The sequence below is a fragment of the Anoplopoma fimbria genome, chromosome 10 (genome assembly GCF_027596085.1).
Source record: "Anoplopoma fimbria isolate UVic2021 breed Golden Eagle Sablefish chromosome 10, Afim_UVic_2022, whole genome shotgun sequence".
NCBI lineage: Eukaryota > Metazoa > Chordata > Actinopteri > Perciformes > Anoplopomatidae > Anoplopoma > Anoplopoma fimbria.
Window position 1 is genome coordinate 18519177 of NC_072458.1, and position 72089 is coordinate 18591265.

Below are 72089 nucleotides of genomic sequence, written 5' to 3' on the forward strand. Positions count from 1 at the left end.
TGGATCGGGTTTGATAAGACCCAGAGAGGTTCTCATCCATCCCTGATGATCGATGAGGAAGTCAGAGGGTGGTGCTCCTCGCCCACCTCGCGACGGAGGAGGGCGAGGGTTGGGCGGGCACCACAGCTTATCAGACCTGGAGGATGAGGGAGGGTTCGGGGGGGGGGTTTGAAGGGTGAGGTACTCTGAGGGAGGGATCCATCCGAGGGACCCGCAGCACTCCCGCTCAACAGGCCTTGTCGTTGTCTTGTGTTTTCACAACATATGGTCTCTCTCAAGGGTCAAAACGGCAATGAAAAACAATCAAGTCTCCATGACAACATCGCAGGAGTCGGGCAACGGCTCGGTCCACAATTTTCAAGCTTGAACTGTCCAAACGGTTCCCATTCAAACATCCAAAACAGCGGTAAGGCGGAGAAAAGGCTCCTGCCGAGTTGTTCACATCCCCCAAAAACTTGACTTAACTTTTCTCTCTCTAGCTCCTCAACCTCATTGCGGTGGTGGATTGGGGGGAGGGGGGGGGGGATCTCAGGGTGAGAGGTGTGCAAAAAAAGGGGTTGGAGGTGTGGAGTGTCACAAGGCCACGGCGGTGCAGGGGTGTTTGAGCTTGCAGGGCAGCACTCCTCTGTTGAGCTGGTAAAACTCCACCAGGTGGATCAAATCTGTGAACTTTGTGGCGCTGTCGTCGAGGCTGAAGAACACCTGACCGTCCTCCTCACACTTTAGACCGGAGCCGGAGGGAGGAGAGAGGATAGTTAGCCCTCACACGGCAATAAGAGATGTGTACTTGTCTATTAGCTACTGAATAAAAAACACATGGAGCAAATACATGGAAAAAGTCTGGCGTTTTCTTCTTCTTGGTCCATCACTTTGGTACAGACTGAAATATCTTAACAACTATCCCCTGACTTTTCATCTAGCTTCATCATCAGGTCAAAACTTTCTGCAGCATACCTTACCTCCTTTTTAATTTTGGTGAACTGGCCCTTTAAGCCATTTCTAAGTAGATTTATATACTGTAACAAAATTAATTCAAACAGATGGCAGCCTGGAAGGACGGAAAATCTTCTTTTAAAATCTTAAAAAGGAATGATATGCTTTGGAAAATGGTTGGTGCTGACTTTAAGTCAGTGTAGCACACCATATGTTTCTTTATGCTATTAGATTAAGCTGTATCTCAGAGCATTTAGGTGTACCTGCTTGAAAATTGCAGGGACAGATATGTTTCTCTGTTGGTGATGCCATGATCTACTATGACAGTTTAGTAATTCAGCTTCAACATGAAATGTAAAAATCGGTAATTTTACTGTAGTAAAAAAATAAAGCAGTGATCTTCCACTCTGTGCCTTATTTCAGAGGGTTTTACAAGTGAGCATGACATATTTCCTGCAGTGATTGTGTTGTGTGATGTGACTGACCGGTAGGATCTGGAAGTGCTTGATCTTCTGGTGGTGGCACAAGGTGAGCACGAATGCCTTGGGATTACTCTGACTGTCCCGCAACAGGAATAATCTGACACACAGAACATTAGAGAGACATGATCAAACTGCTGCATGACATATATATATATAAAGACTTTGATGGGTTTTATAATATTACATTTCAAATGTTTGATGATATGCTACTGCATGAACTGAGGGAGCTGTGACTCTTGGAGAACTTTATCTTAATCCACTGGGTAAAAGCTAAAATGTGACTGTCATGCCAAAAAGCTGTTTTTAGACACCAACCTCTAAGATCTAAGCTTTTCTTGGCAGCGGTGAGGTCTTTATTTTTTCCAATAGCTTTCTACTGCATTTTACATGAGCAACATTTATCTAACCAAACCACAGTTCTTACCCGTCTACTTGGCCTTGTTGAATGATCATTTTGTGGGCTTCCTCTCTCATGATGCGACCATGAAACCATATCTGTGTCCTGTGGATCACTAAAAAAAAAAAGACATCATTCACTCAGTGTTTGAGAATTTTGTTAAGTTCATAATCACTGTATATCTATCAGCCCTGGGTAAGCAAACTAAAACCCAGAATAAACATTTTCCCACTGGATAAAGTACTAACATCCACTAACATCTGGCTTTTGTCTTCAGTGGGAAAGGTTACAATCTGCATTTATTTCCGTGACAAATGACTCTAGAATAGTCTAGGATATTTATCAGCTCCAGCTTGGATCAGCAGTGATGCAAACATGAGTACAAGTTGTTGCTAGCGCCAAATGTGAAGGAATTCACTCAAAGCGTTCCCAGGATTTTCAGAGAATGGGAACCTTTGATCTCCAAAATCCAATCAGATTATTCGTTTATGATAAATTTGTAGAACTTCCCTCAAGGCAATCCTGAGATATCACGTTCACGATAATGGAGCAGAAGGACTGATTCACTGTGACAAAAGGACTCTATAGCCTATTTTTAGCAGTTTTCCCATGTTGAAAAAAATCAGCATATACGCATTCATTTTGGTGGAAAATGGTATGAAACTTTCCTGTTAATTAATGCTGTATTTGATAGTGTTTTGAAGTCAGATTACCTGTGCTCAGAGAGGACGGGTGCAGGGGGCTGGGACTGCCCAGGACATTCATACGCTGGCTCCGTTTCTATGTGGAGGAAAGGGCACATGTGCACCATTTACAATAAGATAACAACATATAAAACAAAATTCCTTAAAATCAACCACCCAGCTTCAAGCCTCGACTTTCCCTCATGAAATACTAGAATATGCTGGAACAGTCATTTGAACCAAAACACAGATCATTTGAATTTATGCGGAGCTCTGTTGAGGTTTGATTCTTTCTGCTACACTAAAAAAAACATTGTTAAGATTTGCTCTTGTCCACAACGATGAAAAAAGGAGTGAGCAGCTGCTCTGGCCTCGTCAGAGCTGTGATCTCAGCAACAGATAAGTGGAGCTGCGGCACAATTTACCAGGAAAAGTGATGCAGGGGAAGATAAATTAGTTCAGAATGGAAAAAGGCTTCTGCACAACAATAAAGGTCAAAGAAACAAAGTAAGAAAAAGGCAGTGCTGACTTGCGATACAAACTAAACCAAGGGAGGGGGAATGATAAAATGACATTTTTAAACACTTTAAGAAACTATTCTTTGTATTTATCACATCAAACAACTGAAGCTCAAATCTGTTCATCCCCTTCTTACCCTCCAGGTCTGTCCCTCCTCCAGGGCGGCGCTCTGGGCCTCAACGGGGTTGTCGATGACGCGGCCGGTCCGCCCGGAGAAGTCCATGGCGACCAGGGAATTCTCAGATACACTCCGCTGTTAGGAGACGTGGCAGGGTGAGGAGTGGGGGGAGGGTGTACACAAGGAGCATGGTGGAGGGGGTGGTGATGGGGGGGTGCACAAGGGTCAGAGGTCAAACAAGCCAGACACACTCACTGGGGCATGACAAATCCTGTCTGCACACAGACCCACTTCAGTCAATCCACAAATGCCACTCTGAGAAAAAGCACAAGACCCTCCAGGTTCTCTGGTTTTCCTGTTCAAAATTATTTAGATTTTCCTCTAAAAAAAACTACTAAAGTTGTTCTCTGGTCTGAAAATAGTCATTTAAACAACTGTGCTTAATTCAAAGGAATAAGTGTCATAATTTGCATGGTTTATAAAAATATAATAATGTTTAACAAGTTGCAGTATAAACTTATTTTACTCCACACTTTAAAACCTTTGTGATATTGGATTTCAGACTTAAAGAAAACCCGTTTTTTCCAACGTAAAACAGCTCCTGAGGTGATTATTCTTAGTGTAACAACATATAAGTATGCAGGTTTGCTGTGTGGGCAAAACCAAACATGTCTCTGGATTACATAAACGTTCACTCTTTAAAATAACTTAATAAAAGGGGGTTATGTGTCGGAGGGACTTTAATGATAAACTGCTGTTTGTTTGAATGAGCTGAATCTGGACTAGTAGTATTTCCCTACAGAGCACTACATTATTTTAAACTGACTAACAAAAGGTCAACAGCAGCAACGATCGTTAGGTACAAAATTCCTTTCAGCAACAAATCATTAAATGGAAAACTTATCTAACCCATGGTGTTTCCTCTTTAAAGGAGCGAGGCACAAATCTATTCCAATTCCCCATCAGCTAATCATTGGATCAATATGGATCAGTCCTGGATGGATGGGCAGATACTCACCACGGGTGCAGTGAAAGGCGAGAGGTTGGACTTCCTCTGCTGGGGAACGTTGTAGCTCTGATACAGTAGAATCCCAAACTGTGAGGACACAAGAGAAGAGACGGCATCAACTCGTGTTTCCAAATTCATGTTAGGAAGGGGAATGCACTTATTAAAGTTACTGTGAGGAACTTTTAACTGGTTGTTTAACAGTCTCAAATAATACTGAAGCCTCTATATGATCTACATAAGTAAACGAGACCATCAGTGAGAAGACTGTCTATTTCCATAGTTATTCTTAATGCTTGTCATCGGTGCCACCAGGTCAGATTCCACGCAAAGTCCAATGAAATCATGCAGATTCCACAGAAACTGCTTCAGCTAAGGATCCAGCTTGGCCTCCGGCAGCAGCCAGCCCTCCTGCCAGGAGCAGAGCTTTTCACTGCTCCGCCGGTCCCCCTGGGAGCCAACACGAGAGAACCCGAACCAGGACTGAGCGGAGCAGACTGTCAGATCCTGCTGCAGTAAAATGAGAGGTTTTCTGAAGGGACTCTGGTGCTCGGAAACACTGCCACTTTTGTCCACAGGGACCACTCAAATCAATACAATAAGATTCCTCGTAACTTAAGTAACTACTAGGTTCGGGTTCTAGTTTGCAGTCCGACAACCCTCTGTGAACTGTACAGTTATACAAGACCCACAGCCTTGGATTTAACCACAATAACAACATATGAAAGTAAAGGAAGTACTTTGAGCAGTCGGAAGGCCGTCATCCAGCAGGTCCTGCTCTGTTCGTCCTCAGCACACAGCATCTTTAGCTCCTTACAGTCACTCCTCACTTTGCTGGGCTGTGAACCAAAGAGTGGAAAAAGTGGGATATGAATCAATGAGATACTTATCAGGAACATGAACAAGAAAGGACACTTTTGTGGTTTCTGGCATTTCAGTTTTTGGTAGTTAGAGACCCTGAAACTTGTGATCTGGCAGGGCAAGACTGTAACTAAGGTTTGTATTTTAGTGATTGCAAAGATTAGTAAAGCAATTCTTATTGATCAGGGTTACATTATATGCAATCAAATGCATCTCATATATAATACAGCAGGTGACAATAAGAACAATAATATTGCATTTTATGATCACTGTTAATGCAAGATTTATGTGATGTTATCCAACAATAGTCACTGTTGCCATAAGCAACAATTATGAAATATTACAAGACAAAACAGTAGCGCTGTAGTAGAGTATAACAGTAACACAACAAGGGACCAGTCCTCAAGTTAAAATCTCTATCTAACATAATCTAACATTTAAAAGTATTTTTGTAATGGAGACAAGTGCGAGTAATGGTGATGAAAAATCAGCTTTTAATTATTTCTAAAATCGCACTGAAGAATAAAAATGTCTTGATGAGACAACATTCTCATATTACCTGTTTTTTTAATCTAAATTCTAAAACTATAAATTGTCATTTTTTTCAGGTGCTAGATGAAACCTCTAACACTCCATATTGTTCACATGCTGTGCACTTGAGCATTTCATCATACTTAAAACAATATATACATAATCTAAGTCCTTGTACTAAGGACCATACCATAATCAGAGCACAGACTCTCTCCTTTCCCCTCCATCAGTAACAAGGACGTTAGACACACTGCTCCTTAGACGAAACCCCGACCGATGAATTCATTCATGTCACCATAGCAACAATGCATCCACCCCCGGCAGCCGAGTAAAATCCCTTACCCAATCCTGCACCGTCACCCCCGCTGACAGCATCTGACATGCCAGTTGTCTGGTGTGTGTGTGTGTGTGTGTGTGTGTGTGTGTGTGTGTGTGTGTGTGTGTATGTATAAGAGAGAGGTGCGGGGGTTAGGCGGGCCAGATTCCCTGTACCATCCTGGCTTATCCCAGATCAGTAGGTGACCCACCACCGATTACTGCTGGAGTGGGACGTGTGTGTTCGAACCCCCCACTGAGCGCTTTTAACCCTCATGTCCTCTGACACACACACACACACACACACACACACACACACACACACACACACACACACACACACACACACACACACACACACACACACACACACACACACACACACACACACACACACACACACACACACACACACACACACACACACACACACACACACACACACACACCTCTGATAGGAGGACAATATCAGTGTTGAAATCATTTTTCAGCCAAGTACCCCCTGAGCAACGCAACAGAATAGTGAACGTGGGTTTGTTTTGGCAGTTTATTTTAGTCAACGTTTGCACTATAAATTGCATTTTTTTTATTTATGAACTTATTGTTGTATCATTATTTTAGGAAATATGCATCCTGATATTTCTTAAATTAAATCTCAAGAACCCACTGCAGTACGGCCATTTGAGAATCACACTACATGGTACATGGTTTCTCTTCTTTTATTGGGTTTGAGAGAATCTCGATTCACTAAAATAAACAATCTATTTAAAATTGCTTGGTAATGTTTTACTGGAAAAAGTATAAATATAACATCCAGCAATGGGTTAAATGAGTTGCTCAGGTTTCTTGTGTGTTACCTTGATGCAGAACTGATAATCTGTCGGAGCGTTGTGGAGTTTTCTGCCTGCGATGATGGTGAGGATGTTACTGTCCTCCAGATCCGACAGCAGCTGCAGGTGTCGGGGCTCCTGTTTAGTTGTGGGGAGGCAAACGGAAAGTGATGTCAGCAATAACATAAAAAAATAATTATAGACTGCTTTAAACTGTTTTTGTTAATTGTGCTTAAACAAATTAAAATAAAGATGAGGTTTTGTTTAATAAAAAAAACAAGAAGTTGAGGTTTTCTCTTTTAACACATAAAACTCAACTAGTTGACACCAAAAGTTTGTCAATCCTGAAAAGTAAACTCCTCATAAGCTGGTGGCAGTAATTCATCACCTTGGATGTTCCCTTAGTAGAGTAGTAGAGCCCGGAGCGTCGCAGGAACATGTAGAGTTTCTTCCAGGACCTGCGTCCGGGCTCCTTCACATGCAGATAGCCCTGGATCTCTGGACAGCTGCTGGAGTTCAGAAAGTTCTGCAAAGAAAAAAAACACACAAACAGCGTCCATTGGGAACAGTGCTGCAGGAGAACTGAATGTACATAACATAAATGTTTGTGTTTCATTCTGGAAACTGGATGTTCTGACATGATTAGTGTTTAGAGATCGCAGTGGAATATTGAGGCAGGTTTTTGTCTTTATTCCCTAAAAATCTGGCAGTAGCGACATTGGGGGAATGCAATTAGCAGATTTCAGGAACTGTGTGTGTGTGTGTGTGTGTGTGTGTGTGTGTGTGTGTGTGTGTGTGTGTGTGTGTGTGTGTGTGTGTGTGTGTGTGTGTGTGTGTGTGTGTGTGTGTGTGTGTGTGCATATTTCTGAATACCAGATGTCCAAGAATTCACTTTAGTGAGACAGTTTTCCTGCTTTCACTCTTGCTACTTTAGAGTAAGGATTTAGCTTTAGGATTATAATTAGATTGAGGATTAATTTTGAGTTTAAGTTAAGCGTTATGTAATGAATCAAGTCCTTACATGGGTGCTATTCAAGACTCATGTGTCCCTCCACTGAGTCATCTCCTTACCTGTAAGAGCTGTGACTGAGGGATTGAGCCATCGGACTCTTGACACCAAGCCACCATCTGCTCTGGAAAAAAGTTCTGGATGGAAAAACACACAGAGGCTGACATTGAGTGAGAGAGAAAGAAAAGAGAGAGAGAGAGAGAGAGAGAGAGGCACTAGAAACCACTTAGTGCATATGCAAGCTCAGAGTGGGGTAGTGTTTCTCTATGCAGAATACGTCTTTCTTTCTCTGTGTGTGTGTGAGTGTGTCTGATGAGCACAGGGACTCAAAGACAAAGTGGTGGGGGCGAGAGAGGTAGATAAAGGGAGAGAGAGAGAGGGCACTCCAGCCTGGGAGTAGATGCAGTATGATCTCACCCGCTGATGTAATCCCCTTTAGCCAGCAGCGCTACTCTTAGCGTGATTGACAGGCCGCGGACAGCACTCTGGTGTTTTACTGTGCTCATTACCACAGAGCTGAGGTCACCTGCTGGCTCTGACACTCACCTAAATCACCACGGCAATAATGTCACTGTACACCCGCCGAGCACGCAACAGCAGAGCCCCATGCTGAGACGACATCTGCAAAGGATGCCACGCAAAAATGAAACGGCCAGTGCTGACTCGCCGGCTGTCAGAAGCAACTCTGTGTCCTTTAGAGTGATGGACAGCTTTTACATTTTCATATGTTAGCTCGGCGCTGTTATCCAAACAGACTTTGAACGAGTGCAGAAGTAGATTGAGCTTCAGCTTCGACATCACCAAACATGAATGCACGCGGAGACGACACAAAGAAAGCATTGTGGATAAAGTTAGACTGATTTGGGATAAGGGATGCATTGTATTGATTTAATTGTAAAATTGGGCAGTGTACGACACAAATAAAGGACGGAGCTTTACTGAACAAAAGAGTTGATGAGTTGATTTCAGCCATACTGATGTGGTTCTTAGATGCCGGTAACTAGTGCCATGAAATTTAGTACAAAAATTCATGTTTCTCTCTGAGACTTTTTGTTTTTCAAATACCTTCATTACTGTTTTGTGCTAATTGCCAAATGTTAGCATGCTAACACACCATACACAGATGGTGGTACACGGTAAACATCATGCTCCCACTAAACATCAGCATGTTAGGATTGAGATTGTGAGCGTCCTATTTCAGCCTCTGTTTGGGTAAAGACCCACTGAAGGCATGAGACGATCAGCATTCTTCTTCCTGGGATCCCTCTTTTCTGTGTTCTTGACCTCCAGGATTATATATACAAAATAAAACAAAGTGCTGCAATGGCGAAATCCAAGTGTGTTGCTGAGACAGAGAAAGGTCTCGAACAAAGTAATTTTCTGCTGATTTGTGCGTTTGAAAAAAGCCATTTTAGTTTCAGGATGTTTAGAAGATATGTAGCTTGAGGAAATTGGGTTCAAAGTTACTTCAGGGACTGTGGGGGCAAAAAAAATGATCTTAATCTGGTTTTACTAAACAGAGCCTCAAAGAGATGCTAGCAACGATGTAGACTCATCTTTTGAGGGTAATGAAGGAAGGTATACCAGCCCACGTTGAAAGAAAACACTGGGTCATTTTTGTCATTTCTGGCTAAAAGCAACAAAATGTAAAGGTTTTGTATGTCAGCAGCTATCTTCAGCTCCAATCCAAAAATATCCAGGCGTAAAAATAGTCTGAACCCAATCTGTGTGTGTGTGTGCGTGTGGATGCGTGCAAACATGAAGCCCCGTCTTGGTGGATTAGCCAACTAATTGGTCGTTTTGGTCTACTGAGATCATTTATTTTATGAATCTTTCTTCATGCGTTTTTCACGCTTAACTAATTTCCACAAAACTACTGAGCAAATCTCTGGTAAAACAACATATTAAAAGTGGTGCTTTTCTTCTGCATGATTCTTTGTGGACAAATTCAGTTTTACAGTTTAAAGTTTTTTGGTCGACAAAATCATATCATGGTTAGTTGACTAAGATGTTTTTTATCCAAGGACAGAACTGGAAATGAATGATTTAGGGATGCAAGAGACTCACCAGGGGGTTCCTGAAGAATTCATATTTGGCATAGTTCTTCCTGAAGAGGAATTTACTGTCGCTGCTCATGGAGGCTTGAACCTGAACCACCAGCTCGTGGTCCTCCAGACATCTCTCTGTACGAGGACACAGACGGACAGTGTTAGTCACCTCAACTGGGATGTGTTGTCCTCTGGAATGTAACTGGAGGCAGATTTTAAATCAGTGTACATTCATTCAATATCCAAAACTCTGCTGCCAGACTGCGAACTAAAACAGAAAAGAGAGAACACATCACTCCAGCACTGGCTGCCTTTAGTGAATCCAGAATTGATTTTAAAGTCCTTTTACTCGTCTACAAACCTCTCAATGGTTTAGGACTAGACTACATCATAGACTCCATGTTGGTCTATGTTCCTGCACGAACCCTAAGATCCTCCAATGCTGGGTTTCTAGCTCCTAAAACCCCTCAAAAAAGAGAATTGGAGATGCAGCTTTTTTTTTTTGTTTTGCTCCCAAACTGTGGAACAACCTACCCCAAAACATTAGAGAGCCATCCTCAGTTGACATTTTTAAGCATCATTTGAAAACAAATCTATTTCGCCAAGCCTTTCTTTTTGCTGTCTATAAATTTTATGTCCGCACATTTTTTTCATTTATTTAAATATTTGTCATTTTCAAATGTTTTCCAGTCTTTATTCATCTATATTCTACTAAAAATGTGAATTTTCTGTTTTTATTTATATTATTTAATTTTTTTCAAATGTGCAGCACTTTGAGCTACACAGTCTGTATGCAGTGTGCTATATAAATAAAGATTATTATATTATTTAAAAAAAGAGGATGTAATTTACATAGTTTCACTGTTCATAGTTCTTCCCTTCTTTTAGGGTTGATCTGCAGCATAACAAGCAGCTCTTTTGCATTCATTTCCTGTCTCTCTCTTCATGTTTCTCATCTCTTTTTAACATTGAAAGCATATTCTGAGATGTCCTTGTCACCAGAGGACCTTGTTTACTGTAAACAGTTTTGAACAGTGTCCTCTAGCAGCAGGAAACACAACAACCTTTTGATGTGCGAGAACAATTGAAAATCAGTTTCTTTCACTTTATCTAGTACTTTTGTTTTAAATAGAAGATGGTCTAAACTGGAAAGAATGAGTCTTTTCTACATAGAGGAAATACAGTTTACCACCTTTTCTTAGTCCCATAAATCTCTCTGATGTGAACTCATTTTAAAGACATAGTTAACAGTGCTCGCTATAAACTTCATGTCTTATGATAATTGAAAATAGGCACAAACACATCACGGGTTATATTGTTATTGCATACAATGACACAGCAAGAAAAAAAAAAACTCGCCTGTTACTAGGAGACGAGCGAGGGAGTAAGAGGTTAAATGAGGAGGGGCAATGAAAAGAAGAAGCAGTGTGAGGCGGGGAGGGAGGAGGTGAAGGTGGAGAGGAGTGAGATGGAGAGGAAGGGAGGAGGAGGAGGAGGAGGAGGAGGTGGTGAGGGCATTGCAGGAAGATGATGTCATGTATTTAGGCTGATTGCTGAGAGCAGCGAAGCCATAAGCAAAGTACAAGCCACTGACAAACACACAACCACACATTAAGAGCTCACACAGGCCTAACCTGCTCACTGTGCACCACAGAGGCACAATTACTTTCTCTATGTGTGTGTGTGTGTGTGTGTGTGTGTGTGTGTGTGTGTGTGTGTGTGTGTGTGTGTGTGTGTGTGTTCTCCTCTTTCTTGAAGTTGAGGGCATATGATCTCACAGTGAGGCCGCTGAGAAATAGATAGTGACAGGATGTTCTAGATCTGCACGGACCCACACACACACACACACACACACACACACACAGACACACACACACACACACACACACACACACACACACACACACACACACACACACACACACACAGGAACACACAGACACACTCATTCATATATTTTGGTCAAACTTTAGACACTTATCTTGTTAATAATGTATTCTGGCTGCAGTTTAGGGATGGAAATGTCTGAGATCTTTTGGAGAGACTAGTATATGTGTGTGTATGTGTGTGTGTGTGTGTGTGTGTGTGTGTGTGTGTGTGTGTGTGTGTGTGTGTGTGTGTGTTTGTGTGTGTGTGTGTGTGCGCTGGCTGCAAGCAGCGGAATTTCCTGTGGAGGTTTAAGGAGAGATTGATTGGCTAGAAAGGCTAGGGGCTCGTCCAACGGAGAGGCGTGATTGGTTCTTTGCATCTCTGGTATGACGCTTCCAGTCCAGCCCCCCCCCCCCCCCCCCGCACACACACACTCAGCCTCTCCCTCTCTCTCTGTCTCTTATTCTCTCTCCCTTCATCGCTCTCTCTTTTTCTCTCTCGCTCTCTCTCTCTCTCTCTCTCCTCACCTCACATTCCATCTCTCCAGTGCACTTTTTTCCAGAAACGCAGATCAAGCAGCAAAGCACAAAGCGATCCTTTGACTCTAAAAATACGACTCGAGAGTAGGAAAGCCTCACCGAAGACACAAAGACAGACCCAGAGAATAAAGAAATAAATAAAGCTTCAAACATAGACACAGCAAAAGTGGGGAAGCAAAGCATGAGTCTTGTGTTTTCTGCTTCCTCTCCCCCCCCCTCCCCGAGCATATTATTGGGAGGGAACAGGCATGCGAGCAGAACATGGAAAATGTTTAATCCTACGACCACCACACCTCCCTCCCCGAGCCGTATAGAAGGCATACAAGCACTCGTGCCATGCTCAAGTGAACATACACACTGAGGGTACACACAAGAGAGTAACCCCTAAAACCATGCAGTGACACACAAAAGGGGTTTAGACACATACACACACACACACTCGTATATACAAAACTGAAAAAACACAGGCAGAAAAGACATATTCTCTTAAAAACCCACTGCAGACAAACAAACAGGAATGTAGTGGAAAGTCAAGCCTCCATAATTACTTTTATCGGTCTTTTCACTTTCAGATTGGCTTTTATGCACTTCTCTCATGTCTGATTTACATTTTCAAAGTTTGCTACTTAGAAAGACACTGCCTTTAGCAGAAAAAGAGAAAAAGTGAACGCTCCTTTTGGAAAATATCACCGATAATGTAACCAATGTTGGCTCAAATTAGTGTTGGTTTGCTTTACTGAAATCAAACTGTTGTTCAATCACCTTTTCATACACAGCTACATCATTGCATATCACCAATGCAGATATAGAGATGCACAAAGTAGAATCAATGTCCATTCCTGCCAAAAGAAGCATGCATACAGATACTAGTGTGCCAAATCTACACCTGGGTCCACACACACTCACCATGCATACTGTATATATACACACACATCCTTACCGAGGCCAAGGATGGGGTGGTGCTCCACCAGTGTCCAGGAGTTGTCGTCCACACAGTGGCTCTTGTAGACCAGGAGCTGACACACATCTCTGGCCGTCATGTCTGCTGGGATCTCCAACACTTTACCGGCCCCATCCTCGCTCCACACTTTCACTATCTGAAAACACATCGGGATAACGATGAGAATATGTAATTAAGAGCAGCAAAGGTCAGGCTGGAGAAAGTCTAATAACGCTCAGAAAGGTGGGGCGCGTCCAGAGCCATTTTCGGGGATTTAGATCCGCAGAGAAAAAAGAAGAAATTAACAGATCAGAGGCTAAATTTACCTCCATGACAAGGTGCTTTGTCAAGTCCACTCTGAAAAAAAGTCCTGTTCACATTATTCTATCACTCCAACATGAGAACCGCATAAAAAAAAAAAAAAAAAGAAGAAGGATGACGTCCAGGAAAGGTCGGCCGGCCCCTGTGCTCTCAGTTCAACCCTTTTGTCCACAGCTCAACCAAACTTACTCATAGGCATGTTCACAAATACGCACGCAATCTGCTGGCGCAAAAAAACACTATGAAACGTTTTTCTGTCACATGAAAATAAATCCATAATAGTAGAAAAAACACATAGTTTGCACTTGGACAGATAAACAAAACTTGGTATTTATACTTGTGTTGTATTTTGTCCTTTAAAATGTCACCGCTGGGAGCAGCAGACGGGTACAGCTAAAAGCCATTGTTGCGCCATTTTGAACTATTTCAACCAAGTGCCCAAAGCGACATTTAAACCAGTGTAATTTTGTCTTATCTGAGTGTGATGCTGCACAGATAACCACAGACCAGCTGCTTCACACCACTGAACGAGCAGATTCACACACACGCCACGGAGAGCTCGCTCCAACATGCAGAACAACACACAAACACACACAGTAACATGAGCAAACGAACATGGGAAAGTGGCTGCAAACCACAACGACGACTCCGATCATCTTCCAGATATCAGAGAGAAATCGCTTGTGTGTGTGTGTGTGTGTGTGTGTGTGTGTGTATGTTTGTGCATGTATCCTCACACACCCACATACTTAACATCTTCTGTTCACAGCAGGGATTCTGCTGCCCTGCACGTCACACAAAACCAAACAACTGTTGAAAAATGACATGAAACAAGACACAAAGCTGGTGATAGGAGAGGGCCCGAGGGCTTGGGGAGGGGGTTTGGTACGGAAAATTAACTCGAACAATGGCACTGCAAAGTGGAAACCTACAAAACACAGAAAAACGGCAGCAACGGTGGCCTAGAAATGACTGAAAGCACCAGCAAGGCGCCGCAAAGAGAGACTCCGAATGCAATGAGAGACTCCGAATGCAATGAGAAACAACGTCACAGCGCTCTCTGCCTCTGCAAAGCCACAAGACTCCCTCCTCTCTTCCCACACGCCCCCATAAGAAAAAAAAGTGATTTCATGACGCAGGAGTTTTGTTTGACAAAAGTTTCACCCAAAAAAACTGAGAGGAAAAAAAAAAGGTCCTCATCCCTGCAAACTGACCACACGTGCACACGCACGCACACACACACACACAGCTGCCGACGGACATCCAGAAACGACAGGAACGTGCACACGAGTCTCTTACCTCCACAGCCTGAAAGAGGCAACAGTCTGGAGAGCAGGATGGCATTTTCACACTGAGACGCTCTCCAGTGACACAGAGAGACAGAGGGAGGGAGGGAGGGAGGAGGAGGAGGAGGAGGAGGGAAGGAAGTCAGGAAGAGAGGGACGGAGGGAGGGACAGATTTGCAAGGAGAATGCAGGAGAGGTAAGAGGGAAGAAGGGGGAGGAGGGAGGAAGTGACAGAAGAAGGACGAGAGAGAGAGAGAGAGAGAGAGAGAGAGAGAGAGAGAGAGACAGAGAGAGAGACAGCCTGCCCCTTCTTCTCGTGCTGGGCAGCATAAAGGCTGAGCTGCGAGGAGTGGTATGAGCCACCGCTCCTCTCCTCCCTCCCTCCCTCCCTCCTCCCCCTTTTCCTCACACTGGATTAACCCAGTGTGGGATTTTTTAAAACGGTGAGCTGCTACCTGTCACGTACTCTACACTCTTATCTTCAGGGCTGCGTTCAAATCCCCTCATCCCTTCCCAAAACAAAAAGATCGCGTCAGCTCCTTTTACCAATGGCGCCGCACCAAAAGTAACAGTCTCTCTCTGCCACAACCCCCCCCCCCCCGCACACACATGCACATGGATAGAGGGAAACAAGCTCAAACTACTAAGCCAATCACTGAACACTCACACGAACACATCCCTTATTCTTATGCATCCACTGACATTTCATCTGAGGCACCCGACGGATTTAATTTCTACCCCCTCCCTCTTATCCTCCTCCTCCTCCTCCTCCTCCTCCTCCTCCTCCTCCTCCTCCTCCTCCTCCTCCTCCTCGGCTGTATGTGAAATACTATGCGCGAGTGTTAGGACCAGAGCAACATGTGTAACGCACACTGACGGCTTCGAAGGTCTGCAAAAGGAGGCAGTCGGAAAGAAAACGGTGGGGTGATCCTATCTGAAGCGGTAGGGGATCACGTGTCGGGCGTTTGGGCTTTACTGAGGGGGTCAAGGGAGGGGTATGCAGGGAGGAGGGCAATTGGGGGGTTGGTTGCTCAGCAAATCTGCACAACCGAGAGAGAGAGAGAGAGAGAGAGAGAGAGAGAGAGAGAGAGAGAGAGAGAGAGAGAGAGAGAGAGAGAGATAAAGAAAATGAGGGGCAGGTTGGAGAGAGAGAGGAATAGAGAAAGAGCTATGGAGGAATGTCAGTAATGCAATACTGAGTCATAATAAGGCTCATGTGTGGAGCGCAGGCCAACCCAGCTGGCCCCTAATACAGTGTGCATGAGAACTATGAGACCAACGCACACACAGACACACACACACACACAGACACACACTGGACACACACAGACACACACACACACACACACACACACACACACACACATTCTCAAAAGAGGAAGACGAAATGTAAACTATGACAACCAGCTCCGGCAGGTTTTTTTTTTTTTTTTTTTACTTTACTGGTCTACTTTTTTCCTCCCGTCTCAAGCTAAAGTTTTTGCAGCCTTCTGGATAGCAGTATAACCCTGGCTTCTCACTGAGTACATGTACATGTGTGTGTGTGTGTGAGGATAATGCATGTTCATGCATGTGATGAGCACATGAGAAAGAAAAGGTGGGCATATAGGAGCGATAACAAGCTCACTTTCCTTCTGTTTAATCTCCCTTTTCTTTCTAATTTCTTCTGTTTCGATTAGGTGTTACGTGTACTTGTTCTTTAACTTTCAAACAACTGTTCTATCTGCAAGGTCCTTAAAATCCTCATCCTTTGTCTTTTTTTCATCAGGTTTTATCTGAACATGATGTAATTTAACTCACCATAACTTGGTCCTCCCCCTTTCTGTTTTACCCTCCCCCACATCCCTCTTTTTTCTCTCCACCAGGGGCATGTTAGGGGGGGACATGAACAGGGTTATTGGTCTCCTATGCTACTTAAAACACACGCACACGCACACGCACACGCACACGAGTGTAAAGCGGGCTTGGAGCCACGGCATATTGGATTGAAGGGTCACGGACAGACACCTGCATGTCTATAAACAAAGACATACACACACAGGCACAGTATATACGGGGTCAGAGGTCAAACACAATAATCTGCACCAGGGTCAGGCCCACTTGACCAAGAGGTTTATGGGCCCCTAAACCTATCAGGCTGTACGCAAACACACAACAAATGCACACACCCATACAAGCTAACACAGGCCCACACACACACACACACACACACACACACACACACAAGTGATCTGGTTATTTTAAGCCAGAGCAGATCTGTTCCACAGTATTACGACCCGCTCATTGTAAAAGCAATCTTGATTTCGTCAGAGCTAAGGGGGGCAGGGGTGGTAACGCCCACTTTGTTTTTGTTTTAATGTATAAATTATAGGTTTTAAACCAGTAAAACTGATACATTCTGGGATGCTTTAGTATTGTTTGCACCATTGTGACAGAAGAAATTGAAAATATTGTAACCTGGAAGAAAAACAGAAAAAAACATGGATGTTAAGAAAAGGAAAATGTGGCTCTAATAATGCATTTACAAGCAGACGGTAAATGAGAATTCATCTAAGTGGACGAGAACAGGATGGTAAAATTAGATGAACGGTGGAGAATAACGGATACAATAGCAGTAAAAGCCACTGCCGTCCAAAGTTAAAATAACTTGTAACTCTCATTACCAATATCGTCTGGTTTCAACTATGTTGGGCTGAAAAAAAATGTGCATGCAGGCTGAAATTCAACCGAGTTGCTCTGTCAGGAGATGCAGTGTTTTAACAAAGTAAGAGTAGAAGAGCTACGAGCAAGGAGAACTAAATAACTACCAAACTAAAGTCTGCTAGGTTAATTCATGCAGTGGAACATGCCATAGGCCTTCACATCCCTGGTTTGGAGCTGCTATGAGAAAAAACATTTTTTCATTGTCGATTACACACTTGTAATGCACTGCAGAAGGATGCATGTTTTCGATTTTGTAATGTTTATGTACTGAGGTGGGGAAAAGATGCAGCTTTTTTAAAATACAGACTGCTGTAATCATATTTTTGAGAGCACTTAAAAAAAAAGGTTTAGATTTATCTGATGCTTGCATTCATTCAAGAAAAAAATGACATTTTCAGGAATATAGAGAACTAAGAAAGCGCTATATTTAGGTGCAAAGAGAATTGGTGTGCATTCCAATTGTGAATCATATTCGAATCCAGAGGCCAGTGAATATTCACACCTCTAATGTGAAAGCAGCATTATCGTTCCGCTCTTCAAAGGTGATATGCTAGCTATGCTGGCTGCTTAATAGGAAATACATTTTTAAAATGTATTTAATGGCCTCCTACCGGTGCAATAATGCATTAACCAATCTAAAGATGTTCAGTTTGTGGCATTAGTTTAACTTAAAGTTTCAAATTGTATTGTTCCACAGCAAAATGAAAATCTAGTGAAGTGACCAGCAGCTACAAACCTCCGTATGATAGCTGTCTGTCTGGTGGAGGCTTCTACTAATGTCAGGATCTGAATGCTAGTTGGTTGTGACTTCCCTCTCTGGTCTGTTACACTGTCAGCTGTCTTTCATGTCTGTGAGTGGTCGGGTTTCAGGCCAGACATAGCTGATTAGCTCTGCAGACAGGCCAAACTCAATTTCACCTCACTGGAGCGCCACCACAAAGCCTGACTGAGTGGCTCACCTCCCCACCTCCCCACGACCCAACACTGACACGACACTGTCACACACACACACACACACACACTCACTCACACACACAAACATACAAAGTCAGACAGAAAGCTTCTACTGACTGATAGACGTCTACTACGTGAGTGTTGGTGAAATTGATCCAATAAAACAAAATAAAAACCCCATTTTGACCTGGCAGATATCAAAATAAAATTTAAAAAAACTGGTGAAACAATAGATGATTATTGTACAGGACATCATTGATCTTATTTGTTAAAATTCCAAGAAACATGTGAGGTTTGTAAACTCCCTCTCCAGGAATAAAAATCAAATCTTTTCCAAAAAATAAAGTCAGAAAATGGTTTCATCAGTGCTGAAATCAAATGCAATCCCTGGCGCCTTAACTGGTAGAAATGACCTCAAACAAGAGTTCATCTGGATATTGTAACAACTGTGGTCCCTTAAACAATCATCTCTCATCATTATCTGGTTGCGTATGTTTGTGTGTTTGTGTGCTTGTGTGCGTGTGTGTGTCAAAGAAGCGTATGATTGCTGCAAAATTGCAAAGTTGCGTCATCACATTGCCATAACGTGTAAAACATTACTCTATGGCACAAACTCAGAAGTCCTGTAAGTCTTCATAACACAAACACACACACACTAACACACACACACACACACCAACACACACACACGTGTACATGCACCTGATCTGATTGCAGTGGGTCAGCAGACCATTGCGTGCAGAAGTTCATCAGCTGACCACAGACCACAGGGGGAGGTATGAGTCCTAAACAGAGTGTTTGACTCGAATTACTTTTCATGACACGGCTTCAGCATATATAACTGTATCCATAAATTAATTATACAGTATTTAATAGTATAATAGGACCAGTATATTATAGACACAAAAAAAGTTGTGTCTCATAATGGCTCAACAACAACAAAGCTTAATTATTATAAAAACATTGAGTCATTTCAATCAAGGAGGACAGAAAAAAGACATTTTGACGATTCCATCACAACATTAACTCCAGATATGGGTTAGATTTGAAATATTCTGAGAGTCTACAGCCATGCTAGCAGCTCTGTAATGCTATACTTACTGTAAGACACAGAGGTGCTTTGAGGTAAATGCACACCAGTAACACCAGTATGCCAACATGCTCACAAGCACAATGTTATGTAATGTTCATGTGTAGCAGTTGTAATCTTTGCCATGTTCTCCATCATTTACAGCTGAAGCTGATAGAAATGTAATTAGTTATGCAAATGTTTTGGTCAAGATCAGAGTACAAATTTTGACCTGATGATGGTGCTAGATGAAAAGGCTCCAAAATGTGGTATCCATTAACATCTGCACAGAATTTAATGGCAACCCGTCCAATAGTTGTTGAGACATTTCGCTAAATGATTTGGTGGCGCTGGAGGGAAAGTATGTGAATGTATTTGCAAAATGTCATGGATCAAAGCGGTGCATCCCTAGACACTGCTGGCAAGGCTTAAAAAAGTATAAAAACGCCCAATCCATGACACTGCCAATTCTTTTTAATTTCGCAAGCACTAAATATTTCAATAATCAGACCACACAATGAATAACAAACCATGAGAAACCGACTCTTTCACATCCATTTTTTCCCCATTAAAACCGTCTTTTCTCTTGCCCTTTTTTTTTCCACAGGGAGGTCAGAGGTCAGGGTGATTTTCTGAGCACTGAACCCTGGAAGCTGGGAGACGTTCAGTGTCTTGCTCGAAAGCTACTTCAGCAGGATGGATACATGCCAGCACAGGGGGCTTGAACCCGAGTTCTTTGCTTGAATGATGAACTCTTGAACCGCTCGGCCTCCCCGCCGTCCCTGATGTTCCTAATGCCGCGTCTCTGGCCACAAATAAAAGCAGGAGTTGCGTTACAGCCGCCGCCATGATGCCAAAGCAAACCCATGCACCCTGTGATGACAGACAGGATCTGACTAAAGCCTTGTGAAAGCCTGGGGTAACATGACTGAACCGTGTGGTGTAATACTGCCACAACTTGCGTGGGAAACGGCGTTCAGCATTGTCTACAATCAGACTACTGAATAAGCTTTGTTAGCAGCTACTAGACACCACGTAAAGAGTTTAAGAGTTTTCCTCTAAGTGTGTTTCCAACATCCGATGGATATCCGGCGTCATGTTACCCGTTACCTGTAGCGTGTTCGTGACAAACCCTTTTTGACTGTCAAACACAATGCAGGCCATAAAGCTGTCATGTCACGCACACACAGGGTTTTATAAGATGTGTGTCCCTTTGAGAGAAGACTGAAGCTTAGTGAAGAATGCTCAGATTCCAACTCTGCAGCTGGAGGGAGAGAGATCCTACGATAAAAACCAAGCCAATGCAAATACAATGCAGCTATGTCCGTAGACCAACGCAGGGCACGCCCGACAGTCTCGTCTGCATTGTTGTGTAAGCCATCCTCAGTGGCCTTCAACACAACTAAACTGACCCGCACCCATCCACGCCTACAGGTACGATAACACCCTCACAACCTCTCAGTATCCTAGATCCTTTCTTTCAGCTTGCATATGACATAACATACCATCACACGCCAACAGATGCACGCAAGTCTGGCCAGCGTGACGCTCGTCTTGCTGAACTTTAGTGATTTGATCAGCGAAGGTTTCATTCAATCAGCCGAAGACTAGCCGTTGCATTAGAGAGGATTAAAATACATGAAGGTTTCACACGCATCCACCAAAGGAGACCATTTAAAGGAAGATTTTACACAATCATAACATTGCTAAACAAGACCAAAAGTCTTACATGCTGTATACATGCATGTTTTTTTACATGCTGAATAACTTATTTAAAAGAAAATTATGTGCACATCTCTGGTAGAGAACGGATTTAAATTGGTGCTTTTGTGTGATTCTTTGTGGAGAAACTCAGTTTTATTCGATTAGTTGATTTAATCGACAGATCTGATCAAGAACTTCTTTAGTGGAGGACAGCACTTATCCGCACTTTAGTTATAGTTATCTTGCTAGTTATCATGCGCTACTATACTTATTAGCAGAAAACACAATGTAGAGATGAGGTTGATGTTATTAGTTTGGCAGGTTGGACACTGATGATGGAATGAAAAGTCAGGAGATCACCAAGGACATTAAGATACATCGTCTGGGAACCGTTAGTGTCTGTAAATTCAAAAGGCAAACCGTTCAAAAGTTGCGGATATTTATAACTGGACTGACGTTGCTACTAAAGTTTTTCCATGTAGCATTTTAAGCATTAAATGTTGCTTTCTGTATTCCAACACAAAAAAACTGACAAGCTGGTGGTCATATTTCCACCAATGTCATGAGGCAACATGTCACCTCGCCAAATTTCAGAACGAGACTTCTCCTTGAGCAACACTCTTTCGATAATGTTGTCAAGACCCTTCTAATTACAATCAGAGCCTGTCAGTGACAATAACAAGCACTTTTACTGGGCGTAAATTACAGCACCAAATAGCCCCGATTAACGGCTGCCGTCTGCAGGATTTTCACTCAATACTGGATCTATTTCAAAAAATGTTGTTCCTATTAGCCAGTTAGACACAAAAACATGGGAAAATAGGGTGAAGTTTGAAAAATACAGAAGTTACCCATCAATGTTTCACGGTCAGATCAATTATTGATCGTAAACTGATCAAATTCAAGTGATTTTCTTTTCATTGGTGGTTTTTGTTTCCCATGATCCCCATCACCTCCAGCCACACATTTATCAGTCTCCCAGCCACCTCCTCTGCTTGTTCAGCCAAAAGGATCTTCTCTTTTGCTGACGATGATAAACATGATGGAATGTTGGAAGGGATTTTTCAATGTGCTTTTTACTCCTTCCAGCACAAGCTTTATCGCTGTTCATCCTGGAAGAATACAATAATCTTCCTGTTTTTGTGCCATGAAGCGGTCTTGAAGAATTTTCTTGCATACTCCACCCTGATGACATGCCATAAAAATTGCAGTAAAGAAGAAGCAAAATGCTGGAATAAGTCATCGAATGTCAGATACAAGCACATTCAAAGCAGCTTAACGACTACACCAAACTGCATCTAAAATGATCTAAGCTATCACAAAAATGTATATACTATATTTCTTCTCCGTAACAATCACTGGACGATAATGTACCTCTTTAGATACACAAGACAATAGTTAAATGAGCCAAACTGAACAAAATGAAGATGTTATGTGAAAGAGACATGATGCAACATCAAGTCAGCTCAAACACACACAAAAGATCCTTTGTGCAAGCTGCAAACTTGCTCTCTGACTCCAGACCTTGTGAGATGATGTCAACGAATTGCATAAATAATGCTTGGCCTCAACACACATGCATGTGTGTGTGTGTGTGTGTGTGTGTGTGTTTGCACCGAGTGTATCATTGTGTGCGTGTGTGTGTGTGTGTGTGTGTGTGTGTGTGAGCGATGAGAGCACAAGAAAGGGTAAGCATCTAAAATAACTTTTATTGTTCAGGGTGGGCATCCTGAAAACGTCTTTGAGAGAGATGGAACATTCCTGGGACAGGAGGCTTTACCGGGGGAAGGAAGGGCAAGGCTATGACACACACACACACACACACACACACGCACACACGCACAGTGACGTTAAGAGCCAAGGTTGAAGCGTGTGAACCGGAAATGGGCGCCTGTCTTGCCGCGGACGGATTCAGAAGGTTCAGAAAGATTCGACCTGCAGACGTTCCCAGCCGCCTTTCCAGCTCCGCTACGGAAGTCTGCACTCTGTCTGCAGCATCCTGGAGACATCGCTCACCTCCGTCCATGGCAAATCATGTCTGTCACTCTGTATGTGTGTGTGTGTGCATGTGATTGATAATGATTCTTCCACAATAACACACACACACTGTCAGATAACCCAGGGTGAGCTGTTGTGCAATGGAAGGAAAGACTGTCCACAGCCAAAGTCAACACATGCTGCTCTGCCCTGAACACAACAGGCCAGTCAGCTGGACACGGACACACACATACGCACACGCACACGCACACACACACACACACACACTATTGTGATAGTGGTCAAGTAAAGGACATCACACACGTTGAGGATTCCAAAATACATCGCAACTATAGTGGTAACCAGTAACAACTACAAAAAATGTAAAAAAAAAAAGATGGTGAAGTTTGTTCTTCCCAGAACCCACCTGCCTCCTCTAGTTAGTTGTTAAATGTTAGTTTGGGTGTATAAGTGCGGGAAAGGTGGTGCGGGTGTGCTTACGTGGTTGTTGGAGGTCTGAATGGGGCTGAGAACGGGGGAGCCTGCCGGGCTGCAGAGCTCAGGGAAAGGGTTGGGGATGGCAGGCAGGGAGGCCGGACGCAGCAGATGCTCTTCCTGCAGACACCTGCAGAGGGAGACAAACACACTGAAGTCACGGCTGGGTGACCAATGAAAGACTGTCAATACTGTATGCACACAATTACTCGCATCATTTGGGTATAGAAAAGGTATGGCACACATATATTAGACAAAAAAGTTAATTTTATCTCTGACTTTATCTCAAGACATTTTGAGAGAGTCTGTTTAATAAAGCAAAGTATTCATGAACAAACTCTGTCTTCTAAAGCTTGTAGTGACTTTATAATTTATAGTAAAATTGTTTAAAATATGACTTCATTTTTCATGCTCTTACTATTAAAAAATGTTTTAAGTGTTCCCGGATTAAGAGAAGCGAGTAACTAACTGACCTGTGATATCGCAAGCCCGAAATAATAAAAAACAAAACATTTACATCTTTAGAAAGGAATTAATCCCACATTTTCAATGAATGTCATTTTCAAAGTGTGTCTTCTTCTCTTCATTTACATTTTGCAGCTAGATTTAGCAAAAAGATCTGTATTTTAATCAATTAAATGTGCGAAATCTTTGTCCCCTTCTTATATGTTGGTGAGTTGAGCGACAGCTGGAAGCAGCTTGGGTGCAATAAAAAAAAGTTACATTAAAGCTACTGATGCAAACAAACCAGCAAAAGCACACAGAGAAAATCACAGTTCTTCTTAAGGCAATGCTGTCATGTTTTTTAAGCAGAGAACAGTGCTTCCGGCTGTCTTAATCTTAATATAAAACAGAGAAATCCATGCGGGGGCCAGGTAATGAGTGTCTACCTGACGGCCTGGATGTGCATGGGCTGGGAGTGTCGCAGCCTCTCCCTGGAGGGGGAGGAAGGGGGCTGGGGCGGGGTGTGACGACGGTGGGTTGGGTGCATGTGGTGGTGGTGGTGAGGAGCGGGCACATGGCCGTTATTCAGGAGCAGCGCCGTGTCTGCCTGCGTAGAGTAAACACTCTCCATGGAGGAGTTCATGTCATTCACCAGCTGCTCCAGATCCACATCGTCGTCTGCGGGAGGCGGGGGGTCGGCGGGATGGGGGAGGTGGAGAAGGGAGGAAAAAATAAAAAGTGAGCGACAGTGAAAGCTGCAGGACAGCAGATATCCACTGGCCTCTGTGGGTCACAGTGTTTGAGAAGTTATTTTTAAAGCATCCTCAACCAGCTGGTAATCATTAGAAATCAAATTAATCTCTATGGTTCAGCTGCAGCTGTAAGGGGAATAAAACAGAGCTAAAGGAGAACCAGAATGTTTGCAGTTGTTCATGTATTCAGTCAGTAGTTGATATGAACGACCTAATGAAAAAGGTAAATCAAGAAGTTATGGTTATGCTTTTTTTTACATTCCTAGTGATGTGTCTTGTATTGCATTTCTGTATTTAAAGACAGAGAGGAGACAACACTATGGAACCCAATTTGTCAGATATTATCATCAAAGGGATCCTGTTGGGGTGAAAAATTAACTTTATGGTCTATAAAGGGTTACCTGTTTGAACAGACAGCTCAGCATTTTGACCTTTTTGTGCCACTCCTACATAATGAGGCAATGTTCCAGCATTCTGGCAAGCTCCTTTAATTAGTTGTAATTTAACACGGTCAACAGTCAAAATATTGCCAAAAGAACATCGTGGTCCTGAACCATCGATCACGAGACCGGAGAGCAAAGAAAGAACACACAGCTCGTTTTGGATTTCACTTTGGTTTGGATTTCTTCCAATGGCCATGTAGTACAACAACTCACTAGCTTTCCTTTGGTCCGATTACGTGGAACCTGTCATCCACAAGGACGAGTTGTTTATCAAGAACTGGAATTCGGAAACAACAGTCACCCGCAGACTGAACCCACACCAATCCAAACCAGAGAGAAAAGATCCAGTCAACAAGTCAGTTTTCCAGTCAGGGTTGGTCTATTTAACCTGACCTGTTACTAATTAACTAAAGTCAGTCCAGGATTAATACTTTATCAATTACCCTTCAGGGACAAATGGAGTAGAACTTCCAGACTGCACTTGTTGCTTACCATTTATCAAGCTTTCAAGCTAATGTGCACAGCTAACTAGTGTGAAAAAAGTGTACTAGCGGGATAGAAATCTCTCTAATAAAGCCAGTTTTAGGTTAAAGGAATACTTTGCCACCAAAATGACCAAAAACTCCAAAACCTTTTTTCTCACATGCCTAAAAGGTAAACGAAGAACCTGTAAACTGAAAAAAGAATCTTGTTAAATTGAATTATTGGGTGACGCGTTTAACAACAGTGAAACAATATAAAAAGAATCTGTTTAAAACTCTCTCACAACTTGTGCAGTTTAATCAAAGTCTCATTTATCCAGTTGTATGCTCACTACTTCTAAAACACATGCATCTTCGCTAATACCTTTGCTTTTAAAAGACTTCTGTATAACTGTGTGATGTTTAAGCAAAGTTAAGCATATGACTGGATAAAAATGATACTGCACGAGTTGCGTGAGAGTTTGTAAACGGATATTTTGATACAGTTTTGTTGTTGAACATGGCAACCAATTACTTTAATTCATCAAGACTTTTCTGTTTTTGTATTCTTGCATGCAGGAAAAATATATATCCTTTTGGGGGGGGGAAGTGCTCCTTTTAAGTGCAAGACCTAGCATGTCTCCATGTGTTTCTGTATGTGTGCGTGTGTGTGTGTGTGTGTGTCCAAAGCCCTTTGGTCCTGTGTGTGTCCCACCCCGACACCACACTCAGAATTCCTGACATTCCTGTAGGAAGAAATTACAATGTTCTACGGCCTGTGTGATGGCATATGGTGACCAAATGATCAGGACAAAGTACGGCACCAAAACACATGCACACACACACACACATACACACACACACACACACACACACACACACAGAAGAGCACAGGACATGATGTACGCTATGCGATGTTGATGATGCATGTAATTATACAGGAGAATTAAAGAAAAGGCACACAGTAAACATACGCGCTGAATGGAAAAGAAGCAGCCGGACAGCAGGAGTCGGCCTGTCTGATCCAGATGCATGACACACACATATGCATAAAGAGAGGACAGTCTGGGACACAAGGTCATGTGATGCTGGAGTTCATGTGTGGGACATGTGTTGGGAGAGGAGACACACACACAGTTGGAAAAGAACAAGAGAGCACATGAGGACAGTCAGAGGTGATTATTATGTAAAGCTGCAATATGCAGGCCCTTTTTCAGAAAATACATTTTGACTAGTCATAGCAGGAAAAGCACAGGTGTGAGTCAGCTTGCATAATACCAGGAACAGAGACTGGTATATACATTAAGCATACATTTATTTTATTATTTACACCTGTGCTTTGTGTCAGAATGTCAGAATGTCTTCAGTGAAAAAAGGTCTAGTACACAGTGAAGGCTGCAGGTGCCATAAACTTTACTTTTCAGGACTTCAATATCCAGAAATCTTCTGTGACATTTGTGAAAAACAAAAATCCATGAGAGTGTTGACACATGCTTTATAGCCATGCTAGCCATCCAAAACTGAAATATCTCGACAGCTACTGGAAGGATCTCTTAGACATTTAATGCAGATTTGAGGTTCCCAGAGGTTGAATCCTGATGACTCACGTCAAATCAAATGCTAGCATGCTAACGCACTAAACTAAGATTTTTTTGTGATTGGAAATGGCTATTCAGTTTAAATCTTTCGTGATTAATCTACGAGTCAACTACTTTTTGGGAGTTTTTGATGGCTACTAAAGTGCAGCAGTTGTGAATGAGGAGGTAATGAATCATTAGTTCAGTTTACATTGGCAAGTCTAGCTTTCTAAACAGACCACACGTTTCCAATTTGTCTTTCTATGTGCAAACAAGTGTTTACAGAATTCCATCAGGGCAAAATATCCACATGCGTCATCTTAATATCGGGTATGGAAGGTTTTCTCATTAGCAGTTCTCCTCTGTTGGAGCACCACTTTGTGTTTAAACCTGATAAGCCAGCTGCAGTTTAACATCAAATTGTTGGCCATTGCAGCTTTTAAAGGATAATGATGGTATCATTGGCGTTCCTCTCCCTCTTCCCATTGCTGGCCTTGGCCCACGCTGCACTGCTGGCTTCAGTGGTGGAAGCTAGAGGACATATAGCTTGAAAATATCTCCACCCTCTCTTTTACTGACTGCAACTTTGAATATACATTAACTGCTGCAGCATTTGATAAGGAAGTGTAGTCAGAGAGGAGAGCTGGACATTCAAGGGCAAAGTGCAATTGAGTTCCTATATATGCAGTAAAAATACTCCAGTTATATTTAACATAAAACTGCACTGTGGTACTGTTTGCACAAGTGGTCAACAAATAATTGTTATTCTGTATTCAGATCAAATTGTATTTATGTGTGGTCTGTGTAATCACATTTTGCATTGTAGGGAGTAGATGTTTTCACTGTGGACAATCACGTCTCGCTCAATCACCACACATGATGTGTAAATGGGTGGGTAAAGTGAGCTAGAAATGCTTTTCTCTCTTAACAATCTTTACTGAAATGCAAGCAGTTTTTTGTTGTCACCATTTCGGCTTTTTGACAGTACAGACGCTCAGTAAGACATTTTAGGCGACTAAAATGTTACAATTAACTTTCATGAAGTGAAAACACATAGTAAAAGGGTTAAAGGTGTAAGAAGAAAACACACGACTGGACGATGCTGTGGTAGCAAACTGTCAATCACAAGGTAGCCGAGACCCGAAGCATAACCTGCTTTATGAACTATTTTACTCTAAATGGGACCATAAGTTACTAAATGAACATCATGCTGTATTGAAGAAGACTTGAAACTAGCAATTGAGACCATGAACTCATGTTAACAAGGTTAACTGAGGTACCAAGTGAGAAGTAGAGTCATTTTGTCATGAGTTTCCATACAATCAGACTTCTTTTTGCAACCAGAGGAGTCGCCCCCTGCTGGCCATTAGAAAGCAATTTAAGGCACTTCTGCATTGGCTTCACTTTTTAGATCCAGAGGTAGCCACCTTGTATTTAAACTGAGCAGCACAAAGAAATAACGCTATTGAAGTGAAGCAGGGCAACTCTGAAGGAAAGAACTAATAACAAATAAGATGCTTTATAATCATAATTATGACGAAAACATTAAATCTGTTAAAGTAAATTGGCTAGATACACAGGGTTTGTATAAAGACGCATGTCATCAGCTCATCATAAAGACAGTCCCAGCATAAACTAAGGGCATGTAACCTGAGCCTGGCATTATCTAAATATACAGCACGTCCGTCAGAGAGCTGATGTAATGTTTCTCTGGAGTGCAGAGTCAGAATGAAACAGTAGCTGGGTGTCTTTGAGTCTGGCTTTTTTGTTTTTACTGAAGTCATCAATCAGTTTTTTTTTCTCTACAAAACATATTATCAGGGAAACTCGATGACTGATGGCTACACTTGAACGAGTCACACTGGAAACAATGACGACATTACTGCTTATGTGACTAGATTATCTTTTTTTTAGATGGGAAATTCAGATCAGTCAAACTGACACATCTCATTCATTTAGACAGATAGTTACTTATTGGTTAACTGCTGTTTTACTATTCAGTAGAATTAATGCTTTTTTTCCTAAAACAACTCTTATAATCATTCTCCTGCATGCAAATTAATTACGGACTTACGTTGCACGATGGCAGAAATAACTTGTAGTTTACTTGAACTTTTCCCCTCAGCCTGACTCATCAACTAATACTGCAGTTATGCTTTTTTATTTCCCATGATTCCACAAAGTGGAAATGAAATCGCTGCAGTCTATATTGCTATGTGTAGGTGAAAAGAGCAGCAGGAATATTAGTCTGCGGTGCCTGTAGTTGAGTATGAACCTGCATACCTTCTTCTATCTCCAGCCCTGCCCCACAGACCTATGGCCTACTTACCATAACCCCCCCTCTGCCTGTCACTGGGTGACCTACAGGCCTATATAAGCACCACACTACATTCAGGTGACGCCATATTTAATACTTGCACACAAGTGATGACCACCACACATCAGCAGAGCGGACAATCCACTAAACCACCGAGCCAAGTGGTAATAAAAAAGGAAAGGTGGGGGAGAAAGAAATGTACCCCCCTCTCCTCTCCAAGTTGGCCGCTTTCCAAAAAGTACTTCCAAGATTTTTCCACGACGGCTGAAGGTATTTCTTGGAATATATTTAGAGAAGGCTAACACATTCTGTGTGTGTGTGTGTGTGTGTGTGTGTGTGTGTGTGTGTGTGTGTGTGTGTGTGTGTGTGTGTGTGTGTGTGTGTGTGTGTGTGTGTGGTGGGGGGTTGTAGAGAAAAGTGCTGAGCTGTGCAAAAAGAAAGAAAATAGGGGGTGGGGGGGGGCATTTTAACACTTGTCTATAACCTCTCCATCTGGACAGCAGAACCTACAGGGATGAAGGGAGACAATGTCCTAGAATCTAGGACATTGTCTCCCTTCATCCCTCTATCTCCATCTCCATCTAGGACCTAGATGGAGATGGAGATAGAGAAGGAGAGGGGGGATTTCAAGGAATAAAGGAAGAACATTCAGTGGGCAAGCAAATGTGTTTGGGCTGTAGAGAACCCATACAGATAGTTATGAAGAAAGAATGTGAGGGTGAGTAAAATATGGAAAGAGCTGTGTCATCTGTTACAACATTAAGAGAAGAAAAAGACATGCAAGACAACAACCATATTTCAATGTTTTGTATTTCATATTTTCATCCCCTGAACAGATCCAACATAAGTTTGCATGAGGAGAGGAGAGTTACCATGGTGATGTGGCAAGCTTTGATTGGCCGAGCTCTGAAAGCCTGGAACAATCAGCTCCTCAGGTCGGCGAGAGGAAGTGCGGTCCATGCTTTCCTGTAAAAATAAGTCAAGAAAAATAAAGATTTTTTCATTAAAAAAGCCAAAAACCATGTTGTAAAAAGCGGGCAGTGGTTTTAACGTTTAACAGATCAGTGAAGAGTAAGACAATGTGTTATTTTCACAGAGTTCAGAAGGTCAGACAAAGGGTGGGTTCATGCTTCTGCTCTCGAGGAACATCAAGCCTCAAGTTCAGAGGCCAGTGAACCTTTGACCCTGTGACTTTCTGAACCTCTCTCTCTCTCTCTCTCTCTCTCTCTCTCTCTCTCTCTCTCTCTCTCTCTCTCTCTCTCTCTCTCTCTCTCTCTCTCTCTCTCTCTCTCTCTCTCTCTCTCTCTCTCTCTCTCTCTCTCTCTCTCTCTCTCTCTCTCTCTCTCTCTCTCTCTCTCTCTCTCTCTCTCTCTCTCTCTCTCTCTCTCTACTCCCCCAGATACTGATTTAAAAAGTATAACAACAGATCAATCACTTTTCAGAGCAAAAACTTACCGACTCAGGCACACATCTCACCCGTCACACGGAGATGCACACACACTTTGCCAAGTTCCTCACATATTGTCTAATTTGAAGCAGCCGCGAGGCAAGAAAGCTACAGTGGAGAATGGGTGGGGGATCAAACTTTCGATCTTCCCTTTTCCAGGAAAAAGAAAGACGAGGAAGCTATGCTTCCAGGAACTACTCATGGCCTTGGGTCATGCTGTGCATGTATGCACACACACACTCACAGCTCCACTCGGTACTTCGAAAACATCCATAAATGCCCAGAGTAAGATTTATAGCTCTGAGAAGCAGCAGCCAAAAGCTTTCCAAGGAAGGCAACTTGGCTGCAAGGCCCGTGAGCTGAAAAAGAAAGTCTGCAGGCTTCAACTAAAGCGGTTAGCTACAACAACTTGCTCACTAAACTCCCTCTGATATATTTACTCATCATGTCAGTCACATAAAAGCCAACATGCAAACAAACAATGAGCATTAAATACACAGATGAGAAAATCTCCAATTTACCTCTCAAACTCTTAGCCTTGTCCACTACAAACCTAGTAAATGTTATTTTAAATTCTAGTGGAGATCTTCTTCTTTAAAGAAACCTTTTGTGAAATGCATTTATTACTTATTACTTGTTACACCATGAGCAGACTGTAAACAGGGGAAACAGCTTGCCTGAACCAACAGAACCAGGCCGGCTGTTTCCTCAGTTTCCTGTCTCTGGGCTAAGCTAAGCTAATGGGCTGCTGGTTGTAGCCTAATTTGACAATGCAAGCAAAGATAAAATAATTCAGGACATCTCTGTTTTTGGTAAACATTACACTGGAGTGTCTGTCATTCTTCTTTCAGCACACTCAGCACTGGTTTGGGATTACCTGCTCATGGACATAAGAGTGTAATTGTGTACACGGTGTGGATTTGGAGGCAGGACAGTGTCATAGATCTAGTTACAGATATCAGTACCAGCAGTGTTAATATATAGCTACAAGTAAGTCCAGGGCAAATCCCCTCACCTCTGTAGCACTCGTGCAGTAAAAGAGTCAGCTTTAACAGCTACATTCCCCATAAAAACTTCATTGTGAACTCAAAGTAATGCACTTTCACTGACCAGTCTCAAACGATGGTGCACTGATGCTACCTTAATGGTCAACTAGGTCCCGAAGTGTTGTAAAGCTCGCAAACTCCAATCAAATGGCAAACTATGCAGCGCTGATCAAATATGATGTCTCAAATGTTGAAAGATGCATATTTAAGTGTACTGTTTAGCCAAAAAATGAAATAGTTTGTTCTGGCCGTTTTGGCTTGACTGTTAATATGAATGTTGGATCATAAACTTTTATCATGACAGCTTAACAGTTCACTAAATTATGTTTCTGACAACATTTGAGGAGAGAAATAAAAGTTGTTTTTTCACAGATTCTCTGTGTCATGTACTACTGTCAGGATAAAGTGACAGTTTGAGCAAAAGCCTATTATTATATATATGATATATGGTTAAATCTTCTGTAATCTTCTTGCATTTGAATGAGGTATTTCTCATCTTAACAGGTTCTTGCAGTCAGCAAAACTTCCAGGGAAAGTTTTTGGCCTGGAGCTTCAATCAGCTGGTCACATTTGTGTTGCTCTATAGAGTCTTGATTGCTCTTGTCATCTATTTGATCGTGAGCAACCGTCTCCCCTTTCAATCTATAGCCCACAGCATAAACGTCTAGGCATTTCAACATAACTTCTCTCAGAGAGTCAAAGACTACCGTTCCTCGAAAGCATGTCTATGTTCTCAGACAGAACTGACACTTTTGGGGACTGTTGGCACAAATACTGACTCTCGAGGGGAAAGTATCTGTTGAACGTTTCATTCTTTCTGCTCTTCTGACGGGTTAAAGTAAAAACTCAGCTGAGCTACGGGTCTGTGGACTGCGGTTTCTTAGTGCTCTGCAGTTAATGTGTATGCACATGAACAAATACACACAAGTATGTAAGGCGATCGGAGGGAAAAAGATCTGCTGGCTGCTTCCTCTGAGACATTTTTGGCACAGCCCCAAAGTTCTCACTAAGATAGACAGACGCTCACACTCACACACACACACACACACACACACACACACACACACACACACACACACACACACACACACACACACACACACACACACACACACACACACACACTTTGTAGACAGGCCTGGAACGCTGCCTAGATTCCCAAACATGCCCAGCGTTATGTATGCCGTTATGTAAGTATGAAGAAACGAGGGCTCATTTGCTGCTTATCTACACACACTGAACCTACAGTGACTGCCTACAGAGAGACTCCATGGGGTAAATGTGTGTGTGTGTGTGTGTGTGTGTGCGTGTGCCATGCTGTGTCACGTCAACTGGCAAGCTTTACGTACACACACACACACACACACACACACACACACACACACACACACACACACACACACACACACACACACACACACACACACACACACACACACACACACACACACACACACACACACACACACACACACACACACACACACACACACACACACAGCAATGTTGTAACCCACTTCTCTCCCTCTGACTATCAAACTCTTGTTTTTTTTCTCCGCTAGATGCGGGTGGAGGAATGTTGTTTTCTATGGGGATTCGATTCACTATTCACTGCAGTCTTACTGGTGCAAAACCTTTTCCTGGAAGCTAACGTGAACCAATCCAACTTCATGTCAGCTCAGCGGGGGCTCAGCGGTCCCACGGTTTGGGCTAGCGGGGAGCTGCATTTTTGTACCTCCACTAAGAGGAGTAAGGCAGCTGAGGACTACGTCACCTCCATCGTCCCCATCGGCCACCAGTAAGACGTCATGCCATCAATCCCGAGCTCCCGGGGGCCTGTCACAGAACAAAGCTCACAGCTTGTTATTGTTGTTTGTTTAGCACTCTATTTATAGACCTCCGCGATGCTCTTTAGCCGAATTCTTTAGGTTACTGCCGGGTTGGACTGGAGAAAATCCGAGCGGTGAAACAAAGGGCTCATTTTGCAGGAGTTCAACAGAGGATGTGGTTCTGTTGTGCTGCACGGACGCCATGTTTTACCCAACTAGGCCAGGAGTCATTCACTGTGAAGCAAGAAGACTCACAGAGCCACTATACATAAGATAATAATAATAAAACAACAGGATAAGCCAAGATTAAACAACTATCAGTTTAAAGCACTTCCAGTGCAAGCAATGGTGAAACATTGTGTCAGAAGATTTCATTTTAAAGTGTCAGAAGATGTAAAGCATGGATGTATAAAGAGAACTGGATAAAGCGTTGGAGGCGGGGCTCCGTTTATTTACTATGAAAGTTGTTCATGAAGCAAAATATATGTGGAATATGTGATTCAGGACTTGAACTTGGGTCAGACTCGAATCACATATTTCAATGACTTTAGATTCAACTTGACAAATTAAAAAATGTCTTGTCCACAGACTTCTGTCAGAGATTCATGCAATCAAGTTATTGATAGAACTTTAATTATTTGATCTTACAGAGATATGTACAGAAAATACCAACAAATTAACAACTTGACTTTACTGCAGTGGCGAGTCCCTACAAGATGTGCATGTTTGAATGCAAAATGAAGTGTACACTTTTCTACTTTTACCTTAACTTTCGATGTAAAGTTACTTTTGACAATGATGTCTAGGAGTTTCCTGAACCTGTGCAGTTCTCAGCTTCTCCAATAGTAGCAAACTTCAACTTGCTAGTTTAGCTAGCTTATGTTAGTGGGCTAAAGAAACTGTCTATAAATTGTTCAGACTACAAGCACAAATTCATTTTTTGGCACATCCAGATTGATTTATAGAAAGTCTGGCGATGAAAAAGGCGAATTGGTTCCAAACCACAGTAATTGTTTTAACCCAAACCATGATGTTTTCTTAAACCTAAGAAAGTAGTTTGGGTGCCTAAACCTAACTGAACAGCCACCGATTTGAGGGGCGTGTCCTGTCGTCCTGCAGACCCACTGATAGACCTCGTTGCACGACTGTTTCGAGGGCAAATGCTTTCATCTAGGAAAGCCGTGTCACCGGTTTAGCTACGCAGTTACCGACACCTAAGCGTTACCACAGCAACCCGTGCAGGTAGGCAAATAAATTTCAAGTAATCAGATTTGATAACTTGCAAATAAAAGTGGAGTCAGCCACGATCTGATTTGAGAAACAAATCTGCCTGCCGTCTGAGCGTAGCCTTTGAGTTGTCAACTACAGTTGCAGCTTAAAACTAAACGTAACGGAGCCGTCGTTAGAGTTAGAGGTTTCACCTGTGCTTTTCCTGCACCACTTAACCATAACATGCTCTTTCTTGATTAACATGCTACCACCCACCACACGTTAAAAAAAAACACACAAAATATTCACCTTGTAGTTTGAGTGATGTAGGAAGTAGTCAGGGCATCCCGCTAAGGCCATGGTGTTCCTTAAGTGTTCCCTCTGTAGGGAAGGACTCCCCCGGGTCTCTCCAGCACCCTGCTCATGAAGGAACGGACACAGCAAAGAAAACAGACTGAATGACAAAGAGGAAGATCAAAAAGCTATCACGAAATTAACCGAACAGAGATCAAAATATCAACTGAATGAAAATGGAAAAACTCACAATGTGAGTGTCCATGCAACAACTTTGTAAAAACTGGTGTCCATTTTTGTTCGCCTAAAGACAAGAGACCAAAAAAACCTACACCCCTCTCTCTGCTAAAGAGAAAGCAAAGCCTGCATGGATGAACGTGTGCACACCGAATCCAATGTAAACACAGCCATTGTGTACACACACACACACACACACACACACACACACACACACACACACACACACACACACACACACACACACACACACACACACACACACACACACACACACACACACACACACAGTCTCCATACCCAAACAAAGCCTGTGGCTTAAGACTAAATAAGAAACCCTCTCCAAGCTTGCAACACATGACGACTCACCACCTGCAGACTGAAGGGGAAGGCAAGGGGTGTGTGGGGGTGTGTGTGGGGGGGGGGAATAGGACTCGGCTACTTCCAATGCATTGTGCAGCACTATCTGCCGTGAGTAAGCAGGGGGAAGTTGTGCGAATGCGTGTGTTTTGAAAGAGGATACACGATGCAATAAGCTGCCAAGTGAAGCTGTTCAGCATTGAGCCTTGTGTTGCATGGATGCCTGTGCAAATCAATTTCATTTGCTGCATTGTTGCATAGAGGGACATTTTTTTATGCAAGTTGCAGCTACACCCTAAAATTTATACCATCCATTTGAATATGAGGGTTCCTTGGCATTGCATCATGTTGTTTTTGAACCAGATTTCTATCCACACATGTTCCCCTGCTCTCCTATCGGCACCCAATTTCATGAAAAGCTGTAATTACATTTTAGAGATGTGGAGCTCATTCGCTCAATTCAAGAAAAACACAAATACTCCACAGAGGAAGAAATGACTTGTGAAGATGAATCCTTCAGCAGCCCACATAAAAAAAACTTCAGGGAAGTGCTGCAACCGATACTGCTCTCTAACAAAGGTTTGTCAAGCTGAATCCACACACACACACACACACACACACACACACACACACACACACACACACACACACACACACACACACACACACACACACACACACACACACACACACACACACAGAACTCTTCATCGCTCTCATTAAATAGCTCCACTCACTCTTTGACTCTGCTGGTTTCTCTTCACTTTCTCTCCCCAGCATGTCTCCATTGTACAGGTTATTATATAACAGATATCGGATGGTTCGAACAATATCTCCTCCTCCTCCTCCTCCTCCTCCTCCTCCTCTCTTCTCTTCTCTTCTCCCTCCCTCTCTTTTCACCCCACTAATTACTGTTTCCACTGGGGCTCTGCTATCTTTAGGTCGCTCTGCTGACTGGGAATCTGTGTGTGTGTGTGTGTGTGTGTGTGTGTGCACAGTTGCACACACAGTGAAAAGACAGCCTCTCCGCTGCTGATAATTGCACCCTTTTCTCTTTTTTTTTTTTCTTTGCTGCGACTGGTTTTATATCTCACACGTTCTTGCATAGGCTTATGCGTTTGTTCACACCAATCAAACTGCTGGCCAAAAGGGCAAGCTGGGCTGATCAAATGTGTGGCTAATAAGCCTGGAAGCAAAGCCAAAGCTCCGAGTGCTTGACATTTGCTGACATTTGTGGTTCCTCCTGCAGAGAAAGGGAGTAATTCAGCTTTACTGGTCATACGGGGAGATCTAGGGTATTAAATGGAGCAAGGAGCAACTTAATAATGCCACACGTGTGAGTGTGCAGGTGTGTGTTTGTGTGTGTGGATAAAACACAACACACTTCACATCTTCCCAAGTGCAAATAACCTCAGGTGCCAACATTGAGTGTGTTTTAGTAGCAGCTAGTAGTCAAGTAGCAGACTACAAGTAGTCTTTAATGACATACTGTCTTTATGCACCTGTACTTTACACACACACACACACACACACACACACACACACACAGTAGTATCATTCTACCACTCAGGGCCTCTTAAAAGCCTTAATGTTCTTCTCTAAAGTCTTCTTTATGCACCAGGAAGGAAGGAAGCAGGAAGTTTAGCAGAATGCAGAGATTAGCCTACATTAGGTCACAGCTAATGGAGCTTTATGACAGACCATCAACACACACACACACACACACGCACACACACACACACACACACACACACACACTCAGCTTATCCTCCTTGTTGCAGCCGTTCTTGTGTATGCTGTGGGTTCACATAACTCCCTTACAAAGTAGCAATTAGTGGAAGAAACCAAAGTGCAGCTACAGTGAGGAGATGAAATAGTCACTGCAGTGGCTTTTTTCACTGGTGGTGCATCTTGACTAACCATCACCAAGACAGTCTCAGTATGTGTGCAGTGATAGAAAGTAGTGTCAGAAAACAACTCCAGCTGGTGATCTTTATAATAGGCAACAACATAATCTTCTCTTGCAGAGGTGTATGCTCTCTCTCTCTCTCTCTCTCTCTCTCTCTCTCTCCTTTAAATGCCATCTCTCTGCACAGACTTTAAGATATCTACAGTGACTGTTGTATCTCATTCTCAGAATAGAACATAGATTGCAATTCATGACTATTTCATGAACTGGTGTGAAACTTTGTTGAAAAACGCATATAAGAGGACATTCAAATACAATTAAAAACAATTATTAAAGAGCCAAAAGAATAGAAAATTGAAATAGGCTAAAACTGATCAAGAATTAAACTTACAGTGCAAAGTCTTCAGCATTGATTAAAAGAAGTGAGAGTTGGAGGACCTGCATTTTTTTTTTATTTTTTTTTGGGTGAAGTTTGTTCCAGATATTTGGTGCATAGAACCTAAAAGCTGCTTCTCCATGTTTAGTTTTGCCTCTGAAAGGTCTTGTAAAGTAAGCTGATCAATGCATGATCGAGCATAAACCACATGTCTTCTATACTGAGTTCCCCAAACAAACAAAGTGAAGTGCTTACGGTAATCAAAAGGCACCTCGCAGCTCCAGGAATGGTGGGTCGGTGCGCTCCGACTGTCCTCGTCTGGATCTCCACACAAACTGTTTCCTCCAATAAAAACTCTGTCCGCTGATCTGTTGTCTGCACCTCCTTTCCTTCCTCCTCCTCCTCCTCTTCCTCCTCCTCCTCCCTGTGCTTTCCTTGCACACGCACAGGCACACAGACCAAAACACACGCATACATGCACTGGTCTCAACCTGCACAGCTGACTGCTCCTCACACACACACACACACACACACACACACACACACACACACACACACACACACACACACACACACACACACACACACACACACACACACACACACACACACACACAGAAGGAAACCTCCTCTCTCAGCCCCGCCCTGTTCACAGCAGCACGCTGCAAGAAATTACACCTTTTTTTCTTTCTTTTTTTTACAAGCTGTTTGGTTGCTTTACAAATATAATGTTCAGCAAAACAACAATGGAAGACCATTTCTGCAACTGTAAATACAATGACTTAGTATCTAAAATAATGACTTATACCTCAAAATAATGGGTTAGCATCTCATAATTAAGATTAGTATCTCAGAATAAAGACTTATATCTCAAAATAATGGGACTTATATCTCAAAATAATGGGTTAGCAAAATAAAGACTTATATCTCAAAATAATAAGTTAGCATCTCATAATTAAGATTAGTATCTCAAAATATATCTCAAAATAATAAAGACTTATATAAAGACTTATATCTCAAAATAATAAGTTAGTATCTCAAAATAAAGACATATATCTCAAAATAATAGGTTAGTATCTCAAAATAAAAAATAATAAAGTTAGTATCTCAAAATAAAGACTTATATCTCAAAATAATAAGTTAGTATCTATCTCATCTCAAAATAAAGACTTATATCTCAAAATAATAAGGTTAGTATCTTAAAGTATCTCAAAATAAAGACTTATATCTCAAAATAATAAGTTAGTATCTCAAAATAAAGACTTATATCTCAAAATAATAAAGTTAGTATCTCAAAATAAAGACTTATATCTCAAAATAATAAGTTAGTATCTCAAAATAAAGACTTATATCTCAAAATAATAAGTTAGTATCTCAAAATAAAGACTTATATCTTAAAATAATAGTTAGTATCTTAAAGACTTATATCTCAAAATAAAGAGTTATATCTCAAAATATCTCAAAATAATAAGATTAGTATCTCAAAATAAAGACTTATATCTCAAAATAATAAGTTAGTATCTCAAAATAAAGACTTATATCTCAAAATAATAAGTTAGTATCTCAAAATAAAGACTTATATCTCAAAATAATAAGTTAGTATCTCAAAATAAAGACTTATATCTCAAAATAATAAGTTAGTATCTCAAAATAAAGACTTATATCTCAAAATAATAAGTTAGTATCTCAAAATAAAGACTTATATCTCAAAATAATAAGTTAGTATCTCAAAATAAAGACTTATATCTCAAAATAATAAGTTAGTATCTCAAAATAAAGACTTATATCTCAAAATAATAGGTTAGTATCTCAAAATAAAGACATATCTCAAAATAATACTCAAAAGTTAGTATCTCAAAATAAAGACTTATATCTCAAAATAATAGGTTAGTATCTCAAAATAAAGACTTATATCTCAAAATAATAAGTTAGTATCTCAAAATAATGACTTTGCATCTCAAAATAATGACTTTGCATCTCAAAATAAAGACTTATAACTCAAAAAATAAGTTAGTATCTCAAAATAATGACCTAGTATCTCAGAATAATGAATTATATCTCAATTAACGACTTAGTATATCAAAATAATAAGTTAGCATCTCAAAATAATGACTTATATCTCAAAATAGTTAGTATCTCAGGATAATAAAGAATTATATCTCAAAATAATGACCAAAATAGTATCTCAAAATAAAGACTTATATCTCAAAATAATAAGTTAGTATCTCAAAATAAGATCTCAAAATAATAAGTTATATCTCAAAATAATAAGTTAGTATCAAAATAAAGACTTATACTCAAAATAATAATGACTAAATATCTCAAAATAATTAAGTACAAAATAAGACTTATATCTCAAAACAATAATGACAAAATAAAGTGTTTCATATTTAAGATAAGTATCTCAAAATAAAGACTTGATGCATCTCAAAAAATGACTTTGCATCTCAAAATTAGTATCTCAAAATAATAATATCTTTAAAGACTTATATCTCAAAATAATAAGTTAGCATCTCAAAATAATGACCTAGTATCTCAGAATAATGAATTATATCTCAAAATAATGACCTAGTATCTCAAAATAAAGACTTATATCTCAAAATAATAAGTTAGCATCTCAAAATAATGACTAAATATCTCAAAATTGACTAAGTATCTCAAAATAATAAGATAAGTATCTCAAAATAAAGACTTATATCTCAAAATAATGACTTAATCTCAAAATGACTAGTATCTTAAAATAATGACCTAGTATCTCAAAATAATGACTTTGCATCTCAAAATAATGAACTAGTATCTAAGAATAATGATTTAATATCTCAAAATATTGACTTAGTATCTCAAAATAATGAATTAGATCTCAAAATAATGAATTAGATCTCAAAATAATGGGTTAGCATCTCACTATAATGAAAAACTCAGAAAAACTGACAAAATAATGACTTGGATTCATAAAGTTTGTTTCTATTTTTTACCTCACTAATAATCTTTCATTTTAATTTTCAATGATTTCTTCAATGACTTTTTTTGTTTCAAAATAGCTTTGAAGGTTGACATTTTTTGTAGTGTGTTCAACACCTAACTTTAACGTTTCAAGAAGGGGGGAGGGCTCCTCTCTGTGACAGAGTCATTAGAGGCATCCATCCTTATGGTGTCACCACTGTTTATCTACAGTATGCACAGCACTGTTGCCTGCAGCATGTGTTCTATATGTCAAATTCCAGCAGACTAAAAGAACAGCTTAACTCTAGAGTCCCTAAAAGCATATTACAGCCATACCACAGAAGTTAATCTCACTCTCTCACTACTACAGTAGGACCATAAACAGAAGGTATGCAGTAATGGGATCTTGAGTACAGTATTGAGCACATAAACAAACAGAAAGTGCCAACAGAATACAGCATGTGGACTAAAACTGTTGAGTAAATATATATATATATTTATATATATACATGTATATATGCATACATATTGACTCTAAAGTTCATATATTGTCAGTACATTTTATTTCCTAAATACATTTTTTCAACAGCCTTCTGCTCGCTAAGAATAATCTCTACAATAATATATATTCTAAATAATTTATGTTAATACTTATTCTGAGATTGAAGTTTGTGGTTTTAAGTGAAACTCATGGATTGACATTTAATTTAATTTAATGACATAAATGTGATCCCCTGACTTTTCATCTAGCACCATCACGTCAAACTTTCATCAAAATGTGTCTAATATTTTGGTTTATGATGAAATACCCCAAAAGTTTATGACATTTCAGGAGCTACTTGTGTTAAGTGCTAATCAGTAAGCTATGATTTGCTAGCTTTTTGTTAGCATTCTGATGCACTAAATTAAGAGGGTGACCCTGCATGGTAAACGTCATTATTTTAGCATTGTCACTGTGATCCAGAGATTGTATATAAGAAGTAAACGTAGTCACCGTGACGTCACCCATCGGTTTGTAGACTACGGTTCTGAAGCCTCGAGTTTGTCATTTTGTTCTTCGCCATCATCAAAGGGTTAAAGTTGTGCTAGCGACCTGTCAATCACAAGGTAACGATGTCCTAAAGCAAAACCTGCTTTACTCTAAATGGGACCATTATTTACTAAATGAACATCATGCTGTATTAACGAAGAACTGAAACTAGCGACTGAGAACGTAAACCAACCTTCACTGAGATAATAAATCAAGTGAGAGGTATGTTTATATTTCTCATAGACTTCTATATAATCCAACTTCTTTTTGCAACCACAGGAGTCGCCCCCTGATGGCCATTAAAAAGAATGCAAGTTTAAGGAATTTGGTATTTCGATTCACTTTTCAGAACTAAAAAATTGCAGCTCGCAAAACAAAAAAATTAAAAGTGAGTTTTTTCAATGCGAGTCTAGCCGAACCATTTAGTGGAAATGAAGCATTAGTATTGTAAATTCTTATCAGTGGCAGCTTCAACCCTGCTTTTAACCCCTTTAAAACAATTTTTACGCAAGAAATCAAGTAAATTTTGGGGTATTTGTTCGCACTTATAGCCACACACTGGATATGCATTTTTTTTCAACTGTCATTATTTAATTCATCATTTTTTAAATTTAAATGTCATCAGTATTTGGCCTGAATAGCAAAACATTATCCCAATCCCTTGACAAGTGAAGGTAAAAAAAAGCTTCAGCAGTTGTAGCTACAATTTCAAAGCTCCCACCAATGCTATGTACAAACGCTGCCTCGAAATGCACTTTAGCTTCTTTTACAGGCCATACATTCTTTGTACTGTGTTGGGCAATCCTTGACACCTCTACCCATCTCACCTATCCATCATCCAGCAAACCATTCACAAACTCAGGTTTCACCCACTCTCGCAGGTTAACTCAACCCTTCACCTTATCTGCTTTCAGACCTGCAGTATGCGGACACGTGTTGGGGTTGACAGCAGATAAGGAGGAGGTCATGAGCAGTGGATCCGGTCAGGAGAGACGATACTTTATTTGAATCTGGCTTTTCATAAAAACACCACAAAAGTCACTACAAACTGGTTCGCTCTTGCTCCTGCAGACCAACCCACTGCCTCTGACGGACGGCTTATACACATGTGTAAGCCTGCAAAGATCCAACATGAGCCTGCACATGCTGTACGCGAGCCCAAGGCCGCATGTATGCAAGGCTTCGCCAGTTTCTCAGGAAAAAAGTCGGCTCTGTAAATAGGTCAAAGGTACAGGCTATTTCCAGACTCAGTGCTCAACGTAGGCCTTTGTTTACAAAACCAACACCAGGAGGTACAGTAGAAAAACATAGGGAGTATCAAAACCCCCTGACCATCACATGGGAGTGTTTAGACTCACTTACAGAGCCTCTCTGATTGAAGCACTTTTGTAGTTTTTGTACTCATTAAAGTACTGACTGCGATTACATATCAGATTGAACATTTAAATAAGGGTTTCAAGGTCTTTTTTTAAGGTTAGATTAAGGCTGTCTGGGACAGGTCTGCTTTCAAGACCTTTCAGAGGCAAAACTAAACAAGGAGAAGCAGCTTTTAAGTTCTATGCACCAAATATCTGGAACAAACTTCCCAAAAAATGCAGGTCCTCCAACTCTCACTTCTTTTAATCAATGCTGAAGACTTTGCACTGTAAGTTTAATTCTTGATCAGTTTTAGCCTATTTCAATTTTCTATTCTTTTGGCTCTTTAATAATTGTTTTTAATTGTATTTGAATGTCCTCTTATATGCGTTTTCAACAAAGTTTCACACCAGTTCATGAAATAGTCATGAATTGCAATCTATTGTTTAGTGTACAGGGACACGAGTTGTCTGTATTTTTCGTGACAGGGCTTATATTCGGGAAAGCGTTATGCTACAAAATGACAGTTAGGTTGAGGCAACAAAACCCCTTTGTTAGGTTTAGAAAAAACATTGTGGTTAAAATAACAACGTACAGTTAGGTACACTTTCTGATGGTGTCAAACACCGCTCTCGTGGTCAAAACTCCTGTGCTTATTCGACCAATCAACCTCCCCTCCTGATTACCATAAATTGTCTTTTTTCTACATTTGATACTACGTTACTATCTCTGACCGTTGCTTAGTCACATTGATGCTTTTAATAGTGGGTCCAATGCTAAAAAAGGATCATAGTTCACTTTCCATTGAATTGTTATCGTCCTGAGCAACAAGACATGTAATTGCAGCAGGAAGGGAATGTATTTTACACTTTCTTTCTTTCAGATGATTAAAAAAGACTTAAGAAGGCACTGGTGTCACCACAATAGAGCAAAACATTTTTAACACCTCTCCTGGGCTTCCCGTCCAATCATGGACATATTTTTTTTTCCATTAAACAGATAACTACATACAGACATACACATACAACTGGATCATCTTAAATATATTTGGGTAAACAAGTGCAGATTGCATCTTAAATTATTTACATTAGGGTAACTGGTTATCTTAAAGGACTGTTTATTTCTCTCTATATTTCTATATTTGCATCACCAGTTTCAATAAATGTATTTTTTTTTTAAGTGACAGAATGCATATGTAACTAAAATGTCCCTTTTAATCAAGCTATGCTGGTTTGGAAGAAATTGACATTATCTGCCTCCAACTGGTAGATTTTTGAACTTGTACAAAAGGACAAAATATTGACAACAAGCTGATTTGAGGAATATCTGAGGTCAGTTTGAACGCTCATGGATTCCAACATAAGACCCTACGTGCTGGTAGAAACCAGAGCACAAGCTTTTAGGAGATAAGAACGTCCAGCACTTCAAAGCACAGTGCCTTCTCGGAAAGCCAACAAACTTTAAAAGGCTGAGGCCTGACTTGGTCTGATGACCGGTGAGTCCCACTGCTCTGTTTGTTTGCATTCGTAGGTTGAGTGTAATAGAGTTACGCAATGGACAACAGAAACAGCTTGATGCTTCCCACTGAATTGGGTCAGACGCACAAACACATGAACACGCACGGGGTTGTGAAAACACAGGAGAAGCGTGGCTGTTACATTAAAATTCCACTGACCGTTTTTTCGGGAAACAGTGCGGCATCGCAGATGTGGTGGAATCTGGGACTCTCAAGGTCTCCGGAGGTCAACTCAGACACACAACACACACAACACACACAACACACCATCGCTCTCACCACGCCACCGCCACCATTGGCTAAATTCCCTCCAGTTGTAAATACAGTGTACAGAATGCTGACATGGGATGCATAACAGGCTAAAGAGTGACATCAAGGCACTGCCCCGTCTGAAAATCAAATTGCTGTGAATGGTTGGGTCCCAGAAAAAAAAACTCAAAACAAAACTCTGGGTCACCATGACTGTGTCCATGTGTGTGTCATCTCTTCCACCGTACAACGAGTATGCTCACAATATGTTTTGTAAGAGAATCATCTGTGTTTTTGGGTGTCTTTGTCGAAAAGTGTCAGTGGTTGGCTGGTCTGAGAGCTGTTGTTCACGACCTGCTGTTTTTTATTGATGTTCACAGACATCAACTATTGGATGGATTGTCGTGACATTCATGGTCCCCAGGAGGATGAATCAAGTAACCTTGGCGCCAACATGAGGTTGTAATTTTAGTGAAATGTCTCGGATTGTCATGACATTTTAAAACTTTGGTGATCCTTTGACTTAATATACATTTTTTAAATTGCATTTTTTTCTATATTTTATTCAGATGAATGGAAATCAGGAGGGAGAAAGATGGCACATTAACCGCCAAACAAGCATTAAATTAATTAAATTCAAAGCGAAATAAATGTGACTTTCAGTTGTCCAATACTAGAAACTATGATGGTTAAGATGGAAAACATTACCTGCTGAGTATTAGCATGTTAACATTGTCATTGTTTATTATGCTGACATAAGCATTTACATAACTCCAGTTCTTTCTGTTATTTTCCCTCCAGTTTCTCTCCCTTTTCCACAGATTTTCTCAAGCTAAAACTACTACGAGGAACCTTTATTTTGTGTTGATTTCAGAAGTCCCTATAGGCAAAAGCAGTTGTGTTTCGTTTTGTCCTATTTTGCGGCTAATTGGACCCGGTGGCACAGATGAGAGGCATCAAGAATAACTATATAGAAATTGCCAATCTTCTCGCTGATGATCTTGTTTTTTTATGTAGGTCATACAGAGGCATCAGTGTTAATTTGAGACTGTTTCTTAACCAGGTAAAACATTTTAAACTCCTGTGGACGTCTCTTCATCTCTGTTCACAACGCTCCAGGCAAGTTTGCATGTATTTGCGTCTTTCCATTGACCCGACATGCAACTGTGCCGAGTTGTCTGAACAGACCTTTAGTCATGTGAATGCATTAATTATGTGACATTATTAAAGGCAATTCATATGTATTAAATTATATATTGGCTATACTTCTGCTTAACTTTAAGTATGCCAAAGAACAAATGCAATATTTTTTCAAATCTGTCTATAATTGATCATTTATATGTGCTACAGATATTCACAGTTTCCTTGTCTAAATTTATATTGCTTTGAAAGAAATATCTTCCTAAATTAGCCAATAATTATAAGATCCTGATTTTCAGTTCAGTGCTTCTCAAAATTTATGTGGATAATCTGGACTTCACTGCTGGTTTAAAACATGGTCAAAGTGGTTGTCGTTATATTTTAAAGCGTCATTAATCCATCGCTTAAATCTAAATTAGCAACAAAATAATTTGTTCTGTCTTTTGCCTCCACATGGGATTGAGTTATAATTAGGCATCTACATTACAAACTTAAATCTTATTAAGAGCTTGGAACATTGTGTCGGGATTCAGAGATTTTAGTTCTTTTGGTCCCGATAAGCCCTGAACTACACACACACACACACACACACACACACACACACACACACACACACACACACACACACACACACACACACACACACACGCAGACAAGTACATTTGAAGTGCTTTATTTGTCAATTTGCACTGTGCAAAAAAAAAAATCCTTATTGTTAATTTTGACTCGTATTTGAAGGACTTAATTATGCCTTCAACCTCGATTATCTGACTGATGATGGACGTTATTTGGAGCAAACACTCAGCATGTGTGTGTGTGTGTGTGTGTGTGTGTGTGTGTGTGTGTGTGTGTGTGTGTGTGTGTGTGTGTGTGTGTGTGTGTGTGTGTGTGTGTGTGTGTGTGTGTGTGAAATGGCCCCAACGCTGGCCCTCCAAAGTCGCTTAGAGTGAATGAGGAGATCAAAGTCGAAGCTGTAGATTAATCCACATAACAGGAGCTTTTCCACTAATAACAGAACATTCTTTTCATTCTGGCTGCCTGGTACTTCAGTGCCACCGAGCCTCTACAGTCACCTCAACACATGGACCTCAAACCAGCGCTCCGGAAAAAGTAAATATAAGCAAATACAAGCGACGGCTCATCGACTGCAGTTCACTTTTGCTGCTGGATGCAGGAAATACTGACGTTAAAACCAAAGTCTTCTTCCTTTTCCAGAAGTTAACGGTTCTCGACGATGCTTTTCCACGTCCTGAACGGCCACTGCACTATTCTTAAGAAAACTCACAAAGGTCTCCAAAGTCAATCAATGTTTTCCACAACATGTTAGAACCCTCAACAGCCAACATCATGGTGGCTAAAGCTAGAAGTATTAGGTTTTGAAGAAGAGGCTTGACTGTGTTTTGGAGTGTGTTGTGCATGATTGACTATGGTCTGTCCATCACACTCACACTCATCACACTTGGTCCGAAAACTTCAGCTTCACCCAGGATTCATCACAATGGGAACATTTCTACTTTCTGGATCCAGTTCGCGACAAAGATGGTTGCTGGTGGTAGAGGTTGGTCGAATTAATTGTTTTGCAAATCACAAATTAGTCTCAAGTCTTGGGTCCGAGGTTCTGATTTAGGTTCCAAATTAAAACCAACAATTCTCTAGTCAAGTCCTAGTCCCACATTTGTATTTCGACTCCTATATAAGTCGTTCATTTGATGCCATTCTAAAATGTAAAGCAGAGTAACAGTGAGTACAGTGAATGTGCAGAAATATTCAGCACTTTTAAAAACTAGTGCTTTCAAATTAACTTCAAAACATTTAAAATGAATTTGGTCACTTAAACAAGCACTACATTGACACACTATCACCTTTTAAAGTTTGCAAACTTATCAGTTGCTAATCTACACATCAAGCTGCTACGAAGAAACATTAGCATTCACTTGAAATCACATGTCTGGCCACCTGGCAGATGTAAGTCCAAAATTCACTCTTCCTCTTGCCTCTGTTTTTGCTTACCCCCAATTTCTGAGGCAAATTTCTACCTCTTTAGTTGCTAAATTATCCACTATATTTACCATGAACTTTGTCTGTCTGCTGTTTAGTACTGAGCAGGTGTTGCACATAGTTTATAGAGCTTGTTTGCTGGAAATAGTTGCCTGGTGCTGCTGGAAAAGAAGATGATGAACACAGAATCTGCTGGTCGTAAAACCGAAACCATAAGCTAAAAGGGGCTAAAAGGGGAGTTGCAGCGATGGATGATAATTCGCTGTGGGTTCATGACTACGGATGACCTGTTTAACATTACATATATCATCTGGTACTATAAAATATTGATTATATCAAGTCTTTAAGGTCAGTCCATGTGAAATCAAAAGTCAAAGCTAAGCAGCAAGTCTTTCTTTATTTTGTCCAGTCCAAAGCAGACTGAACCATTACTTGAGTCGGACTCAAGTCTCAAGTCCCTTCAGAAAACCTGTGGACGCTCCTTTTTCAAACACTCTGAGACCCGCGCATTTCAAACCTCACATCTCCCCCCCGGACAACATTGCACACTGCCGGAAGCAGTGTGCAGCAGCCCTTCCTGCACAAACAGAGAAATCATTTGTAATGGTATCACACAGAGCGGGCCTGTGTTTTGTCTCAGCGAGAAGGCCTCGGCCGTTGCCAGGCAGATGTTTGGGTTGGAACGGCGTGCGGTGGAACGCCACCCTTCCATCTGGCTCACGCTCCGTGGACTACAGGAATAGAGTACTGAGAAAGCAGGGAACACAACTCCCCTTTTAAATAACGATAGCATGATCGAGGAATGTTCTTCCTGCACCTGCAAGTCTTTTCTTTTATGAGCGAAAAAACTTGTGGAATAATCATTTGAGGAATTTAATTTTGCCTCGGCTAATTCACTAGGAATGTTTGCATTGCACCTCAGAAAACTGAGTCTGTCACCAGGGATTTTCATTATGAGCCGGGCAAACGAACCCTGAGAGTGAGGCCAGCATGAAAAATCTTGTTGAGTGAAATGCAACAAAAAAACAGTCTGTGACGATTGTAAATCAGTTTATAGGAGTGATAAACCATAGATATAGATATAATATTCCATCATCTTGAGCTGACATTATTAGACAATGGACATCCATCTGGATTACAACAGAGATTGCAATCATATCTCAAATATCTGGATTGCAATCATAACTGCTAAATAATCATCGATAATGGATCAAAATCAACACTTTAAGTTTACATAAGACTCTGCTGAATCATTTAACGCTTTTAACCACCTTTCTAGAGCAACAGGAAGAAACTGCACTCTTGTCAGTGCTTATCAACTCCAACTGTGGCTAAAAAACAAGCCCTGCCACTGGAAATGCTGCTGTGTAATTGCAGATTCCTGATATATTAAGCTGCTGACTGTGAAACACTCAGTAGATTAACAGATTTCCCCTGTGCACCAGGCAGGCAGGCAGTTCCCTCCCATCCTGCCCTGTCTCCCTCTTTAAGTATCAGCTGTCTGCTGCCAAAAGGCTGACTGGATATTAATAGCAACACTCACAGAATCTAAACCACATTTGTTTAGGTCAAGGCTGAGCTCAGCGTCCATCAAACAATACAGAGAAACTCAGACAACTCTGGCAGCGTAAAGAAGAGGAACGAGGGATAAACTAAACAGATATCCGATGTTCTAACCGCATCTGATGAAAAAGTTCGATTGGAAGAGGTTAATCATTTAAACTCGGTGGCGGTGAGAGCTCTGTAGCCTACATGCATCAGCCAGAAACTTGGAGTCTGGCTGCTGAACGCCAGCCAAGCGTTGCCTTCCAGCACGAAGATTAACTGTAAGAACAAGAAGGCAAAAGCCAGTTAATCCCCCAACGACCACTTAAAATGATCATCATTTTGTGCAACATTTAGGTAACACTTTACAATAACCATTGTTAATAAATGGTAAATCGATAGTTAATGCTAATAAACAATATTTCTAATTCTTTTTTTTATTCTTTTTTTTTAGGTGGAGGAGCCCAGGTGTATTTGGGGGGAAAATGTAACAAACAGATGGCGCAATGGATCTTCCACAGTTGATCACTAATAAGAAAAATACTTTTTGTATCACAAGTTTTCTGAAAATGTATGTTTAAATATGCAAATGAGGCATTATCTTATCAAGAATGTGCTAATTTGCTTACATCTCTAGAACAGAAATCTGGAACATTGGATGAAGCCAGGTTAAAAAAGTCAAAGATTTTTACTGAGGGGATTTTGGATACTTCTCTTTATCACTCCATAAATCAGAAAACATTGCCAACAACCATAAAAAAAAGTGAATGATATATGAACAAACTCTTCTGTATAAACCTTTAGAGTATAGATAGGAGTGTATGTAAGTGGAGATTTCTGGCTCAGATAATAACAAATAATAATTGTTGAGTGTTTTCTTTCTGTTAGTCTGAAACAAGAAATGTATGGAAGCAAAATAACCCCAAACCTCAAAATACAAAACTGACCGGTGCATGAAAAACAAAGCAATATCTCCCCTTAACAGTTTATTGTTCCACACGTTATAAAACCTTTTATATTTATTGTTGCACACATAACATTTTATTTTTTGTTAATGATTACCAAATGATTTGTAAACATATATTTGGATGACTACTATAAAGTTTCAATTTATGATTATAATTCTTTGTCAATGATTAAAAGTTGGCTTATCTATCTATGTTATGTTTATGTTTCACAAATAACTTGGTAATCATTTACTTGTAATGTATGCAACCATAAACTGTTAATAATACAAACTAATATAATCAGAATATTATTGTTAATGTCTCCTATCAGATATGATACAATATATATATTTATAAATGTATTATTTCAGATTACACAAACAAATGATAAAATAGCATAAATGATATAATAACTAATAATTATTAAACATTATTCATTGTTTGTTAACAGTAAAATGACTATTCACTCAATTTAACTGACTTTACCAATTTAATGAGACATTTTCCATTTATTAATGATGGGTGTTATAAAGTGTGACCAAAGTACTTTTTTTTTTACTCATCAGAACTATAACACCAATATAGTTAGTAAGTAGGGCAAAGCATATCAAGGGCATCTCTAAGTAAAACAGTGACTTCTAGTGGCCTTAGCAGAAATAAAAAATGAACACTTGTGCATAACTTATAAGTTCAGCTACATCGATAAACTCATTCATATTGCAATTAGCAGTAAACACATCTCCAGTTGCTTTTAAATTGCAGCTGAACGAGTCATTTCAGAGATCAATACTTTGTCAGAGCACAGCAGGGACTTCCGTTTAAAGTGGCAGGAAAAGGTCAAACATGTGCAAACCCAGAAAGCATGATGTAACATGTAAGTCTGTTCCAGCCGAGTGTGACGTCATGACCGGTACCAAACCCCGCTGACAACGTCCAAGACATTCCCTTTAAAAAGGCGAGCCTCATTTTTATCAGAACGGAACAAAATCCAACAGGAGGAGAGATTTGCATGCAGGTTCATCCTCTTGAAAGCTGACATTTTGACTTGTAACAGCAGGAAAAACACAGGTGTAACTAATAACATTAATTCACTTTTAAATCTCCCACTAAGCCACGACAGTGAGCCAGCACGCATGACACCAGGGCACATCTGAATGGATTTCACTAATCATTAATGCTCTTAATTACACCTGTGCTCCTCCTGCTGCAGCATATTAAAATGACTGAAAGAGAGGTTTACTTCCTCCTGGAGATCATTCAAGCGTTACATATTATATAATATAATGAATGATGCTTCAGCCTTTTTTTTTTTTATAGCAGCTTGATGTTTCAACATAACAATCTATCAAATGATTATGTGAAAACACTGTGACAGTGAAAGGGGGTCATTGTTCAGCTGTCGGTCTGCAACTTTGCTGTGTTGGTTTTATCAGGCCGCTTTTGGCTGCAGCAAACTGCTGTGCTCACCAAAAAGCTCCAAAAACCCACTGTGCACTACCTGCTCAGCCATTAAGTTAGCCATTGGCTGGTGAACATAGTGGAACATTTAGCAGCTAGAGTCAGATATTTCCCTTAGGAGTTTCAGAAAACATCCCCAAAAAACATGCATGGCTTACAGAGAGAGAGAGAGAGAGGAAGAATATTGAATACTTACATTTGCAAATGTATGATATTGTTGCTCTGTAATTTCTAGATGTCTTAAAAAGGCAACTGTTTGCCAAATCAAAAGGTGATGCTGTGTCAACGTTTGCCACACTTTTCTCATGTTGCCCCCAAGTGGCAGAAAAAAATCAGTTGTTTCAGGTTTAAAGCTGCTGTATACGAGATTGGGAGAATTTTGATTGCCTCTTAACGGCTCTTAACATGGGGATGGCTAAGCTGGCGGCTCCCAGCTAACGGTGCTAACAGCTCTAACAGTGCAAACAACAGTGAAAGTGCTGACAGAGCTAACAGTGTGTAATAGATATTACTCCTCTATATATTTACATAGACAATAGGTAGGTTCCCATCATAGATCTAACGAAATTAAAGACAAATCTCCTGTGGGATCAAGGTGTATTCTAAGCCTAGTCTGCATGTCAAGTTAGCCAACAGTAGTGTTGTTTTACTTTAGAGCAGCACAGGAGGAGACATGACAGCAGGGAAGCCTTGTTGCCCCTCCTGTAAAAGCATCAGCTGGCCTCAAACTCTCGTGAAAAGTCATTATTCTGGTGTTCAGGCCTGAGCTGTTTTTATGGGAGGTAAGGTCGTGGTAGCAAGCTCTGGTGGCGGTTTAATGAGTGGTCTGCTTCGGGCCTGAGAATGCAGGGGGAAAGGCCACAATATCACTTTGCGAAAAGGTCAAATTTACAACTAAGTAAATGTGTGTCTGTGTAGCCCAGTGTATGGAAGTTTGTGAAATAGGAATGAAATTGAATCTATTGGTTTGTTTCCAGGGACAAAATTGTCTGTTTGTTTTTTTTGCGTCGCTCAGAAAAAGCCAAAAAAAGGCTACTAAGGTCGGGTAGGAGGGAGGATTGATGGATCCGACATCCAAGACTGTCAACAACGAGACCGGTGTTCGACAGCTTGTTGTTGCCTTAAAATAAGAGTTGGTTTTGTAAACCAAACCGTTCGTGAATTTCATGCCTAAACCTAAGCCTAACCATGATGTTGTTCCTTAATTTAACAAAGAGGTTTTGTTGCCGAAACCTAATTTGTCCCAAATATAAAGTCGTTCCGAGTGACACAAAAAAAACCCCACAATTCCTGTCCCTGAACACGAAACCAACAGATTTTATTTTGTAACTATTTCACGAATTGCCGTGAGACTGTGTTGGTCTTTGTGCCTGATAGTGAACACAACCTCGAAACAGAGTCAGCATCACCCTCTATTTGACATGAGTTGTAATGAGGCCAACTCTTTGTAAACATCACTGTATGTGAATGTTTTTTAAAAGGGAAAAATAGAAAATGAATTCCTCGCTGTAAAATCAAATCACCCACGTATCCTTTTCATTTGACAGCACATATCTCATGTGCATGTGGAAGAAGGAACACATGCACACATTAGTGCATTTTGAAAGTGATTCTACTGCCAGTGTTAAATCGTGAGCTTTTTTGGTGCTGCATAGCTCTGAGCTTTGGACAGCCCACTGTACACTGCCACTTACACACACACACACACATACGTATACACCAAGCAATTTTCAAAGTGAGCCCCTAAATATAGCCATAAGCACAGTGTTATTATCACAGCAGGGGTAGTACAATGTTATCTCTCACCCTTCACTCCCATTGTTTTACTACTCTAGCAGATGACAGCTTCACAAGGGCTGGGGCCCACTTGCTCTGTATACGGCCTGTTATATAAGACCTGCACTGACGCTGGTTAGTTCACTGTATTTTCCAGCAGCAACACTTTATAAATTATTTTATGTCAGGTTTTATGGGGCAGAGAGGGATGTCTCCTCCCACTTTGTGCTGCAATCACACTCATGTCCCCCATTGTTCTTTGTTAGTTGTGTTTATCAAGAATGGAGTTCGCCCTAAAGGGGAGGCTGGATGATGCATGAAATTTAAAAAACAACGACTCCAACAGCGTCTCTTTGAATGAGCGTGAGAACGGCATGCATGTGGTCGTACACATAAAAATACACGAGTGCAGGAAAACGCAAGACACTCATCGTCTTCATTAGAGACCATTAGAGACAGCTGGCCTCTGACTGGTGGGGAAGGTCAGGCTTCTTCCATGCACACACACACAAACACAACACACACACACACACACACACACACACACACACACACACACACACACACACACACACACACACACACACACACACAAGAGAGCATTGTGTTACTTTTCTTTCTTTGTTACAAAGCAATGGCATGAAACTTTCCTTTAAGAGCTTGCTAAGTCACCCATACAGTGGTGGACATACTGAACGGCATGATGGGGGAAGTGGTGGTCCGGAGGCAGCGGCCTAACCCCCCCCCCCCCCCACACACACACACACATACACCCCCCCCCCACACACACACACACACACACTAATACACAAATATTCATTCACAAAAACTATTATTAAACACACTGGATGTGTGTACCGAGCACTGGCCTGTTTCAGCATGTCCCAACAACAAATAACTTACTTTGCTTCTATTTTTGTCACACGCAAACAAAACACAGTCCACATGTTGTCCACATTGTTTACACCCAAACAAACATACTGTTTATTCGGTGGTCAATCAGAGGGATTGGTACATACCAGGGAGAGCTTAGCATTAGAGCTACAAAAGGTTCTGTGCACACAGAGAAGAAGACTAACAACCCACAAAAGTTTCTGAGGGGACTGGATCTGATGTGATGGCATCAAAGCCACGATGTGCTAGCCTATGAAGCCATCGCCAATAGCAGGTTAGCTTAGCACGACTGGAACCAGCAGCTAGGCTAATTTCAGACAGAGGTGGTAACAAAATCCGGCTACAAGCAGCTCTAAAGCTTAACATGTTTGTATCTGATTTGCTTAATCCGTCCAAAAAAAGTGTTTAGTGACACGTTTTTGGTTTGACGGGGAGTTGAGCCGGCCTACTTCTTGGCTTGGAGAAGTGTTGTGGTCCAGGTGACATTGCAGGCATTCAGCAGAGACACTTATTGCACCTTAGTAATAAAATCTAAGATTTAACAATGAGGTTACCTATTTGTCATTGCTTTGAGTGAACCTCTCCAGTCACACACCAAAGCTTCCATAGATCATGTGTGTGTTGAGCTGGTACATGCAATGTGAAGAATAGCATTCTCCAGCTAAAGAGAAACTTTAGCATGTTAAAGTATCAACCACAGATGTTGTTCTTGGTAAATGATTGTACAAACTCAAGACAAAAATTGTTAGAGAATGATTGGGTATACCTACTGGACAGTTAATCATACTGGTGCACTCATAGATGACGATGTGTGTTAATTATTAGAGCATCTGTTTCACTTACAAGCGTGCTTTAGTGCGTTATAAGGTGATTAAACAAAGCCTACATTAGATCAGAGATGATCCGTCAAACAAGCATGACTCAGAATTTCCAGACGTGAAACACCAAGGGCAACTTCAGTGAAAATATTACAGTCTAACTGCAACCATCTGTGTTTGTGTGTGTGTGTGTGTGTGTGTGTGTGTGTGTGTGTGTGTGTGTGTGTGTGTGTGTGTGTGTGTGTGTGTGTGTGTGTGTGTGTGTGTGTGTGTTTGTGTGTGTTTATGTGTGTGCGCACGCAATTTGTGATGCAGCATTCGTCTTCTGGGTGCAAACAGAGTAAAGAGTATCTGAGAGTGCTACCAAGGCATCCTGCTTATATTTCTGCAGGGCATCAAGTTTCACCTGTTCAAACAAAGATAAGAGCTGTGAATTACATAATGTCTGAAGAAAAATGAACCCTCTGTCTCCTAGACGTCATGTGCCAGTGTTTTCATCAGGCCAGACAGGATCCCCCCCCCCCCCGGAGCAGTTTGGCTACACAAATATAGAACTGGAAACAAACATGTTATTGGAGAGAGGGACACAGGAAAAGCCAGACAAAGAGTCTGTGACGTCACAGCTGAAAATAAACCGCGTTTCCCATCACTCACCAGACGTTTCCTGAAGAATGGCATTTTGTTTGGTTCCCAAGACTTCTGATGCAGAAATGGAGAAAAAACAACGAGAGACCGGCCTATAGTGAGGATGAATTAGTTTAAAGTGGAGAGGTGGTGGGTATTTCATTTGTCATGATTGAGTTTCTTACTTGACCACAGTTAGTCGAAACAATTTTTTCTAAAAACCTGATATGGTATTTCATTTTGTTTGCAGTTTTGAATCAGTGCTTCGGGCTAATTACTTCATTTGAAGCCAGAGGGTGTATCTCTCTTTCACTCAATACAGTTTAGTTAATGCATGATGACAGATTTTTGTGAATTATTTGCTCTTCCTGCTGCACTTTGATTCATGTCTTTCCTTTAAAAGATGGGAAATGATTCTGCGGACTACGTGCGTCCTGTCTTTGTTGCAGGGTTTTTTCAGTCTCCGGCCTCTCAGAGGTGAAGGTGGTAGAAGAAGTCACCTATGAAGTTCGATACCCGGCTTCGGCAGTCGATGTGTCCTTGGGCAAGATACTTAACCCCAAGTTGCTCCCGAAGGCTTGCCATCGGTGTGGACTGGATGTTGCATGAATGTTAGTTAGAGTCTGATGGTGGCACCTTGCATGGTAGCCTGTCATCAGTGTGTGAATGGGTGAATGATATGTAATATACTACTGATTGTAAGTCGCTTTGGATAAAAGCGTCTGCTAAATGACTGTAATGTAATGTAATGAAGTGGAGCCTGAGAATCACAACAGAATGCAGAGAATATTCGATTATCTGCTTAAAGTCTCTCGATTCAAGTGTATCTATATGTTAAATGTCATTATCTATGTTTTATATATCTATAAAACATAGATGATGAAATGATGACTTTCATTTAGGGCTTGTTTTTAACTGAAAATGGTTGGGCTGCCATCTAGTGGTGCATCTTTGCCACTAAGACAAATGAAACAAAAGAGTTAATCATTAGCTTATGTTCAGGTTAATAAGAGGTGTTAACAGTTTGATATGATTTGTATTTTCACATGCATGAAAAGCTTTGAGCTCTTTTATCTCCAGAGTTTTGTTTTTTTGTCACATCGTGCTATTCTTTCCTCCGGCTCACACTGTACTTTCAATATAAATATTCTTATATCTGCTATATCGGGGCAGCAGTATAAACATGTGATTCTTTTCACTAAATTATTTGAATAGTTAATAAATGTTTCTTTATGCATATTTTCTATCAAGTTAGGAAACTAACTAAGCACATCTGCAGAATATTTAACCGACTCAAGAATTCTTCCTGCAATACTTGTGCAAACTAAAACATGATTAAGGTATTCATGGTATTTGGTGTTATGGTATGGTATCTTTAAGCACCGAAACAATTGTATTAATATTAGGAAGAGATTGTGGTCTTTGTTAAATACTGAATAAATCAACACTGACCTGAGGCATAAGACAGGACCACAGCCAGCAGTAAAGTCAAACACTTTGCACAACCATTGAACACTCTGTTTCCCAGACCTTTAAATATATATACCCTTATGAATAAAAATCAACATTACTCGTAGGAGAAAGCAGTGCATGGGTCAAATCAAAGGAGTCTTTGATGTTCACGTTCTTGAGCCTACGACACATCCTCTGTTACACTTCATAAAGATTCATATAATAAGACTACATATAATAACAGCAGCAATTATTACAGTAGAATTATAGCCATGAAAATAGGGATAGTAATGTGACTAATAATAATAATCGAAGTAGCAGTGGGTGTCAGTCGGCTTCACGGTCCAGGTACCACAAAACGAAGAACGAGAAAGCAAAAAGGGTGGAAGTAAATAAATGCTTAATGGTACATATTTCCACTTAGCCCTCAAGCTGAGTGACAGGACAGAGGTCATGGAGCTGGTGCGGATTTAGTGTCTTGATTTAGGACAACTCCCTCAGCAGAGTGAAAATATTGAAGTTCCTTCCAATAATTGTATCTTTGGTCTCACTGCTAGTAGGCCTAGATGAGTATGGGCCTTGTGTTATATTTTACAAATGTAATTATATATTTATTCAAGGGATTTTGAATTGCTCATGTGAAATTCCATCATCAATGGGGATCAACATGACCTGCATTAAATATTATTATCATTGTTATTCGTATTAATATTCTTATTAATATTCATATTATTATTGATGATAATGCTTATAATAATAAATTAATAATGATAATAATAATATAATTATTATATTACAGAGCCTGTAACATTCTGACAGAAGAATGTTGGGGAGTGCTTCACAATAATCATAATGATTATTATGATTATTATGATGATTATTATGATGATTATTATGATTATTATTAGATTATTATTAGTATTATACATATTATTATTATATAAATAATATTATTGTTGATATTCTTATTATTACTACTACTACTAATTATTATTATTATTATTATTATTAGAGCCTGTAACATTCTGACAGCAGAATGTTGGGTAATGCTTCACAAGAATAATAAATAATAATAATAATTATTATTATTATTATTACTATTATTATTATTGTTAATAATATTTATTATTCTTGTGAAGCATTCCCCAACATTCTGCTGTCACCCCGTATATATCATGTGGTACATTCTGTTAAAGTATCACTTCTTTAGATGAGATTCCAGAAACAAAACCAAAACAAATGATTAATCTTTGTGATTTTATTGTGGATAACATGATCAATACAGGAAGTTTTGTATCTTCTGCCTGCTTTGCATTCAGACAGTTGACAACCAGGAATTAATTCATATCTTTATTGTTTGTACTTGACCATTAACAAGGAGCGTTGAAAAGAATATATACATTGACAGCTCTGGGCTGATTAAGCGTCAATGCATGTTGTGATCATCTATTCAATCATTTCCCCTTTTCAGATCAAACTGGTTGAGGGGTGTAGAAATTTTGATCCCATGGGAAACCCTTATGCAACAGCCAATTCCTGAGATCTGTCCTAACCAGCTTTTCAACCTTCGCCCTCTTCAGATCTGAGTACTTCTCAGATGTTGGTCGTGCCTGCTCTTTGACGTCAACCACGTTTTTAAACAAGTTGCTCAAACTTTCAACTTCGGCACAATTGCCATATTCATTCACAGCAATTTCACTTGTTGTCAAACCAAACAAATTACCACATGATCTGCAAGGAGACTTGACCTTTCCATCAGAGAGGCTAAACGCATGGCACCTGACATTACTTGGAAGTACGATGGTTCCATCAAAATCTGGTTTCTTTTTCTTCTTCGGAAGGTAGGTCATCACTGCACCAGCTACATAACTGTCCCAGCCACCAAGACAGGACGCAGCATACATGATCCGCCTAGGATCTGGAGCGGAATTGGAGACTCCATAGTACTTGACTGGATCTTGGATCTCTGTTTTGTGAGAGAAACAGATGGTGGAGGAGACCAGATGCATTGATTCACGAAGCTTCAGGTCAGTGATGAGCGTTCGCAGGACATCTATGATTTTGTTTTCATTCTCTCCTCCATTCAGGTGGACAATCTGCAAGCAATCAGGCATTTTATCAATGCTGTATCATTTACTGAGTCATGCTTTGTTTGTGAAATGCAATGATTGTACTCTAATTATAAACTGTAATATATTAAGATTTCTACATGAAGTATCAATTATATGCAGCTTTGCAAAGAGGAATTGAATCATCTTTTGACAAACTATAATCCTACCATGTCTAGCACACATGAAAATGGACCCCGCCTGGGTAGCCTAGAGGAGAAGAGTTCAAAAGGCCGAGGGAAGACGTCCTTCAACTCTTTTATTATCTCGACATCAATCAGAATCATTTCTGGTGAAAATGGTGGATTGTGGATTTTTCCGCAAAAGAAGATACTGTGAAGAATCTGTGGAGACGAAACACATTCAAGGAGATATCATTTTATATTTTAAGAGGCATTAGGTCAAAATAATTAGTACATTTAGAAAACAGTAATCAGACATACCTCATCCACTAAGGCTTTAGCGTGAGCTGAAGGTTGATAGAGATCCAACATTTTCTCGATGAGCAAAAAAGCATTCCTTCTGAAAGGTTCTTCCTCTTTCAGCAATTGTTGTTCTCTAAAACGATGAAAAATCATGTTTTCCAAGGATTGAAAAGCATAATGCAACAATAAGGTTGTACTCAAAAACAAATATATTAAAACAATAGGCTACTCATCTATAATTGATAAAGTACAACTATTACTACATTTCACATTACTCATTTAAAATCATATTTCCAGTTGTATTATGATTAGTAAACCAACAACTAGATGTTTTCCAACAATGTAAAACTGCCACCATTATTATCAAAAACTAATTTAATAGTCACCCAAGATTTCCCTTTTTTACCTTCAACTAACTGAACACTGTTTAGTTTCAGTTGTTGTAATGACTTTGTGAATCAGTTCACTCACCTGGTTTTCTCTGGATCAGCCTGAAGCAATCAGCAATAAAACACAACACGTTACAACAATTACACATTTCACTGACAACAGAAGTTAAATTAGCAATGTAGAATTGAATCATAATGACATTAAATATTGGCAAAAGGAAAGCTCTCGAAAAGCAGCTACTCACCATTGTTAAGTCGTCAGTAAATGAAACCGAAAGAAAGAAATGAAACCCTACATCCAGATTCTAACCACCACTCCTTGTTTATATCCATGACGTCAAGAGAATGGGGAGGGATTTAGAGAATAGAGAAGTTTAATTGTTTCACTGGAAAGCCATGAATACTGGTTTGTTCACAACTGGTCAGAGTTTGGGTAACTGTGCCAATAGAAACAGATTAATAGCAAAAAGACTGTCTTGCACAGGAACCAGGATGTTGATTATAGGCGTGGTGTCCCCTAACAACTGAAAATAGAAACGGAAAATCCCCACTCATGTTGCAACATCTTATGTTACCATGAAAGTGATAAGAAAGAAACTTTGAGTTCTGCTTTACTGACATGTTTAATGATCGTAACTCAGCATAGTGGCTAACACTTTCTAAAAAACATGTTTTTGTTGTTTTAGAAACATTTAAAATATGCAGATGTGACTGCCAAGTGAAGGTTCTTTCAGCATTTAAAGGAGTTTGTTGGTGATGTGATGTTCTTCTGAGTAATCACCTCGTCTCTGAATTCAGTCTAAACACAACTTCCTCATATTGTGTGGTTTGTCAGTGTTCATTTCAGCCTCCCCAAACAGAATAAACATTTTCTGCAGATCAATTGTTTAGAAAAATGTTTTTATTCATTACAGTAGGCATGGAAAAAGTGCTCATATGAGACTAACAGGTATCACAAGAGAATGTGTAACAATAAACAAATATTTCTCACATTCATTCAGTCAATTATTGGAAATAGATGTTTTAAATGGTAATTCCATAATCACTGAGCTATCATTAACAAAATCTCTAATAGATTCAGTTTGAGTGCGATCTGATGACTGTGAAGGCCATGGTATTCACATCATTTTCATAAACCAATTCGGTGACCCCATTTAAACGATGGAATTGTATCGATAAACCCCACATTAGTTTATCAATCATATTAGAACAAATATATTGGATCACTTAATCAATGAAGGACCAGAGACACTGATCTCTGGTTAAAAAACCACAACAAATATTCAAATATATATATATATATATATATATATATATTGTATTTATACATTTTCACACATATTAAACACCAAGCAAAATAGATCAGCTGCAGACTCCTGGAGAAAGTGTTGGAAGTAAGAGAGAGTAGAAAGAGAAAATAAATCAATTAAATGGCTAAATACGGAATAAATATGAGTGTGAAACAGAAATGAACATATTGACAAATGGTGGAACAAGTGACCAGATATCCAGGCAGTGACGTGTTACATGGGTGATCATGAAAAAGGGGCAGAGCGAGATGAGGTCCAAGAGGTGTTCAGGGTCAAAGGGGCATAGACTCTGACTAGAAAGAGTTGTTTTATAGTCTGATAACTGGCCCAAATGTTTTGATTTCAACAACTCTAGTGATAGAGACCTCAGGGTTACTTAAAAATAGTAGAACATCATCAGCATGAAGTTTTTTTGGATGCTTGACATATTGGTGTATTGATGTTTTGATGTAGGATATCAACACATCCAGAGCAGAAAAAGTATGACCTTAATTTTTACAAGTCAAAGACAAAAATACCAACCTGTGTTTTGTTTGATGGATTTGAGATTCCCCATGAATTTGGACTTATTTGCTGTCACCAGTTTACGGTGCTCTTCGTCCAAGCGTTTCCCCTCGGGACCCTTCCTCACTTTTTCCCAGTCCTTGTCGGTCTACACACAAAAGGCAATATGGAAAATAATTAAAAAAACACATTGTCAGTACACACAGGTGATCAATCATCAGGGTCCACCATCACAAAGCCCTGCTTGTTAATGGCAAATTCAATGTAACTTCTCACCATGTTCTCGAATGCCTCCCCTTTGTAGTAGGTCTTGTCTGATGGATACTCTATTCCCTCTTCAATCAGCTGCTTCAGGCTTGAAGCCACCAAATGCAGCTCCTCTCCATCGTAGGCATACACCTTTTTGTCCTCACAGGTCATCAGGACGAGCTGGCCACACGGGCATGAGGTCCCCTCCACCTTACCCACAACCTGCATGCTCACTTTATCTTGAAGGTAAAATTTGTTCCACCCATTCACCACGTTCTCCTTCCCACTGTAAATGGTGTCGTCCAGGTTTCCAATCATCCACTTTGCTCCCGCCGGCTTCTTTAGGGGGATAGTCTTGTGTCTAATTGTGGACAAAAGCTCTGCCACCTTTATCACAGCATCTAAAACTGTGACAGATGCCAGAGGATTTTGATTAAATATGGAAAATACTTATCATAGCAAGGTTGTACAATGTGCGAGGCAAAGGTGTGTGTAGTTTACCTTGAAGTTTTTTGATTAGCTCGTTAGTAGGCATATCCAGCTGCTGGCCTGCTGATCTGAAAGGCAGAAAGTGAGCAGCAGTGATTACTGGACCATATATAAGAAGAATATGTTGTGGTACCTTAGGACAGAATATACAAAAAAAAGTGGCAAAATAGTGATTTGTCTCAACACAGGATTAACCACCCCAGTTGAATCCTTTAAATCTAAACTCATCTTTTCGCCCCAATTTTCACATTATTATTTATTCTTATGGCGACTCTAGCGCTCCTGTAACTATGTTGCTATTAAGGGGAATAGCTGGAAAGGGTAAAAAAAAAACATAACTTATCGATATCACCATGAAACTTGCCCAGTTGATAACTTATATTGGGACAATTCTTTTTTGTTTTATATTTTTTTCTGGAATTGTATGTTCAAATATGCTAATGAGTCATTATCTTATCAAATATGTTCACATTTGCCTACATTTCCAGACCAGCTAAAATCAGGTTTGAAATGATTGTTTCATTTTGTTGACATATTGGAGTCAAAGGTTTTTCCTAGAGGAGGAATTTCGACATGTGTCTTTTTACACCTTTGTCTCTCTGATCAGAATTAAAAACATTGCAAACCGTGATGAATATTGCACTTTTACTCTAGGAGTTATACCAAGCAGAACTGTGGTATGGCAGCCCGAATGTGGCCGCTTCACCACAAAATGATTAGATGTTACTCATGGAAATCAGATTGACCATGTCGTACTATTGATAAAACAAACATAATTGGAAATAAAGGCCACATTCCAAGTTGGCACAAAGTAAATATGTGAGTCACTTTGACTAAACAAGCAGAAGTGAAAATTAAAAGCTGTGACAATTCAAAAGAATATGTTTTTATTCTAGATTGGAGTAAATTAATAGAAGTTTTTAAATAACTTCTAGAAACTCAGTAAAGTGATCCGATAACATGTTATTGATTCTGCAGTTCTTCATCCCTCAGTTCCCATTTTCATCCTGCTTTTTCATGTCTCTTCTCTCTCTTCAGTTTTCACTCCAGTGCAGAAGTGTAGTCTGTCCTGTTGTATTTATGGCACAGAGGAGGTTTTGGGCTTTACAAATATTAAGTACCTCTTAATTCACCTGCCTTTTCTATGTAATTTTCCATTTAAATGACCCTTAAGAGAACAGAAAACTGGTTCTTACCCCCTGGAACATGCGCCATTCTTTCTCTCTTGTCACCTAGAAAACAAAATGTGTATTGTTAACAGTAGTGGTACTTAAAACCTTTACTCGAGTACTGAAAGTAATACTACAATAGGATATTATTATATTATTATCATAGATTTGTATTATTTTATTATAAGACAATAGACAAAACACTAACAGAACAGCACAAAAGACAAAAACAGTGACGCTGGCCCTTTTTTAAAAGAACTAGGGAATAAACTGTATTAATAAAAAGCAACTATACCTGTTCATAGTAAACACAACAGAATACGGACTCATTTATGTTCATAATAAATGAATGTTTTCACAAATAGAATAAAAGCTGTTTAAATAGGAATCTATTGTTTTCTTTAGAAAGGCTACGTTGAGTCACAACAATTGATGATTGTGCAGAAAAATATTCGCCCTTGAATATAGCATTGTCTTAGTTTTTCTTTCTAATCATCTCACATGTGAAAACTAAGGAATGTTTATTCTGATAAACACTGTTTAGTAGACCTAAAGGCCCTAAACCCTTGTGTTTTATTATCACCGATAATATTAGTTCTTGGATGTCATTTATTTAAACATTTATATAATTATTATATTCCTTTATTGATCCCCATGGGGGAAATTCAAGTGTTGCAGCAGCTCAACTACACAGACAATAAATACACATACTATATAACTACACAGACAATAAATACACATACTATACAACTACACAGACAATAAATACACATACTATACAACTACACAGACAATAAATACACATACTATACAACTACACAGACAATAAATAAATACTATACAATATAAATACAAATAAATTTATATAATATATAAATAAACATACCTGAAGGTAGTGTAATCTCTAAATCATACTTTACATTTTAGAAATTGAAAAACTGACCCAACAGTCCAAACATCAGTTCCATAAATCGCCCTTGAATGTAGCATTGTCTTAGTTTCTCTTTCTAATCATCTCACATGTGAATGTTTATTCTAATAAACACCAAAACGCCCTAAACCCTTGTGTTTTATTATCACCCATAATGTTAAGGAGTTATTTCAACAGACTTGATAATGAAATAAATTAATAGAAAGCGTGATTAAAGTCAAATAAGTCAAATAAGAGTAGGCTTCTTACCGGAGTTGAACAGTGGATCGAGTCCCTTGTTGTCTTCACGGAAATAATTCTGTGACGTTTCATTCCATGTTCAGTGCGACACTCACCACTCCCTACTCACTTGCTGCCTTCAAGTGCACATCGGACATTGCAGTTACAAAAGCTATGTGTTTTGAACGGGGACTATAACAAACAGGAGCTCTGTTGTACTGGTAGTTTCTATGTTTTTCCTTCATAAATAAGTGTAAGTAAAAGGGAGGTTACGTTTCATAATTTAAATGCACTTATGTAACCCGTTCATAGTTTATTTTATTTGCACAATTGAAAAATATAAAAAACACATTTACATTTACATTGCATTACATTACATTACAGTCATTTAGCAGACGCTTTTATCCAAAGAGACTTACAATAAGTGTATTCAACATAGGTATTCAAGAGAACTACTAGTCACCAGAAGTCATAAGTGCATCTCCTTTCTTAAACAAGCATCTAAGAGCATAAACCAGAGCAAAAGTACAGAAACAAACTAATACGAATACAATAAGTGCAACAGACTGATATGAATACAATAAGTGCAACAAACTAATACGAATACAATAAGTGCAATAAGTGCAACAAACTAATATGAATACAATAAGTGCAACAATACAATAATACGAATACAATAAATGCAACAAATAATGAATACAATAATAAATGCAACAAACTAATATGAATACAATAAGTGCAACAAACTAATACGAATACAAAATGCAACAAACTGATATGAATACAACAAATGCAACAGATATGAATACAATAAGTGCAACAAACTAATATGAATACAATAAGTGCAACAAACTAATACGAATACAATAAGTGCAACAAACTGATACGAATACAATAAATGCAACAAACTGATATGAATACAATAAATGCAACAGACTAATATGAATACAATAAGTGCTAAGAGGAAGGCTCAGGGTAGCACTTCTTGAAGAGGTGATAAATGATATTACAGTGCAGGAAGAGGCAGAAAGCCCACTGGGCTTATTTGAAGCTTCCACCTATATAATATTTAAAAAAAATCACAATACTATAACGGATACAAAAAGAAAATATACATATGGTATGAAATATTGTTGAAAAAGCATTTTTACAAGATATGATTTATAATAACAATACATTATCATTTCATCACTCTCAATTCATTTAAATGCATCTTTCCAACCCATGCATCACTGTCAATTTCCACAACTGCACATATGGGCCACATCTGTGGAAATCGCAGCATTATTCGTTGTGTTTTCACTTCCAGGTGCCACGTTATGTCTGAGGATAATCCTACGTGTGTTAATTCAGACATTTCAGCGTGTCTGTGAAGGCAACAGAAAATGTGACGCAGACGTTTTATCTGGCGGATAACAACTGTCTGCGCATGCGTACTGTTTAAATTGAGAAGCTTGCTTCACATACATTTAATGAGGAAATCAAAGGATCTGTTTTAAAATAATTCACTTGACATTTAGTCACTAAATTAAAAACAGGAACAGAGTTTATATATTTTAACCCTAAACCACCCAACTTTCCTGAATGTTTGTACACATTTATGTGAAATATAACAAAAGCATAAAATGTAGATTTTCTAGTTAGTTATTTATATATATTGTCAGTATATCAATTTTTTTAAATTATATTGAATTTTCTATTGGATCACCCAGACACATGAATTTGCTTTAATGCCGTAATAAGAAAGTTTCTGAGCTAAAGTTCAGTTATTACCCACTTTCCTTTTCCTGATCTGGTTCTTGGTCTAGGATATCACATGATTAGGATTGTTATAGAATCCACTAAATTGGTATTTGTATTTTGTAGATTTTTAAACTGAGAGTGTGAGTTGTGGGGAATTCACAGAAAGCAAAAAAGTTGGACAAAATAAAATGGTTTTATAAGAACCAGTTTCTCAAACATCCACTAGATGTCAGTCTCATCTAAAAATGGTAAATTACCTCTTTGACTTTATTTTTACTTGCTAAAAGAAGCACACAATCAAAGCTACACCATTTCAGATACATGTAGGTATATTTTAATGAAGTGTGTGTGTGTGAATGCACACTACTACTTTGTAAATCAACACGCCTCCAGCACCTTGAAACAGTTACACAACTCGTCTCCTTTAAAGCATGCACGACTGGTTTTCACATTCAAAGAGATATCATTTTGTATTTTGAGAGGCATTAGGTCAAAGAAGCAGTATATTAAAAAAAAATCAGTAATCAGACATACCTCATCCAGTAAAGCTGTAGGGTGATCTGAAGGGTGATAGAGATCCAACATTTTATCGATAAGCAATAAAGCATTCCTAATGAAAAGTTTGTCCTCTGTCAGAAATTCTTCTTCAAATGTTTTCAGAGGATTAAAAAGCATAATGCAACAATAAGGTTGTACTTAAAAACAAATATATTTAAATAAATAGGCTACTCATCTGTAATTGATAAAGTACCACTATTACTACAATATACATTACTCAATTAAAATCATATTTCCAGTTGTATTATGATTAGTGAACCAACAACTATATGTTTTCCAACAATGTACAAACGGCCACTATTATTATCAAAAACTAATTTAATAGACTTTTTTACCTTCAACTAACTGAACACTGTTTAGTTTCAGATGTTGTAATGACTTTGTGAATAATAATACCCGGGTTTACTCACCTGGGTATTTGCTCATGAGCAGCCTGATGCAATCAGAAATAAAACACAACACGTTACAACAATTACACATTTCACTGACAACAGCATTGAAATTAGCAATTTAGAATTTAATTATAATGATATCAAATATTGGCAAAGGAAAGCACTTAAAAAGTAGCTACTCGCCATTGTTAAGTCGTCAGTAATTTAAATAGAAAGAAGAAAATGAAGCCCTATACATCCGGATTCTAAATACCACTCATCGGTTTTTTTTCATGATATAAAGAGAATGGGGAGGGATTTATTGAAAAGTTTAAATGTTTCACTGTAAAGTCATAGTACTGGTTTCAATATGTAACTTTGCAAATAGAAAAATATGAATAGCGAAAAGGCTTTTTTGCACCGGAAACATGATCTTGATTTCAGGCGTGGTGTCCCCTAACAGCAGCAAAGATTTCGCTGAACTGAACTGAGTAGAAATGGAAAACTCAGCATAGTGGCTAAAACTTTATGAAAAACATATTTTTTTGTGTTTTGGAAACAATCAAAATATGTAGATGTAGATTCAATAATAATCATAATAATCAATGATTATTATGATATTATGATTATATGATTATATGATTGTATGATGTATGTGATTATTATGATTATTAATTTTATTATAATTATTCATTATTATTAGTATTATACATATCATTATATTATTAATGTTATTATTATTACTAATAATAATAATAATAATTATTATTATTATTATTACAGAGCCTGTTACATTCTGACAGCAGAATGTTGGGTTATGCTTCACAAGAATAATAAATAATAATAACAATAATAATAATAATAATATTATTATTATTACTACTATTATTATTGTTAATATTTATTATTCTTGTGAAGCATTCCCCAACATTCTGCTGTCACCCCGTATATATCATGTGGTATATTCTGTTAAAGTATCACTTCTTTAGATGAGATTCCAGAAACAAAACCAAAACAAATGATTAATCTTTGTGATTTTATTGTGGATAACATGATCAATACAGGAAGTTTTGTATCTTCTGCCTGCTTTGCATTCAGACAGTTGACAACCACAAATTAATTAATATCTTTACTGTTTGTAAATAACTTGAGCATTAACAAGGAGCGTTGAAAAGAATATATACATTGACAGCTCGGGGCTGATTAAGCGTCAATGCATGTTGTGATCATCTATTCAATCATTTCCCCTTTTGAGATCAAACTCATTGAGGGGGGTAGAAATTTTGATCCCATGGGAAACCCTTATGCAACAGCCAATTCCTGAGATCTGTCCTAACCAGCCTTTCAACCTTCGCCCTCTTCAGATCTGAGTACTCTTCAGATGTTGGTCGTGCCTGCTCTTTGACGTCATCCACATTTTTAAACAAGTTGCTCAAACTTTCAACTTCGGCACAATTGCCATAGACCGACTCAGCAGTTTCACTTGTTGTCAAACCAAACAAATTACCACATGATCTGCAAGGAGGCTTTTCATTTTCCTCAAAGAGGCTAAACGCCTGGCACCTGACATTACTTGGAAGTACGATGGTTCCATCAAAATCTGGTTTCTTTTCCTTGTTTGGAAGGTAGGTCATCACTGCACCAGCTACATGACTGTCCCAGCCACCAAGACAGGACGCAGCATACATGATCCGCCTAGGATGTGAAGCGGAATTGGAGACTCCATAGTACTTGACTGGACTTTCGATCTCTGTTTTGTGAGAGACACAGATGGTGGAGGGGACCAGATCCGTTGATTCACCAAGCTCCAGGTCAGTGATGAGCGTTCGCAGGCCATGTATGATTTGGGTTTCATTCTCTCGTCCAATCAGGTGGACAATCTGCAAGCAATCAGGCATTTTATCAATGCTGTATCATTTACTGAGTCATGCTTTGTTTACTTTAATTATAAACTGTAATATATTACGATGTCTACATGAAGTATCAATTATATGCAGCTTTAGGAAGAGGAATTGAATCATCTTTTGACAAACTATAATCCTACCATGTCTAGCACACATGAAAATGGACCCCGCCTGGGTAGCCTAGAGGAGAAGAGTTCAAAAGGCCGAGGGAAGACGTCCTTCAACTTATTTAACATCTCGACATCAGTCAGAATATTTTCTGGTGAAAATGTTGGATTGCGGATTTTTGCGCAAAAGAAGATGCTGTGAAGAAACTGTGGAGACGAAACACATTCAAAGAGATATCATTTTATTTTTTGAGAGGCATTGGGTTAAAAGAAGCAGTAAATTAAAAAATTAAAAAAACAGGATTCAGACATACCTCATCCACTAAAGCTTTAGCGTGATCTGAAGGACGTTCATTGAGTGTCACCATTTTATCGATAAGCAATAAAGCATTCCTTCTGAAAAGTTTTTCCTCTTTCAGAAATCTTTCTTTTCTAAAATTAAAAAAAACCATTTGAAAAATCAAATGTTTTCAGAGGATTAAAAAGCATAATGCAACAATAAGGTTGTAATTAAATAAATAGGCTACTCATCTATAATTGATAAAGTAACACTATTACTACAATACACATTACTCATTTAAAATCATATTTCCAGTTGTATTATGATTAGTAAACCAACAACTATATGTTTTCCAACAATGTACAAACTGCCACCATTATTATCAAAAACTAATTTAATAGTCACCCAAGATTTCACTTTTTTACCTTCAACTAACTGAACAGTTTAGTTTCAGATGTTGTAATGACTTTGTGAATCAGTTCACTCACCTGGTTATCTCTGGATCAGCCTGAAGCAATCAGAAATTAAACACAATACGTTACAACAATTACACATTTAACTGACAACAGAAGTTAAATTAGCAATGTAGAATTTAATCATAATGACATTAAATATTGGCAAAAGGAAAGCTCTTAAGAAGCAGCTACTCACCATTGTTAAGTCGTCAGTAATTTAAACAGAAAGAAAGAAATGAAGCCCTATACATCCAGATTCTAACCACCACTCCTTGTTTATTTCCATGATGTAAAGAGAATGGGGAGGGATTTATAGAGAAGTTTAAATGTTTTACTGGAATGTCATAATACTGGTTTGTTCACAACTGGACAAACTTGTTTTTTATAAATATGCCAATAGAAACATATGAATAGCGAAAAGGCTTTCTTGCATAGATGTTGATTTTAGGCGTGGTGTCCCATAACAGCAGCCAACAATTTGCTTTGAGAGTAGGATCGGAAAACCCGCTCATGTCTTATCAACTTATGTAACCATCAGAGTAAAAGGAAGAAATGTGGGTTCTGCTTCACATGTTTAATGACTATAACTCAGCATTCTTTTTTTATGTTTTGTTGTTTTGGGAATATTTAAATGAGTATGTTGTTCCCTGTTTATCTATTGTTTGTGTCGTCTGGATGTATCTTGTGATGTTTTCTGAGCCTCTGAATTCAGCCACAACTTCCTCATAATTGTGTGGTTTGCAAATGTTCGTTTCAGCCTCCCCACACAGAATAAAATTTTCTCACGATCATGTCTAGAAAAATATTTTTATTTGTTACAGTAGACAAGGAGAAAGTGCATG

The 72089-nt window shown here is 39.6% G+C and overlaps 3 protein-coding genes across 5 annotated transcripts in view; all 3 read right to left on the reverse strand.

The window, feature by feature from the left end:
* Nucleotides 1-522: 522 nt before the first annotated feature.
* LOC129097111 (growth factor receptor-bound protein 10-like) lies at nt 523-38775 on the reverse strand. 3 transcript variants are annotated; one of them, XM_054605844.1, is made up of 17 exons: nt 38546-38775; nt 35424-35531; nt 30456-30549; nt 24480-24711; nt 23596-23719; nt 13081-13237; nt 9752-9867; nt 7747-7821; nt 7064-7201; nt 6703-6813; nt 4879-4977; nt 4151-4228; nt 3151-3267; nt 2526-2592; nt 1840-1927; nt 1419-1512; nt 523-720 (listed from the first exon to the last, which is right to left on the reverse strand). In XM_054605844.1, exons 1-17 carry the CDS (start codon nt 38765-38767, stop codon nt 574-576), a joined length of 2067 nt encoding a protein of 688 aa, XP_054461819.1. In that variant the 5' UTR covers nt 38768-38775; the 3' UTR covers nt 523-573. The 3 variants fall into 3 exon arrangements, with proteins under 3 accessions (XP_054461819.1, XP_054461820.1, XP_054461821.1); XM_054605845.1 differs by lacking the exons at nt 23596-23719; nt 24480-24711; nt 30456-30549; nt 35424-35531; nt 38546-38775 and adding an exon at nt 14701-14762; XM_054605846.1 differs by lacking the exons at nt 23596-23719; nt 24480-24711; nt 30456-30549; nt 35424-35531; nt 38546-38775 and adding an exon at nt 13407-13480.
* Nucleotides 38776-59373: 20598 nt separating this feature from the next.
* Nucleotides 59374-72089, reverse strand: part of LOC129097683 (uncharacterized) — an 18128-nt gene continuing 5412 nt past the window's right edge. Inside the window, exons 2-5 of the mRNA XM_054606592.1 lie at nt 61041-61060; nt 60588-60702; nt 60315-60488; nt 59374-60132 (exon numbers count right to left, since the gene is read on the reverse strand). Of these exons, the coding sequence (XP_054462567.1) occupies nt 59509-60132; nt 60315-60488; nt 60588-60702; nt 61041-61060 (933 nt within the window). The 3' untranslated portion in view covers nt 59374-59508. The remainder of the gene's footprint in view (nt 60133-60314; nt 60489-60587; nt 60703-61040; nt 61061-72089) is intronic.
* LOC129097684 (uncharacterized) lies at nt 69539-70687 on the reverse strand. Its single transcript, XM_054606593.1, has 2 exons — nt 70546-70687; nt 69539-70381 (listed from the first exon to the last, which is right to left on the reverse strand). The coding sequence occupies exons 1-2, from the start codon at nt 70639-70641 to the stop codon at nt 69764-69766; spliced, it is 714 nt and encodes a 237-aa protein (XP_054462568.1). The 5' UTR covers nt 70642-70687; the 3' UTR covers nt 69539-69763.

Coding starts and splice junctions, on each gene's coding strand:
- LOC129097111 (XM_054605844.1), bottom strand. CDS start 38,767: ATGTATGCGTGTGTTTTGGTCTGTGTGCCTGTGCGTGTGCAAGGAAAG. Junction 9,868..13,080: donor CCACCCCATCCTTGGCCTCG/GTAAGGATGTGT, acceptor GTCCTCGTACAG/AGAGATGTCTGGAGGACCAC. Junction 2,593..3,150: donor AGGAGGGACAGACCTGGAGG/GTAAGAAGGGGA, acceptor TCCTCCACATAG/AAACGGAGCCAGCGTATGAA.
- LOC129097684 (XM_054606593.1), bottom strand. CDS start 70,641: ATGTTAAATAAGTTGAAGGACGTCTTCCCTCGGCCTTTTGAACTCTTC. Junction 70,382..70,545: donor TTTCATGTGTGCTAGACATG/GTAGGATTATAG, acceptor GATTGCTTGCAG/ATTGTCCACCTGATTGGACG.